Source organism: Somniosus microcephalus, chromosome 4, assembly GCF_052327205.1.
Source record: "Somniosus microcephalus isolate GS21.2 chromosome 4, FLI_Smic_1.0, whole genome shotgun sequence".
NCBI lineage: Eukaryota > Metazoa > Chordata > Chondrichthyes > Squaliformes > Somniosidae > Somniosus > Somniosus microcephalus.
The window spans coordinates 244501313-244573401 of NC_140990.1; positions in this window are offsets into that span (position 1 = coordinate 244501313).

The window sequence follows — 72089 nt, forward strand, 5'->3', positions numbered from 1 at the left end:
CTGAATTGCTGGGTGCCATCAACGGAATGCACGTGACACTGAAGGTTTCCCTTCAGAACCCGCAAAGCTACATGAATGGAAAGGGCTTCCACCCCTCAACATTCAGTTGGTATGTGACTCCCGGCTGCTCATCTTGCATGTGAATATGGTCACAAAGTGTTCATTCATTGCATGCATGCTCGGGGATGGGGGCCCAGTGGAAGGCTGGATAGTTAGTGACAAGGCTTACCCCCTGCTGCCATGGCTGATGGCGTCTTTTTGCATCGCATAGACCGAAGCAGAGGAGAGGTACAATCAGGTGCATGCGTCCACCAGGCAGGTGGTTCAGATAACCATCAGGGTGCTAAAGAGTCACTTCAGGTACTTGGACAGGTGTGGGGGTGACCTCCAATACTCCCCAGAGAGGGTAGCAAGGGCAGTCATTGTGTGCTGCGTTCTGCACAGTTATTCCGTGGCTGAAAGTCTGGACATTGTGTAGGGGTTCGCAAAAATCCCCTCAGTCCCCGAAGATCGGGAAATATTAATCTACATCGTGGAAATTGCCTCTGGGTTGGACAATGTTTTAAACATACCCAGAATTGCAGGGGGGCTGCGTTGAGTTGGGCAGCACGTGGACAACACTGGAATCGAGGAACTTCGTGGAAAAATTCGCACACTTTAAGACAGCACATTTTATTTAAAAAATGTACTCTTGAGTTTTGAACTGTGTAAATTGCAAAGGGATAAAAATGGTCATCAGAAAGCATGGCCAAGGACAAAGGCGTGTATGTCTGTGAAAAAGGGAGGATCAAGCAATGGCAGTCAGATTCTGTCAATCAAAAAGGGAGTTTCCCTTCCCTTCAGAGGTAATCTACAAGCTGTTTGTTTACAGAAACTGCAGCAGAATGTTGACACAAAGAATTATCCACTTAGGCTGCGGTTTCAGTGACCACAGGACAAAGGGCTTCTGTTTACCTAGTAATCCAACTCCATTCAAAACCCATCACACACCATGAGACACACCTAAACTACGGAAGAGACTTTTTAAACTAAGAAAAGGAACAGTTTAAGAATTAATGGGTTTGAATCACCCATTACCCAGACAATAGGGCAGTTGGATCCCTTTTGTTTTAGCCAGATGAACTTGGATTTGGGCGGGAACATTTTGGCCCCAGAATGAAGACACATTCAAACCACCCCAAGCTTTATTTGAAACCCATTCCAGACAATGGGAATCAGCCAATCATGGCCTTTCTCTTGTGTATTCAAACTTTTCGGCACGAATTTACACACAGACCTTTTCAGCGCCAAAACAGCAGGAGCTCCCAGGATATAAAGATAGCTTCTTAGAAGCATATCTCTCTCTTACTCTTTTGACCACAGGTGAGCAAGTTTCTGACTCCTCAACAAGGCAACCTAGTGAGAAGTAAAGGGGTGGTAATTTAAGGGAAATGTTCTAAGATTGTAAGACTTACATTGTAGCCATTTATCCTTCGTTTTTGCCGTCTGCCTTCCCCTGTTAAGCAATTTTACTTTGATCGTGTGGTGTAGTTTTCTTTAGTTAATAAAGTTTGATTTTCTCGCATCCAGACCATTTTGTCCATTTTAATATATCATTAATTATAAGTCCCTCCAGTCAGAACTGGAAGGGTGGGTTTAGCGATTCGAAACCGCTGTTTGATATTGGTCTCAGTGCAGTGGAAAAAAGGGCTGCTTGACCAGGTAAATTACCGTAAACCAGGTAAAGGAAGGTAAATTACCGTAAACCAGGTAAAAGATGCCCTCCTACAATTGACATACCTGGAAAGGAGCCAATAGAAGCAGAAGATCCTGTGCTGTGGGAGGCAGAGCTGAGAGACATGGCTTATCTGCAGGAGGCATCACTTCCAGAGGGCAGGGCTTGTGCTGGAGGCCTTTAAACAATGAGCACCCATGCAGAGGTCACAATTAGAAGAGTCAGACATGGCTCTCTTAAGAATGTTTTATTAAAAAAAGTTTCATAACTTTAAGTGCAAGTACAAATAAATACAAATTTTGACTGAAAAAGTTGAACTATACTTAGAATCTTTTTAAAAATTGCATAAATAGACCCTGAGAAACATACTGAAATTATAACAAGTGTTTTATTTAAATGTTAAAATCTGATTAGAAATTTGAACAACTATTTAGAAGAATATACCTTTCATCAACAATAATAAACGTTATGAACTGTTGGAAACCTGAGTTCAAACAATGTAAACTTTAGCAATTTTGTACAACTTTTGAATAGATTAAATAAACATCGAGGGGATTATTTTGGCCAAAGGGTGAAAACAGATGCTAAATGTGTGCTGTGTGAATAAGCCATGCCTGATTGAAAGCCTAGATTTAGCACACAATTTTGGTCTTAATTGCTGATTACCATAATTTGAACTTGCCTGCTGCTAAACCAGACACTTGCGGGTTTAGCACTTAAGTGCTGATTAGACGCAGTTTTCATGGAGCAGTATATGTGGGCTCCACGCATCTACTTCCGCTGTAGGTGTGGAGTGCGCTGGCTGGCACACACCGGCACATTGCAGGATGGCTCAGGGACTGAGGGAGAGGGTGCACAGCTTCTCGGGAGCGACACTGAAGGTCCTGGTGGAGGAGGCCCAGAGGAAAAGGGATGTCCTGTACCCACAGGGGGGGAAGGATACCACCTTGCCCTCCAGTCCCTCTCTCCTGTAGCAGCTGGTGCTGCTCTGCCTGGCCTCATGTCCTCCTCCCATTCTTCGTCCAGACCATGGGGGGACCCCTATTGAGATACCCATGACCAAGCATTTCCTTTCTCCTGGTGACTCCTATAAGGTATCCAATAAGGTGGAGTAGCACAGCACTTACTCGTTTTAGGTGAAGTCCTCAGAGAATTTGCAGAATAAATGTTGCTAGAGTGTTGGTGAAGTCTTGACAAAGTGTCCCAGAAAGTCTCCCGATGTGTTTCAGAGGTCCTCTTCACAGCTCCCCCAGCAAGTGAACATGAAATAGTGAATATTCCTTTAAGTAGCGCTTGAAATCCACATCAACGCCTTGTTTACACCCAAACAGCTGGTTGCTGTTAGGAGAGGACATTAGGACATGTACTAGTCACCAAAATGTCATGCAGCTTCTTTAATGAGCGCTAGCAGGCAATTTAAGTGGCAATCAGCCCCTTAATGAGCCTCATGGCGGCTGTTCCTAGCACAAGCTTCACCTCCTTTACCAAGATGGTGTCTTGCGGTAAACGCAGGCTAAACCGATGTTTCAGCTCAAGACCTCATCTTGGCCACCTCGGAGGATATTTAGGGCCTGAGCGTGCTGCCAAAAATCATCCCCTTAACTCTTTGAAATATTAAATCTGGACTTAGCAGCAAAAACAACAAGCAGGGCATGACAGTGGTGGTCACAGTGTTCCGGCAGGGCAGCTTCTCCCCTTCACAACAAAGGAGGAGAAAGGTGAGGTAGTAGAGACATGATTTAAATTCCCCCTACTCACACAAGGCACCCCACGTGACCCCGACAACTAGACGAGCCCTCCGCCATCTACACCTCTGAGCAGTCTCCCAGTATACTCGGGACCAGAAAGGTGGAGTGTGGTGGTAATGTACTCGGCTGATGGGACCTGTGCCCATGGTCATGTGCACCTGGACCAAGGCTGCTGCTGCCTTCAATCAGGATGGAGATCCAGAGCTGCCATGTGCAGGTGGCATCGTGCTTGCTGTTGGATGGCCGGAGCCCAGGCTGCCACCCAGAGATGCGGCACGAGCAGCCACGGATTGCACTAGACATCCTTCCACTTTGGTCTTGATCTACAGCTCCAGCCAACACCCTGATAGGTGAAATGATGCCAACTGTCAGATCCTGCAAAGCCTCAGTAAGAAACTGGAAGGCATGAATCAGCACACTCTCCATTCTGTCATCTAACGCCTCAAGAGCAGACATCTCAGCTTCCATCAAGCTGAAGCCCCGACTCCTCCCTCACCGTCCCCTGCAGGGGGACCTGCTGCGTGTCCCAATGCAGCTACCACATGCGAAACTGGTGGGACCAGCAGCTGGCCAGCAGGCGGGAGCAGAATGTGGAGTGGCAAGAGGCCGCCCCTGGGCAGCAAAGGAAATATTGAGAATAATTCAAATAAAATGTCAAAATTGTACTTTGCCAGTACAGAGGCCCCTAATGGCATAATGGGAAAATTCATAAGAGTAGGATGCTATAATTAACCTCAGTATCTCTGGTCTAGGGAGGGAAAGATTAGCCATGGGTTCCACTTTTGGCAGCTATCCAGTAACTCCTGCTGGAAAGTATAAATGTGTGGACAAGATCGAGTTTGGCCTTGATAGCTGCCCACAGTCAAATAGCCTGCCAACACTCTGTCCAGGCCCAACAATGAACAATGGCCAGTTGGACAGTGTGCTTACTGTAAGACCAGTTCCCAACAGTTAAGCAATAACAATCCTTCACAGTGTGACCTTCATCATACCCCATGCATAGCCTGGCAGATTAGGACTGGAAACAAGACAAGCTGTTGTCTCATGTATGGATATGACTGAGAAGTCTGTCTTGTTTAACATGCTGTCAATCTAGAAAGCTGCAGCATGAATGTGTTATTGAAGCCAAGTGTATGGCGTGTAGTCTCTGGGTGGCGAACCTTTTTGTGGCCCACCTTTTGCCCCTGTTATTTTTATTGGGAAGCTGCCAGAAGGTGTGATGTCATTACTTACTTGCCAGAAACAGGCAGAACAGTAACAGTTATGTGATCGCTGAATAGACTTGTGGGACATTTCAATATTTGACCATTTCTAAAGCTTTGAAAAATAGGCTGCAGTTTAACAGGAAATCTTAATTTCTACTGGAGTGTTTTATGAAGGAAACTGCAAAATCTAATTTAACTGGTACTTCAGTATCATTCTGTGAAATCTAGATAATGAGATAAGCTATAGTTTGGGATAACACTTGTTGGTTGTTCTTTAAAAGTTATTAAACATTAGCTACTACTTTAGCCAGAACTCAGACTGAGTGGGTAACAGTGCACTGGTAGACACACAGCTTGCAACTAATGGCTGCAAAAATGGCTTTGGCACAGTGACATATCAAGGCTGAAACTGAACCTATTCAATATGTAAAAAGTCACACAACACCAGGTTATAGTCCAACAGCTTTATTTGAAATCACAAGCTTTCGGAGCGCTGCTCCTTCTTCAGGTGAAGTGGAGAAATGCATAAAGACACAGCTTATATAGTCAGAGAATCATGTCAGATGTTTACAGGTAACCTTTCCAACTGCCATTAATCACACCTCGGCAGAGAGATAATCACAGCAGTCAAAGGTGTGAATGGTGTCCAAACAGGTCAGTCAGGGAAACATTACATCAAAGAACAATGAGGTGGGGTCACAAGCGGTCAAATATTGCAGATGCTGGGGTCTGTATGAAAAACAAAAAAACAGACAAAAAACATTTTTTTTTTTTTTTGGCTGGAAATCACAGCAGGTCCGGCCGCATCCGTGTAGAGAGAACAAGCCAATGTCGACTCGAGTCTGGATGACCCTGCATCAGGTGGGGTTACATGTAGCGTGACATGAACCCAAGATCTCTGTTGAGGCCGTCCTCATGGGTGCGGAACTTGGCTATCAGTTTCTGCTCGACGATTTTGCGTTGTCGTGTGTCTCGAAGGCCACCTTGGAGAATGCTTACCCGAAGATTGGAGGCTGAATGTCCTTGACTGCTGAAGTGTTCCCCGACTGGGAGGGAACACTCCTGCCTGGTGATTGTTGCGCGGTGTCCGTTCATCCGTTGTCGCAGTGTCTGCATGGTCTCGCCAATGTACCATGCTCCGGGGCATCCTTTCCTGCAACGTATGAGGTAGACAACGTTGGCCGAGTCACATGAGTATGTACCATGTACCTGGTGGGTGGTGTCCTCACGTGTGATGATGGTATCTGTGTTGATGATCTGGCATGTCTTGCAGAGGTTGCTGTGGCAGGGTTGTGTGGTGTCGTGGTCGCTGTTCTCCTGAAAGCTGGGTAATTTGCTGCGAACGATGGTCTGTTTGAGGTTAGGCGGCTGTTTGAAAGCGAGTAGTGGAGGCGTGGGGATGGCCTTAGCGAGGTGTTCGTCGTCACCGATGACATGTTGAAGGCTGCGAAGAACATGGCGTAGTTTCTCCGCTCCGGGGAAGTACTGGACGAGGAAGGGTACTCTGTTGGTTGTGTCCCGTGTTTGTCTTCTGAGGAGGTCTATGCGATTTTTCGCTATGCAATATGCTATTCAAAAATTGGATGAAATGGACAGGCTATATATGATGTAATGCTTAAATCTGCAGAATTCAGAGCAGTGAAATCCAGCAGATCTAAAATAGAAAGCTTTAGTAACTTAATAGCTTGAAGGTAGCTATATGCAAATAAATCGATATGATGATTCATAATGAAGAGAATTTGTATCTGCATTTGCATATACAGTAGTCAGTGTAGCAATAAGTTTCTGCTTGATGGCACTGACAGGGTTCAGTATGTGAGGCAATCATCCAGATGGACAGAATGTCAAGGCCTTGGACCAGTCATCAAAGCATTCTCTTTAAAAGATAGATGCGCAGAAAATGCAGCTCACTGATCCCACGTCCAAGTATTATCTGGAGGCGAGGTATGAGAACACAAGCTCATATAAATAGCAAAAGGGTAGTAAGAGGAGGGGTGGGGCTGATTAGGGACCAAAAAGGAGACCTTTGCATGGAGGCAGAGGATATGGTTGAGGTACTAAACAAGTACTTTGCATCTGTCTTCACCAAGGAAGAGGATGCTGCTATAGACATAGTGAAGGAGGAGGTAGTGGAGACACTTGATAGGATAAAAATTGATAAAGAAGAAGCATTAGAAAGGCTGGCTGTATTTAAAGTAGATAAATCACCAGGAGCAGATGGGATGCATTCTAGGATGCTGAGGGAATTGAGGGTGGAAATTGCGGAGGTACTGACCATAATATTCCAATCCTCCATAGATATGGGGGTGGTGCCTGAGGACTGGAGAATTGCAAATGTTACACCATTGTTCAAAAAAGGGCGTAAAGATAAACCCAGCAACTACAGGCCAGTCAGTTTGACCTCGGTAGTGGGGAAGATTTTAGAAACAGTTATCAGGGACAAAGTTAACAGTCACTTGGATAGGTGTGGATTAATTAAGGAAAGCCAGCACGGATTTGTTTAAAGGCAAATCGTTTTTAACCAACTTGATCGAGTTTTTTGATGAGGTAACAGAGAGGGTTGATGAGGGTAATGCAGTTGATGTAGTGTACATGGATTTCCAAAAGGTGTTCGACAAAGTGCCACATAATAGGCTTGCCAGCAAAGTTGAAGCCCGTGGAATAAAAGGGAAAGTGGCAGCATGGATACGGAATTGGCTAAGTGACAGGAAACAGAGAGTAGTGGTGAACGGTTGTTTTTTGGACTGGAGGAAGGTATACAGTGGTGTTCCCCAGGGATCGGTTCCTGGACCACTGCTTTTCTTGATATATATTATTGACTTGGACATGGGTGTACAGGGCACAATTTCAAAATTTGCAGATGACACAAAACTTGGAAGTATAGTGAACAGTGAGGAAGAGAGCGATAGACTTCAGGAAGACATAGACAGGCTGGTGAAATGGGCGGACACGTGGCAGATGAAATTTAATGCAGAAAAGTGCCAAGTGATACATTTTGATGGAAAGAATGAGAAGAGGACATATAAACTAAATGGTACAATCCTGAAGGAGGTCCATGAACAGAGAGACCTAGGGGTAGGTGTGCACAAATCATTGATGGTGGTAGTGCAGGTTGAGAAATCAGTTAAAAAGGCTGATGGGATCCTGGGCTTCATAAATAGAGGTATAGAGTACAAAAGTGTGGAAATTATGATGAACCTGTATAAACCACTGGTTCGGCCCCAACTGGAGTACTGTGTTCAAACCTGGGATTTACGAGAATGATTCCAGGAATGAGGGACTTCAGTTATGTTGATAGACTTGAGAAGCTGGGGTTGTTCTCCTTGGAGCAGAGAAGATTGAGAGGAGATTTGATAGAGGTGTTCAAAATCATGAGGGGTCTGGAAAGAGTAGATAGAGAGAAACTGTTCCCATTGGCAGAAGGGTCAAGAACCAGAGGACACAGATTTAAGGTGATTGGCAAAAGAACCAAAGGCAATGCAAAAAAAAACTTTTTTACGCAGTGAGTGGTTACGATCTGGAATGCACTGCCTGAAAAGGTAGTGAAGGCAGACTCAATCTTACCTGAAGGAAAAAAATTTGCAAGGCTACAGGGAAAGGGCAGGGGAGTGGGACTTGCTGAGAGTTGGCACGGGCTCGATGGGCCAAATGGCCTACTTCCATGCTGTAACCATTCTATGATTCTATGGGGGGAAAATTGAGTTGCGCCCCCTTTGGGGCACTACCTTCGCCAAGGCGCTACTTTTAGCACCCCGAAAAAATTAATGCCCCCGTGGCCGAAATTCATTGGTAGTGCCCCAAGAGGGAAGTGGGGTGTTACTGGAAGCGCCCCGCCTCCCTCTTGGGGCGCTGTGAGTGAATATCGCGGCAGCGCTGCGGCACGTCGCACCGCGGTACTGCAGGCCTTCCTCCCCTTCTTAAAGGGGAGGGGCCTTCTGCAGCGCGACCCGGGGCCCAACTGGGCCACCAGGGATCGAAGAGCCAGCAAAAGAGCCCAGCACTCAAGAGAAGTGCCAGGCTCACGGAGCGCAGCCGGCACTGCGCAGGGGGGCTGCAGAGGAGGCCGGGGACGGCAACGGGGGCAGATGTTGGCAGGCGGCCAGCAACAAAAATGGCCGCCTGGCACCTCCCCTTTAATTAGCACCGCCCTGGCTGCAGGTAGACCCCCCTGACCCCGTCGGACATAGCCTCCAGCAGTAAGTCATAGGGTGCTACTGAAGATCGCGGCCGGGGCGCGAGCGGGGCACTGCGCACAGCGATCAAGTCATCGCCGGCGGCGCAGTGCCTTGGGGCGCTAACGATTACTGCCGCCGCTAAGCTCCCGCTGAATTTCGTGGGAGGCATTGGCGGCGCCTCGCCCGGGCGTTAGTTGCTTTGCGCCCCATTAGCGCCCTCTTCGGGCAGTAACGGGAGGCGCAAAGCAACCGAAGGCCTATGATTCTATGATTCTAGAGTTCAGTGCCTACCGTAATTGGATTGCAGAGAATGAAGCTGCTGCTCCTGAACCTCCACACCTTCAACTGGTGGAACCCAGTACTGATGCGTGTGCCCAATCTGTGGTCAGGAGGATTGTGGCAATCTACCCCCACACTCTATGGTGAGGTTTTCTGCTCACCATGACACTTGGGAGGGCTCCGAGTAACTCTGTTCAAGTCCACACTTGTCGGTTGTCTAATGACCAACTAGTAACTGTCCTCTTTGGAAGCAAGTTGAGCTGGGTCTCTTTACAGCTAAGCTGATGCCTGGTAATGGCAGATTCGAATCAAATCAATCCTCTGTGGAGGTTTGGCAGTTTCCCAGCACTCCAGGATATTATCGATGATTCACCAGCCAGCTTGGAACATTAGTGAGACCTAGTGGAGTAGACCTGTCATTGGGAACAGAAATTCTTCCCACTTGGTTCTGATAAGCCGGCAACAATGCTCTGATGGATAGAGTGGTCCTGATAAGACAAGCAGAGGGAAGCTTACCAACGGTTCCTGTTGGTCCACTGTGTGGTTTTAGCTTGTTAAGCTCCAGTACCCTTGTCCACACTTGGAGATCCTTAAGCTTTAGCTCTCCCAACCTTTGATTAGCCTCTCTGGACTTAGGTCAGAGAATTGCGCCCCTATGGGGAGCGATTGTGTACTCTGTCACTGGCAGACAGGAACTCCACCTGTATGGATTTCTCAATAACTTAGTTTTCGAGACTGCTAATGAAGTGATGGGTTTCCACATGTGTCACTCAGCTTACACCCTCAAAAATTCTAATGTTCCTTGTGTGTGTAAATTCTGTTTACTTTGGTCTGTGAAAAGTTAGGAGTGTTTCTCCTTTATTTTTAAGCAAGTCTTCCCATCAAAGTGAGCAGTGACCACTGTGCTGATTTGAATTTTTATTTACTTTGGCTCCAGTATTAGCAGCAAGTACTCCTAAATACAGTAACGCGTGGATCATATATAATTCCTGCTACACTGTAACAGATGAAAAGACTGTTCTTCACTGTACCAGGCTACCATTTACAGCTAAGACACATATTCCAAAATGGATGGCTTAAATGTTGTCTTTTTCCCACTCCCCTTAAAAATTACCTTTAGTTTTTGTTTATTAGCAGAAGTTTCCAAACATCTAATGGGCCTGGTTTTGTAATCATTGTTAATATCAGTAGGGTATATGTTTAGGCCCAGTGTGCAAGCAGTGGGACCAGATTGTGATGACCATCATGTTTGCCACTTTCCTGCCAGTTCAAACTCATGGGAATTCCAGGGTCAGTTTTAATGAATTTTTCATGATGAGCTCCAGACCCATATTGGGCCTTGCTAATGGGGAGCTTCAGGTAACATTTAAAGAGTTGCAGCCACTCTAGAGACTTGTGCACATAACCTAGGCTGACACGCCAGTGCAGTGCTGAGGGAGTGCTGCAATGTCAGAGGTGCCGTCTTTCAGATGAGACGTTAAACCGAGGCCCCGTCTGCCCTCTCAGGTGGACATAAAGGGGGAGAAATTCACTTGGTTGCGCCACCCGTTAGCGCCTTAAGAGGGCGATAAGTGGGGCGCAAGCCAGCTAGCGCCCGGGCGCGGCGATACCGGCGCCTCTCGCGAAATTGAGCGGACATTTAGCAGCAGCGCTAAACCGCAATGCCTGCTCAGCTGCGCACGCAGATCCTGATGTCATTTCAGAGTGCAACGCCCTTGGGACGCCCCAGACTGGAAATTCAGTGGCGTCCCCCTCCTTCCTGCCTGCCGCTCCCAACGACAGGTTGGCTGGAACAGTTCCCAGTCGCTGTGGGGCTGGGGGGGCGCTACTTAAAGGGGGCTCTTCCTGGCTTCTTTGTGGTAGCCATTTTTGGACCACTCCTTCTGAGAGAGAGAGAGAGATTTGCAGAGAGACAAAGGGAGAGAGATTTCTGCATTGAGTCAGCGCTCGCTGAGGTACTTTTGGCTTCTGACCAGAACTTTGTAGTTGCTTTGCTTTTTCACCGGCATAACTTTGAGTGGCCACATACTATGGGAGCTGCAATGGATGGGAACGCCGGGCTTCTTCATTACATTGAGAGGGCACAGAGATGCAGAGAGAGAGTGGCAATCATAGCCAGACGGAGGAGGGCCAACAGGCGTCGGCACACGAGACCTTACGCTCCCAGGGTTTTCCGCCAACAGTTCTCATACATCAATATGTCTGAGGAGCAGTGTTTTCAGAGGCTGCGATTCAGCAAGGAGGTGGTCACTGAGCTCTGCCACCTGCTTCAGCCAGATCTGCAGCCTTATCTGAGGAGCAGGACGTCTCTGTCAGTGGCAGTGAAGGTAACAGTGGCTCTTAACTTCTATGCCACCGGCTCCTTTCAATCCGCTACTGGGGACATTGCCAATATCTCCCAGTTCACGGTGCATTGCTGCATCCGTCAAGTCATGAATGCCCTCTTTAAAAGGAGACGACAGTACATCTCCTTCCCCATGAACCCGGACAAGCAGCAAGAGCGCGCAATGGGCTTTGCAAGAATAGCGGGCTTCCCCATGGTCCAGGGCGCCATTGACTGCACCCATGTGGCTTTGCGGGCGCTGCAAGAGAATGCCGAGGATTTCCGCAACCGAAAGAAATTCCATTCATTGAACGTCCAGTTGGTCTGTGACCACAGACAGCTGATACTCGCTGTCAATGCCCGCTTTTCAGGCAGCAGCCACGACGCCTTCATCCTGCGCCAGACTTCTGTGGCAGACCTTTTTGAGGCCCCGGCTCACCCAGGAGGCTGGCTTCTCGGGGACAAGGGCTAACCTCTGTGCACCTGGCTGATGACCCCGCTCCGTTCGCCCAGCACCCCTGCTGAAGAACGATACAATGAGAGCCATCAAGCTACCAGGAACATCGTTGAGCACACAATCGGCGTGCTCAAGCAACGGTTCCACTGTCTGGACCATTTCGGAGGAGCCCTTCAGTACTCACCTGAGCGAGTCTCCCACTTCGTTGTTGTGTGCTGCATGCACGGGATTGGGGGTAATATACTGGCATGGGTGGAAGATTGGCTATCTAACAGAAAACAGAGAGTTGGGATAAATGGTTCATTCTCGGGCTGGCAATCAGTAACTAGTGGTGTTCCGCAGGGGTCAGTGCTGGGACCCCAACTCTTTACAATCTATATTAACGATTTGGAGGAAGGGACCGAGTGCAACATATCCAAGTTTGCCGACGATACAAAGATGGGAGGGAAAGCAATGAGTGAGGAGGACATAAAAAACCTGCAAAAGGACATAGACAGGCTAAGTGAGTGGGCAGAGATTTGGCAGATGCAATATAATGTTGGAAAGTGTGAGGTTATGTACTTTGGCAGAAAAAATCAAAGAGCAAGTTATTATCTAAATGGAGAGAAACTGCAAAGTGCTACAGTACAAAGGGATCTGGGCGTCCTGGTGCATGAAACACAAAAAGTTAGTATGCAGGTGCAGCAGGTGATCAGGAAGGCCAATGGAATCTTGGCTTTTATTGCAAGGGGGATGGAGTATAAAAACAGGGAAGTCTTGCTGCAGTTATACAGGGTATTGGTGAGGCCACACCTGGAATACTGCGTGCAGTTTTGGTTTCCATATTTAAGAAAAGATATACTTGCTCTCGAGGCGGTTCAGAGAAGGTTCACTCGGTTGATTCTGGAGATGAGGGGGTTGACGTATGAGGAAAGGTTGAGTAGGTTGGGACTCTACTCATTGGAGTTCAGAAGAATGAGAGGCGATCTTATCGAAACATATAAGATTGTGAGGGGGCTTGATCGGTGGATGCGGGGAGGATGTTTCCACTGATGGGTGAGACTAGAACTAGGGGGCATAATCTAAGAATAAGGGGCTGCCCTTTCAAAACTGAGATGAGGAGAAACTTCTTCACTCAGAGGGTAGTAAATCTATGGAATTTGCTACCCCAGAGAGCTGTGGAAGCTGCAACATTAAATAAATTTAAAATGGAGATAGACAGTTTCCTAGCAGATAAGGGAATTAGGGGTTACGGGGAGAGGGCAGGGAAGTGGACGTGAGTCTGGATTCGGATCAGCCATGATCCTATTGAATGGCGGAGCAGGCCCGAGGGGCCGTATGGCCTACTCCTGCTCCTACTTCTTATGTTCTTATGTTCTTATGTTCTTATGCTGCATAACCTGGCAATCCTCAGGACTCAGCCAATGCCACCAGACATTGGAGCACCAGCAGAGGAGGAGGAGGAGGAGGAGCAGCAGCACCAAGACGGGAGGGAGGCACAAAATGCAAGGGCCATCCGTCAGTGGCTTATAGCAAGTCGCTTCTAGGCCCTCTCTGAGGGAATGGCTTCTGCCATTCAAAGAACATGAATGGGGCCATGCCGCAACCCCTAAGCCAGTCAAGGCAACAATTAGTTCAAAGACCAAACATGCACATTCTGAATAAAGACACTTCTTTATTTAACAAACTGTGTGCCCTTCCCGCATGACAAAGTAATAGAGAGAAACCCCCCAAAAAACAGTCAGTCACATAACTGGCTCTCACAACCTGGAGACAATGAACAAAACAGTAACAAAAATATGACCATGATCCTTGGCCTTCAATAAAACAATTAACAACATTTTGCCACACCTCCTACTTTTTGCCCTTCGAGGGTGATCTGCCTCGCTTGCGAGATTCGCCCCTTCCCACCCTGCAGCTCCTCCGCAATGGGACCCCAGTGGCTGCAGCAAGGCTGGGGGAAGGCTGCTGAGTGTCAGAAACTGAGACTGCAGATGCCCTTGAGGGACGGCCTGGACCAGCTCTGGGCCTGGAGGGCCTGGCTGCTGACTGCTCCAACTCTGCATGGGCGGCAGCAGTCTGTCTTACAGGCAGTGGCAGCTGCAGTGGAGAAGTGACAGTGCTGGCAGCAGGAATGCTGTCATCCTGAGAGAGGACAGCAACTCCCTGTTCGGCCGACACACTGGCACTCCCACGGGGCAGCACTGCAGCATGCAGAGCAATCTGCTGAAGCACAGATTGCTGGCCTGCTGCAGCGCGGTGAGGGCCCCGGTGAATCCTGCCTGATCCAGCGAGGGTGGTAGCAGTCAGTGCTCGTGTGGCCTCAATCTGCGTCTGCATGAGACCAGCCACTGACTGCACTGCAGCACTAAGCAATTGCGTGGCAGCCGCCTGTGCTGCGCCAACGTCCTGGACAATCCTTGCCTGTGCTGCACCGAAGTCCTGGACACTCCTTGCCTGTGCTGCGCCGAAGTCCTGGACACTCCTTGCCTGTGCTGCGCCGAAGTCCTGGACACTCCTTGCCTGTGCTGCGCCGAAGTCCTGGACACTCCTTGCCAGTGACTCAATGGAATCTGGCATCCTTGCCACTGCAGCCATGAGCTCAGTGTGCCTGTGCTCCGCCTGGGTGCTCATTTCAGCGAGGAGCCGCACCTCTTCTGCGCTCACTGTAACAGGAGTCGAGGCCAAACTCTCCCTCCGGGGAGAAGCCTTGCCGCCGAGCTTCCCTACCCCCCTCGCGTTGCTGCAGCCCGCTGGGCCCCGGAGCTTCACCCTCCTCAGACCATTCCCCCCTGCTCCCCTCCAGGGAAGACGTGTCCCCATTATGGCCATGGGCTGCCTCGGTTGAGGGTGGCACTGATGGTCCGGCTTCCTCCTCGGCGTCACCTTCAGAATCACTCACAGTGGCAGCTTGAGGGCCCGCCTCCTCACCTGGCGAATCAGCATCTGAAAGCAGGGAGGTACAAGATTGGCTTTAGCGTGAGGACAGGGTGGCAGCGAGGGAGGCATGAGTGCTGCAATGTACTGATTTGGCTCGAAAGTGGCAAAGGATGCTGGTGTGAGGAACAAGTGGAAGGAGAGAGGTCAAAAAGGTGATGACCTTACCATTGCTGTCCATAACGGGGTCAGCATCTCCAGTGGCGACAGGGCCAATCATCCAGCCTGCCATAATCCGTTGGACTCGCTGCTCCAGATCGGTCAGGGCTTGAAGGTGAGGCCGGCCTCCCCCGGTCCATTGCTGCTGCCTCCTGTTATGCGCCAGCTTGCCCTGCAAGAGAAAGGACGGGCTCTGAGTACAGTGTGTAGCCCTGATCTTGGCTGCAGTGCCTCCCATGGTGGAATAGCCCTTACAGTGTGCAGCCCTGATCTTGGCTGCAATGCCTCCCATGGTGGAATAGCCCTTACAGTGTGCAGCCCTGGTCTTGGCTGCAATGCCTCCCATGGTGGAATAGCCCTTACAGTGTGCCGCCCTGATCTTGGCTGCAATGCCTCTCATGGTCGAATAGCCCTTACAGTGTGTAAAGTGCTGAATGTGCATGTGAGTTTCCTGAAAGGGCCATAGGTGTTGGAGGAGTGCTGGGCATTGGGGCTTTCAGGACCCTCTGGCCATAAAGTGTGGTCGAGATGCAGGGATAAAGAGGATTCTGAAAAGGGCACTCACCCTGACGACCCGAGTGAAGTCGTTGAACTTCTTCCTGCATTGCACAGGGGTCCTAGGCACTATGCTGCTGGAGGTCACTCTGTGAGCCACCTTCCTCCAAGCTTTTCGATAGTTGCTGGGCAGCGGCCTCCTGCCACTGTCCGGGTACAGGAGCGATCGCCTGCGCTCCACCGCGCCAACCAGAACCTCCAAGGCCCCCTCGCTGAACCGCTGCGCTCGCTCCCTCGCCCTCTCCATGGTCCTTGGCTTAAGTATGTGGCAACAGGTCTGTCCAGGCCGAGATTCAGGGCTCCGATGCGCAGGGTGTGGCTGCAATTCAAGATCGACCCTCCCCTTTAAGAGCTGACCGGCGCCAGCGTGTCTGTGTGCAATTGCTAACTGGCCGCACCTGCGCTGTGCCCGCCCTCGGAGGTAGCGCCTCGCTTCTCCGGCTTAGCGTCTTAAGACAGTCGTGCAGCGCCTGCTTTGGCGCTCCAAGCACCTCCTGGGGGCGAAGGAGGCCAATTTACCAGTAGGTGGCGATAATTTGCGCCAGGCGCAAAACTTCGCGCCCGGCTGATACTTACGCCCCAAACGGGGCGATACCGAATTTCTCCCCCAAAAGATCCCACTGCAGTATTTCAAAGGAGAGCAGGGAGTTCTCCCTGGTGTCCTGGCTAACATTTATCCCTCAACCAACATCATTGAAACAGGTTATCTAGTCATTATCTAATTGCTATTTGTGTGCAAATTAGCTGCCGTGTTTCCTACATTACAGCAGTGACGACACTTAAAAAATACTTCATGAGCTGTAAAGAGCTTTGGGATATGCTGAGGTCATGAAAGGCACTACATAGATGAAAATTCTTCTTCTTCTTCATGAGGTTGGTGCAAGGGACCCTGTTTGGCACTCTCCCCAAGTAACAGAAGAACAGCATATCTAATAATCTATTCAACAACAACAACTTGCATTTATATAGTGCTTTTAACATACAAAACCATTCTAAGGCGATTTGCAGGTAAGTAAAAATGGATGCTGAGCCAAAGAAACAGAGATTAGGAGGAGTGAAGCTATGGAGATATGGCCACCAATGTTGTGGCAAAGGAGATGGTGTTGCACTAAGTGCTTAGAGTTAAAGGTTTGGTGTGAGGGGCGTGTAGAACTGGAAGAGATTACAGAGATAGGGAGTGGCAAGGCATGAAGGATTTAAACATAAAAATTAGAAGTTTAAATTTGAGGCATTGGGGTACTGGGGGGCAATGTCTTCTTCCTTCTTCTTAGGCAGTCCCTCGGAACCGAGGATGACTTGCTTCCACATTAAAAATGAGTTCGCAGGTGACTGATGAGTCCATTGCGGGACCTACAGTCTCTGTCACAGGTGGGGCAGACGGTGGGTGGGGTGCTTGGGTTGACGTGCGCTCCTTGCGCTGCTTGCGCTTGGCTTCCACTTGCTTCTGGTGAAGAGACTCGAGGTGTTCAGCGCCTTCCTAGATGCTTCTCCTCCACTTTGTGCGGTCTTGGGCCAGGGATTCCCAGGTGTCGGTGGGGATGTTACACTTTTTCAAGGAGGCTTTGAGGGTGTCCTTGAAGCATTTCCTCTGCCCACCTGGGGCTCTCTTGTCGTGCCAGAGCTCCGAGTAGAGCGCTTGTTTTGGGAGTCTCGTATCGGGCATGCGGACGATGTGACCCGTCCATCAGAGCTGATCAAGCACAGTCAAAGCTTCGATGCTGGGGATGTTGGCCTGAGCGAGAACACTAATGTTGGTGCGCCTATCCTGCCAATGGATTTGCAAAATCTTGCGGAGGCAGCGTTGGTGGTACCTCTCCAGTGCTTTGAGGTGCCTGCTGTACATGGTCCATATCTCTGAGGCATACAGCAGGGTGGGTATCACTACTGCTCTGTAGACCATGAGCTTAGTGCCAGGTTTGAGATCCTGGTCTTCAAACATTCTCTTCCTCGGGCGACCGAAGGCTGCACTGGCACACTGAAGGCGGTGTTGGACTTCGTCATCGACGTCTGCCCTTGTTGACAGTAGGCTCCCAAGGTATGGAAAGTGGTCCACATTGTCCAAGGCCTTGTAGGTCAGCGAAGGCAGGAGTATGGTTGGCCATGTCAAAGATTGCAAAGAAGACAAGGAGGGATAATGCATCATGGTCACAGTCTCAGAGGATGTTGTTGATGACTGTGGTTACGGCTGTTTTGGTGTTGTGTCAGTGGCAGAAACCTGATGTAGGGATTCAATCATGGAGTTACGAGATAGATGAGCACAGACCTGGGAGGCGACAACATGTTCAAGGCCCTTGGAGAAAAAATGGAGGTTGAAGATAGGTTGGTGTTTAGCGAGAACAGAGGGGTCGACAGTAGGTCTTTTCAGGAGATGGCGGTGGTTTTGAAAGGGAGGGAGACAGCTCCATTTATAATGTCAGCTATTACGCAGGCCAGAAGGGACATTGAGTGGTCATGAATTTAGTGGGAATAGATTGAAGCGAGCAGGAGGTGGGTCTCATGGACTGAAGAGCTTCAAGAGGGAATAGGGTAGAAACTATAGATAGACAGGGTTTCAGGACTGGTGTGGGAGGTTTGGCTTAGTGGGCAAGGTGAAGGGGCTGAAGCAACAGATACAGTTTAACGGATGGTCTATATCTTGGTGATAAAGAAATCCAGAAGCTCCTCAAAACAAGTTAGGCATGCGGGTGGAAGAGGCAGTGGAGAGGGATATGAGAACAGAGAGCGGACATGGGATTAGGACTACTGCTCACATGGAGGATAAACACCAACATGGACTGGTTGGGCCAAATGGCCTATTTCTGTTTTGTAATGCCTATTTTATGTAATTTTGAATTTGGGGACTTCGGTCAATTGAGAAATAAACAAAATATCAGATATAAGGTTTGTGTTTTGATACATTTGAATGTGGTGACAAAACAGGGTAAAGTTCATTTAAAAATGATCAAAAATGGGAATACATTCAAAGTTATTCATAAATTGCTGCTGGGATTAAAGTTCAGTGCTGTTTCCTACCCAGCTGCACATATGTTATTCCGTTTACTATGAAAAGGAAAGCAATCAATTTTTAACAACATTTATGGTTCCCCATTGATCTCTGAAGTGAAATCAACAGTGTGTTTATACTGAGTCCCAGTAACCAAGCCAACACTCGGGTTGTCAGGTCCCAGCTTTATTGAAGTATCTTCAATCATACTCTTGGCCAGGTGCCTCCACTGCTGTTCTCTACACTAACCTGAGTAACACGTGCACAGTGCAGTTGTCAAGCAAGGACAGTTGCTGCCTGGGTTGTGTATCTGGTGGCATCATGAACTTGCCTTATACCTATTTTTAACTCTGTGTGTTACAGGTTGTTGGCAGAGGCTATCTTTGTAAGAAGAGCTTCGCTTCTGTCAGAAGAATCAAGCTTATTGCTTGCCTTTTGAATAGTTACATTCCTGTCCAAGCGCAGCAAGAAAGAAAGACTTATATTTAGTGCCTTATCGGCCCAGATATTCCGATCCCTATGGGTGGGTATGGGCTGTGTACCCACCTGCAGGGACATCGGAAATGCCAGTTTCAGGCATGCACAGCACATGTGCTGAAAACCGGCATTTCCGATCTGTCAAGAATGGTCTTGACAGATCCTCCGGCTGCCCTGGAGAAGGGCCTCTGCGGGCGGATAGTTCCGTTTTTTGGAGACCCTCTGCCTGCAGAAAACCCTTACAATTCTTATGCCTGGTAAAAGTAGGCGTAAGGCCTGCTTTTACCAGGATAAGAGTTGAAAAAAGTTTTTTTTAAAAATGTTTTCACTGATTTATCATTTTAAAATACTTTTAAAAAGGTAAGTTTATATTTAGCCCCATAAAAAACTTTAATTATTTTTTTCAAAAAAATTAATTTTTTGTTTAAAAGACTTATTTTTTGTAATTTCAAGTCATTTTAAAAATGTGATTTAAAAAAATTATTTAAAGTTTTACTAAGTTTTTGGGGTGATCTCCATTCATATAATTGACAGGTCTTCCTGTCAAGTGTATGAAGGGAGATTCCCTTCTTTGATTGGCTCCCCATGGCCCACATGATCCCAGGGATGCTGTGAACTACCTGCGCCTCTGGGATACGTGGGCCCTGGGCATTTGGAGTTTGGAGAGGCCCAGGAGCGGAAGCGTGTGCGTCCCGGGAGTCCTCAGGTAAGGGCGTAGATTTTTCCAGATCGCAGGCCTCCGCCTGCGGGGGGCCTACGATCGGAAAATACGGGCCATCATATCTCTCAGAAATAGAAACATAGGAACAGTCATAGGTCATTCAGCCCCTCGAGCCTGTTCCACATTTATTGAGATGATGGCTGGCCTGTATCCTAACTCTATCCACCTGCCTTGGCTCCATATCCCTTAATACCCTTGGCTGGCAAAAATCTATCGCTCTCAGATTTAAGACTATTAATTGAGCTAGCATCTACTGCTTTTTTTGGGAGAGAATTCCACACTTCTACCACCCTTTGCATGAAAAAGTGCTTCCTAATCTCTCTCCTCAATGGCCTGGCTCTGACTTTAAGGTTATGTCCCCTTGTCCTCGACCGGATAAATGTAAGTCTTTCTTTCTTTTCCCTCATAAGTGGAAAAAAATTCTCTCTAACTACCCTATCAATTTCTTTCAAAATCCTAACACCTTCAAACAAATCACTCCTTAACTTTTTATACAAACCTAGTTTATGTAACCTCTCATAATCTAACCCTCGGAGCCCTGGTAACATTCTGGTGAATCTGTGCTGCATTCCTTCCAAGGCCAATGTATCATTTCTAAGGTGCAGTTCCCAGAATTGTACTCAGTACTCCAGATGTGGTCTAACCAGGGCTTTGTATAGCTGTAGCAAAACTCCCTCCCCTTTGTGTTCTAGCCCTCTAGTTATAAAGGCTAACATTCCGTTAGCCTTCTAGATTACTTTTTGTATGAGACTATAACATTTTAGTGATCTGTGTACATGGACACCTAAATCACTTTGTGCCTCTACTGTTCCTAGTTTTTCACCATTTAAAAAATAATCGGATCTATCCTTTTTTGGTCCAAAATGGATGACCTCACATCTACCTGTGTTGAAATCCACCTGCCACAGTTTTGCCCACTCATTTAATCTATCAACGTTTCTTTGTAATTTTATGCTCCGGTCTACACTACTTACTATGCCATCCGCCTTTGTGTCATTGGCAAACTTGGATACATGGCTTTCTATTGTGTTATCGAAGTAATTCATAAATATAGTGAATAGTTGAGGCCTCAGCACAGGTCTTTGTGGGACATGACTAGTCACTTCCTTCCAATTCAAGTACATACCCATTATCCCTACTCTCTATCTTCTACTGCCTAACCAATCTCCTAACCAGGTCAATAATTTGCCGTCAATTCCATGTGCTTTAATTTTAGCTAACAGTCTCTTATGTGGCATCTTATCGAATGCATTTTGGAAGTCCATATAAACTACATCCATAGACATTAACTCTTTGCCTATGGATTTTATATGCATGGCCTCTAGTCCTACCTTCCTTTCTGCCTCTAATAACCTGTCCAATCAGATTGAGTCCAATTTCTTCATCATTTTATTTCATTGATTCCAATGGAACTAAAATTGGGCAGGTTCTACAATGTTCCTCCAGGCTACTGCCCAGGCGGCAAAGTTGAAAATGTCCCCGGTGGTAAGAACTAGATGCAGCTATGAGGGGCAATGAAACAGCTATAGACCTGCCAAGAAAAGTAGAAAATCAACCATAATAACAACAGAAAATGCTGGAAAAACTCAGCAGGCCAGGTAACATCCGTGGAGAGAGAAATGGAGTTAACGTTTCAGGTTGAAACCCTTCATCAGGACTGAAAAGGCACAGGAAATGAAACAGATTAAAAGGCCAGTATGTGGGCTGGGAAATGGGGATGAAAGAACAAAAGAGAAGTGAAGAGACATTAAGAGGTATTCAAAACGAGACGAGGTGGTGATAGGACTAGTGGAGAGACAAAAGACGGCTCTAGATTAGGTGTGAAATGCGCTGGCAGAATGAGAGACAGCTGCCATGTGGGAGAGAAAAAAAGGGGGAAGGGCACAAAACAAAGGTGTGGATAAAAAATATATCTAAAAATGTAATAGGGGCCGAGGTTATGATCTGAAATTGTTGAACTCGATATTGAGTCCGGAAGGCTGTAAAGTGCCTAATCGGAAGATGAGGTGCTGTTCCTCGAGCTTACGCTGGGTTTCCGTGGAAAATCAACCAACTATTTTACGTCTTTACTTCCTTATGAAGTTTAGCAATTGCAATTTCTACAGATGCAAATTTAGAACAACAAAGAAATACAGGGGCCGATTTCTTCTCTTCTGCTACCAGTTCAGCTTCACCTTTTCCTCTGCCCCGTCCTGCCTCAATAAAATCAATGTAGACATTCAAAGCTTTATACTGCTACACCTCAGTACCAAACAGACTCTAAACCAGCACCTCTTTGTCAGCACCAACTGAATTAGGTTGGTCTTTCGATGGATGTTGGATTTATACATGAGGTCTGCTCTAACCTCCAACTACCAATGCAAATAGAAATAATGGCCACATAAGTCTATACTGTAATTATATTCCTTCAGAATATCAAAGAACATCATTAGGGAGGTGTATTGAGTTCAATGTAAATATGTTTAAACAAAAGTGGGAATTAAGTTTTTTTGACTAAAACCTAAAACCCTAGAAATGGAATGAGACAATCCCATACTCAGGTATCTTCAAACTTTTAGCTGCCTTGAGAGAGATGAAATCTTCATCTTATGTGTCTGTGTTGGACCCAAAAGAAATATTAGTGGGAATAAATTACAATGAGCACCATGGTAGCTCATAAATAAATCACAGATAAATGGTGGGACTACATAATACATGCTATGAGTATGTTCTCCTCTTTTAAAATCAGATAGTTGTTTGTGATGTTAAATTGTTTTAAAGCACTGCAGTTGAGCTCGCAATGAACACCAGACAAAAAATTTCAATACAATTTTAAAATATGAAGCAAAGCTAAGTTTACAAGTGTATTTTCAATTTGATTTGATAACTGAACGTATCCAGCAATATCTTGCTTTTTTTCTTTTCCAGTGCCTAAGCTTGTTCTAAGTCTACGACACGGAATATTAGAGTAGATTTTTTGAATGTGTGCTCCTGGTGCAGACCCTTGTGCACTTAGAGCCCATGTTGGGAATTCAGACACAAGAGTCAGTGGGCCCTACAGGACTTTCCACACCCAAATTCCCAATATGCACTCTTAGTAAGCTCTGCGTAGGGAACACAAATTCAGAAAACCTACACTACTGATCCGAACCTATATTATCCATACTGACGGAGTGTATTTAATAGTATAAGTTAATTATTATCCTATAACAAAATCCAATTCCCAGGAGTTTGAACTGGCAGTAAAGGTCCAAGCCATTGTAACAATTACTAAAAACAAAAAAGTAGACAAACACAGCACTCAAATGGTCATTTACAGAATTCTATCTATTAAAACATTGTTTGGATCACATGTAAATTGAATATAATGCCTTGATTCTTAAAGGGGTAATGTTTTCCTAGTTGGGGAGGAGGAAAAGCCATGTAAGTACAGTATAGAGGCCTAGAAATTCAGTATAGCCACTTTTGGGGCGGTAAAGTCGGGCGGCCGCTAAAGTTTGCGCCCGACGCAAAGTGGAGGCCACTTCGCCGATATTCAGTAGCTTTGGCCAAGGAGTTTGCTCGAGCGCTAAAACTGGCGATGCACGGCTATCTTTAGGCGCTAAGCCGGCGGTGCAGAGTGATACCGCCGAGGCCGGGCGCAGCGCAGGTGCGGTCATTTCTTGATTGACAGCAGACACCCTGGCGCCGGCCAGCTCTTAAAGGGGGAAGGGTCGACTTGGTCTGCTGCCACGCCCTGGATACTGCAGCCCTCCAGCTAGGCCTAAACACTGCTGCTGGAGAGAAATAGCGCCAGGAAGGATGCAGAGGGCCCGTGAGCGAGCGCAGCGCTTCTCTGCCCATGATTTAAAGGTGCTGGTTAGGGCTTTGGAGAGGAGACGCCATATCTTGTTCCCGGACAGTGGCAAGAAGCCTGCCACCAGGGTGTACAGGAAAGCCTGGGGGGATGTCGCCCAGAGGGTCACAGCCACCTGCGATGTCCCCAGGACTGGTGTCCAATGCCGGAAAAAGTTTAACGACCTCACTCGGATTGTCAGGGTGAGTACCCTTTCCAGTGTCCTCCTCATCCTTGCATGTGCACCTCACATTATGGGCAAAGGGACCTCAAAGCCCTAATGGCCAGCCCTCATCCAGCAGCTATGGCACTGGCATGAACATCAATTGCACTTTCTGCACTTTACACACTGGCCAAGCTATTCGACCATGGGAGGCAGTGCATACAGCAACAGGGCACCACACTGGCCAAGCTATTCGACCATGGGAGGCAGTGCATACAGCAACAGGGCACCACACTGGCCAAGCTATTTGACCATGGGAGGCAGTGCATACAGCAACAGGGCACCACACTGGCCAAGCTATTCGACCATGGGAGGCAGTGCATACAACAACAGGGCACCACACTGGCCAAGCTATTCGACCATGGGAGGCAGTGCACACAACAACAGGGCACCACGCTGTACTTAGAGGCCATCCTTTCTCTTGCAGGCCAAGCTGGCCCAGAATCTGAGGAGCCGGACTGACACCGGGGGAGGCCGTCCCCAGTCCCAGCAGCTCAGTGACCTGGAGGAGCGCGTGGGTCGACTCATGGGTGGCCAGCTGATTGGCCCCGTTGCATGTGGAGATGCCGACCCTGTGCTGGGCCCCAATGGTAAGGACATCACCTTTTGGACCTCTCTCGTTCCCCTTGCGCTTCAGATCTACATCCTTTGCCACTGTCCGACCAATGCGCTGAATGCCACCACTCATGCCTCCCTCGCTGACGCCCTGTCCTCACTCTAAAGCTACCCCTGTGCCTTCCTGCTTTCAGCTGGTGAGGAGGAGGTCCCTGAAGCTGCCAGTGACAGTCCCTCGGAAGAGGAGGACAAGGAGGAGCAAGAGGAAGGCGGCCCATTGGGGGAACCCTCATCCGCGCCAGGGGATGGCAAAGGAGGGGACACGTCTTCCCTGGAGGAGAGCCAGGGGGAAGTGTCGGAGGGGGGTGTAGCTCCTGTGCCCAGTGGCGTCCAGCCACGCGGGAAGGGTCGGGCAGCTCGGCGGCCTTCTCCCCAGAGGGGGGAAGTGTTGCAGGGGAGTGTAGTTCCTGTGCCCAGTGGCGTCCAGCCACGCGGGAAGGGTCGGGCAGCTCGGCGGCCTTCTCCCCAGAGGGAGAGTCCGGCCTCCAGTCCGGAGACAGTCCTCGCCCAGGAGGTGCGCCTCCTCGATCAAATGTCCGCGGACTCGGATCGCCGGCACACCGAGTTCATGGGGGTTGTGGCACGGTTGCCTGAGGCCATCGAGTCCCTGGCTCATAGTGTGTCCAATTTCGGGGCCTCACAGGCCAGGGGTTTCGAGCAACTCGGGGCAGCACAGGACAGGGGTTTCGAGCAATTCGGGGCAGCACAGGACGCGAGTCGGGCCGAATTCAGGGCAGCACAGGGCGCGAGTCGGGACGACTTCAGGGCAGCACAGGCAGCGAGTGGCCAGTTGATCAGTGGTGCCGTGCAGTCACTGGCTGGTCTGATGCGGGCACAGACCAGGGCAGTACGGGCACTCACTGCTGCCACACTCGCTGTGTCAGCCAGGCATCGCCAGGGCACCCGCCGCGCTGCAGCAGCACAGCGGCCTGGCCTTCAGCAGATTGCTGCGCTTGCTGCAGTGCCAGCCCAGCCGAGTGCCAGTGTCTCAGGCGAGCAGCGAGCGCCTGGCATCAGCCAGCTTGCCCCCATTGCTGCAGCCGCCACTGCCACTCCCCCAGTGAAGCTGCCACAAGCTGCTGGAGAGACTAATGCTGCCCAGCCACAGCTGCAGCAGTCAGCAGCCGGCCCCTCGAGGGCCAGAGCTCGTCTAGGCCGACCCCCAAGGGCATCTGCCGTCACGCCATGTGCCCCTCAGGAGCCTTCCCCCAGCCTTGCAGCACCCACAGGGCCCAGGTTGAGGTGGAGCAGCAGGTCAGCCAGGGGCCGGAAAAGGCTGGACAAGGACTCGCCCTCTCGGCACACAAAGTAGAGGGTGTTGCCAAATGTTTTTTTATATGGGGGTGGTTGTGTTTTCTATGGGGGTGGTTGTTTTGGTAAGGCCGAGGATGAAGGCCATTTGGATGGACAAGTTTTGTTATTCCTCCCCAGGTTGTGGGAGTGAGTCATGTGTTTGACTGTTTTTTGGGGGTGTTGTCTGTTTTTGGGCTTCATGTAGGAAGGGCCCTGAGTTTGTTCAATAAAGCTTTTTCTTTATTCAGCTTGTCCATGTTTGATGTTTGAAGTGGTTGTTGCGTTAACCGGCTGAGGGCTTGCGGAGCGGCTGCATTCATGTCCCTTCATTGCCACAAGCCATTCCCTGACAGGGGGCCTAGAAGTGTCGTTCAATAAGCCGCCGATGGACGGCCCTTGGACCTTGTGGCTCCCTCCTGGGCTGGTACTCCTCCTCCTCCTCCTCCTCCTCCTCATGGTCCTCCAGCTCCTCCTCCTCAGGTGGTGGTCCAACGTGAGGTGGCAGTGCCTGAGTCCTGCGGATAGCCAGGTTGTGCAGCATGCAGCAAACGACGACAAACTGGGAGACTCTATCCGGCGAATACTGCAGAGATCCGCCGGAGCGATCCAGGCAGCGGAACCGTTGCTTGAGGACGCCAATCGTTTGCTCTATGATGTTCCTTGTGGCTTGATGGCTTTCGTTGTATGCCTCCTCAGCAGGGGTCCTGGGCGCGCGGAGCAGGGTCATGAGCCATGTACACAAAGGATAGCCTTTGTCCCTGATAAGCCATCCTCTTGGGGGAGGCTGTGCCTGGAACATGTCAGCCACAGTAGTCTGGCGCAGGATAAATGCATCGTGGCTGCTGCCTGGAAAGCGGGCATTGACAGCTAGGATGCGCTGCCTGTTGTCACACACCAGCTGTACATTGAGGGAATGGTAGCCCTTCCGGTTGCGGTAATCCTCGGCATTGTCGATAGGTGCCCGCAAAGCCACATGCGTGCAGTCAATGGCGCCCTGCACCATGGGGAAGTCCGCGATCCTCGCAAATCCAACTGCATGCTGCTCCTGCCTCGCCAGGGTCATGGGGAAGGAGATGAATTGGTGTCTCCTTGTGAAAAGGGCATCGGTGACCTGCCGGATGCAGCGATGCACGGCGAACTGGGATATGTTAGCTATGTCCCCAGCAGCGGCTTGGAAGGAGCCGCTTGCATAAAAGTTCAGAGCCACCGTGACCTTCACTTCCACCGACAGAGACGTCCTGCACATCAGCTGTGGACGCAGATCTCTGTGAAGCAGCTGGCAGATCTCTGCAACCACCTCCCTTCTGAAGCGCAGCCTCTTAACACACTGCGCGGCAGTCATGGTGAGATAGGACACCTGCTGGCGGTATTCCCTGAGTGGGTAAGGCCTACGTTGTCGACGCCTGATGCCCCCTCTGCGTCTAGGCATGGCTGCCCCTCTCACACAGCGTCTGCGAGCCCTTCGCACATAATGCTGGAACTGAGGGTTGGCACCCCATGCAGCCCCCATAATATACTGGCAAACAATGAAATCACAATGAGGCAAATTTCCAAGCTCAGGCCAGAAGCCAAAAATACCTCTCCTATGTTGGGCCAAATCAGTAAGGTCTCTTCCTTGGTCTCTGTCCAGAAATCCGTTGCACAAAAGTCATTGCAGCAAAATGGCTGGCCTTTATAGTTCAGTCTAAGTGCCCTTTAATTAGCGCTCCCCGAGGCCCGCAGGGCCTCTGCTGCGTTCCACTTCACAGTTCTTAGCACCGCCATGCCCACATTGGGCGGGCGCGACTGAAGTTCCGGTTTGGGGCGCACAAAGGGCGTTGCACGACGAAATGACGTCATAAGCTGCGCGCGCAGCTGAGCGCGCGCAAACACTTTGCGCCGGCGCTAAATGTCTACTGAAGTTGGGCGTAGGCGCAGATCGCGCTGCGCCCGGCCGCTAAGTGCCTAGCACTCGAAGTCTACTCCTCTTAAGGCGCTAACGGCTGGCGCACGCTACTGAATTTGTAGGCCAGAGTCTTTGGAGTTGTGGCGGCTCCAAATGATATGCTTGACAATGTAAGCTCAGAACCAAGTCAACTTTCTATGTGGCAGACTCAGTAGTCTGATGCCTAATCTTGGCAGGTTCACAATACTTCAGGATGCTCTTGATCATTTGCCAGCTTGGTTCAATAATGGAACTTGGAGGGATAAATCCATGACTGGGAGCTGGGATTCTTCCTACTTCATTCCAGGTAACCCTGAAAACCAGTGCCCTACTCCTCAATGGGCAAACAGAAACTCTACTTGTATAGATTTCTCAGCAGTTTGGTTTGGAGAAACCTAAGGTGCATTTGCTCTACAGCTACCAGATGTGAAAATAGATGTAATTTGGATTGCAGTCAAGCAGAACCCTGTTTACATTTCTTGGCCTGTGCTGACTGCACCATTTAAGGGGTAGCTTTGTGTGTAGCTGGATAAATTCACATGTTGAACTTTTTCCCAACTATTCAAATTTAAATATTTGGAACAAGAAGGGGAGAATCCTCCTATCTAAACATTTAAATTAAGGTAAGGTAGGTTAAAAAGTGTGAGGAGGTTCAACACTTCGTAAACCAGGTTTGACACCACGTTGAGTTTATACCGCATGCGGTGTCAAACTGAAGGTTGAACCCTGACTCCAGCTTAACACCGTGGGGGAAAAATTGGGGCCTAGAAATTCGGTATGGCCCCGCCAGGTCTTTTGCGCCCGAAATTTTGCGTCCGCCAGGATTCCCGTAGCGCCCGCCTAAAATTCAGTTGCGACGGGCCAAGACGGCGGCGGGCGCTATTGCAGGGTTTGGCCGCCTCGCTAGGGGCGATGAATGTCACTTTCAGGCGTCCAGCTCCCGCTGCGGCACCCGATGCGGTGCGGCAGGCTGGGGTACTGCAGGCCTCCTCCTTCTCTTAAGGAGGAGCTGCCTGCAGCCGTCAGATCACCGGTGGATTCCCCCGGCAAATGAGCCCGGCACCACGGAGAAGTGCCGGGCTCGCGGGACTCAGACATCAATGCCGCGGGGGGGTGGTGCAGGAGTCCAGGGAGGGAGGTGCGGGCAGGCGGCCACCGGGAAAGCGGCCGGCCGCTGCTCCACCTTTATGCGCCGGCCTTTCGGAGCTGCAAGACCCCGTTTCACAAACGCTGTTTGCGGCTGCCACGGGCGAGGCGGCCGCAACTGAATTTGGCCATCGGGCCGGAATAGCATTGCAACCGGGGCGCTGCGCACACCGATGACGTCATCGGTGCCGGCGCGGCGCTACCGGCTAATGCCGATGTTAGGGTCCATCTGAATTTCGGGCGATAAAAAACTTCAGGCGCAAACCACTTTATAGCCAATAAGTGGGCGCAAACGCGACTGAATTTCTAGGCCTGGATACCTTAGCCCCTCCCATTAGCGCCAGCAGATGGTGCTCACGGTGTGTGCGAGCATTATCGCATGGGGCGAGGCGAATCCAATGCCGCATGCCAAATCCCCACCCGCCCCGCGCAGAGCTGCCGCTAATAGTTATCACCGGGAGCCTCAACGCCAGATGGATCGTGATGTCAGTGAATGTGCAAAGCTCATTGAGCACCTGATCTGTTATGTGGGCACCACATAACAATCCTGAGATCTTCCGTAACCACAAAGGATACCACTCACCTACCTTAGTGCTTGGAGGAAGCAGCAACAGGGAGAGCTGGCGTGAAGCAACAGGAAGCCGGCTCCAGGGGTGTTATTTAAAGGGATCATCAGTAAGGAGTTGCAGCTGTAGGTTAGTGGAGTTTCAGTGCTTTCTTGTCAGTTTCACATAGTGCAACAGTCTCATTCCATCATTTCAACATTATTTAGTATCAGGAGTGTTGTGGCAACTAAAAAGTAGCTACATATATTCTTTAAAAAAATCAAATTGCAACACTTGGTTACATTAATGGGTGCTGTACTGGCAGTCGACCTCGCTCTCCAGGATTTATGGTGGAGGGAGCGGAGGCAGTGAGAAAGACTGGAACACGTGACCAGACGGTGGAGGAGGGCCATCAGGGCTCACAGCAGGAGGCCTTACCCTCCGAGGGTATTCTGAGAGCACTTCTCCTACCTCCAATTAAGCGAGGAGCAGTTTATTAGAAGGCTCTGCTTCACCAAGGATGTAGTCACAGAACTCTGCTACCTCCTGCAACCAGACCTCCAACCTCAGAGCAGGGCAATCACGACTTGCTCAGTGGCAGTCAAGGTTACCGTCGCCCTCAATTTCTTCGCCAGCGGATCCTTCCAGTCTGCAACAGGAGACATTCTAACATCTCGCTGTTCGCCATCCATTGCTGCATCTGGGAGGTCACAGAGGCTCTCTGCAGTAGGACAAGGGACTACATTTCCTTCCCCATCACCAGAGAGTAGTAGAACGAGTGTGCATGTGGCTTTGCCAGGATAGCAGGATTTCCCATGCTGCAGGGTGCCATTGACTGCACCCACGTGGCTTTGCAGGCACCATATAACAATCCTGAGATCTTCCATAACCACAAAGGATACCGCTCACTTAATGTGCAGTTGGTGTGCGACAGCTAATCCTCAATGTCAATGCCCGCTATCCTGGCAGCAGCCACACTGCCTTCATCCTGCGCCAGACTGGTGACGTAAGAAAACTACTAGGCACTTGGTCTAAGCATAAAACAAAGCTTTAATCAACTGTTTTACAACATTGAGGTCTAGTTGTGTCCTTCACTAGATCCTGTTAAGAATGTCCTGCGCAAGCTGGGCCCATGCCCGAGTATTTATACTCTCCCTGGAAAGCGCCACCCGTAGGTCGCTCAGTATTATTTCATAAGTCTTTCTTTCATGAATGACTGATTCATGTCATTCTTCCTGCCTTAAGGATTGGTAGTCTGGTGACTTCCTTCAATCAGATTAATCGGACTACGAATAGCCACAGTCGTTTGGATCTCCATTTGTGGCTGGAAGGCACGTCTCCTCGGACCATATCAGGGTCCCTGGGTCGCTTGGTTCATACCGGCAGGCTTGCAGAGCCCGTGTCGCCTTGATCGACTTGAGGGGGACTGGGGAGATCGTGACTCCGGGTGTGGGCCCCCACAGGTGCAGAGCTGGCTTCATTCTGCTCAGTAGTCGGTGATTGACTGGCGTCCTGGCTTCGGGTGGTCATCCCGTGGGGAGCGCTCTGTTCCTCGGGTTGATCCGGTGGAGTAGCTGGCAGATCCCTTGACATCCCGGGTAGGGCATCATCCTCGGAGGAGCGCAGAGTATTGGCATTGTTACTACGGATCCCTCTGTCGATTTGGTCCGTGGGACCGGTTGGGCAGGGAGCCAGACCCCAAAGTGAAACTGTAGACTCCCGGCCATCAGGGTACTGCACGTACGTGTATGTAGGATTGACATCCGTTAGTTCCACTTCGTCGACGAGGGGATCACTCTTGGAGGATCGGACGAATCTTCGGAGCAGCACGGGGCCAGGAGCTGCCAACCATGATGGTAGGGACATCCCATGAGTGGAGCGACGCTGGAACCCGAAGAATCGTTCGTGAAGAGTAACATTGGTGGATGTAGAAAGGAGAGACCTGATGGAATGCAACGCGTCAGAGAGCATAGTTTCCAGTTGATTAAATTGGCGTAAGAAAACTACTAGGCACTTGGTCTAAGCGTTAAACAAAGCTTTAATCAACTGTTTTACAACATGGAGGTCTAGTTGTGTCCTTCACTAGTTCCTGTTAAGAATGTCCTGCACAAGCTGGGCCCGTGCCCAAGTATTTTTACTCTCACTGGACAGCGCCACCCATAAGCCACTCAGTATTATTTCATAAGTCTTTCTTTCATGAATGACTGATTCATGTCAACCGGTGTGCCAGCACTCTTCCAGCCATCACGTCAAGCTCACGGCTGGCTGGTAGGAGACAAGGGCTATCCACTCTCCACCTGGCTCATGACTCCCCTCTGCAACCCCAACATTCCTGCCCAGCACTCATATACTGAGAGCCGTGCTGCCACCGGGAACATCATCGAGCAGACCATCGACCTGCTGAAGCAACGGTTCCACTGTCTTGACCGCTCGGGAGGAGCCCTCCAGTACTCAGCTGAGCGGGTGTCCCATTTTGTGGTGGTCTGCTGCATGCTCCACAACTTGGCCATCATGAGAGCCCAGCCCTTACCACCAGGGATTGCGGGACCACCTCAGGAGGAGGAAGAGGGAGAGGAGGAGGAGGCGGAGGAGGATGAGTAGAAAGAGGAAGATGAGGAGGACGAGGAGGAGGAGGAACAGGAGTGAGGGAGGAGGCAGCCATTTAATCGGCCTTCTGGAAGGGCAGTCTGTGAATACCTCATCAGACTGTGGTTTGAATAAATTAAACCCCAGATCCCTGTTGCTCACCACATCCCCATCATTCCATCCCTGTCACAGGCCATATCACAACGCAAAGCTGAAATGAGACACACCACAAAGGAATCCAAACTGAATTAATAAATGTATCAAAAATCAGTGAACACATATTTACAACAAAAATATTAACTATTCACCCTTGTGCAATCCCTTAGTGCCACTCATTACTGTGCCTTTGCCTACTCTAGTGCTCCTACATAGTGTTGGCCCAGTAGCTGCAGCAGGACTGGTGGAAGGCTGCTGAGTGTCTGTGCGGGAGACTTCAGCTGGCCTTGCAGGACGTCCTCGACCAGTTCTGGGCCTGGAAGGCTCGGCTGTAGACTGCACCACCTCAGCATGGGTGGCAGCAGTCTGGGCTGGCTGGATGACAGGCAGTGACAAGGGCAATGGCGGAGTGGCAGTGATGGCAGCAGGGCCATCCTGAAAGAGGATATCAGGTTCCTGCTCCACTGACCCACTGCCACTCCCCCGGGGCAGCACCTCAGCATCCCTAGCTTTCTGCTGCAGCACAGATTGCTGGCCTGCTGCAACATTGTGAAAGCCCCGATCAACAGTGGTAGACCCAGCCACGATGGCAGCAGTCAGAGCTTGAGTGGCATCAAGCAGAGACTGCATGACAGCAGTCTAAGATTGGAAGCCACCAAGCATAGACTGCATTACAGCACTAAGATGTTGCGTCACTTCTGCCTGTGCTGCAATGGAAGCTGCCAGATTGCCCATCACACGCGGCATCAGGTCTGGGTCACCATGGTTTCTCTGGGAGTCCACCATCCTTTGCAGACTGGAAATGATTGGCTCCATGGTGCGTGCCAATAAGCTTCAGCTTTAAAACTTGAATTAGCACACCAATCATTTCTTTGAGCATTGAGCATGAATTTTGTGTGCAGTCTAAAACATTAGCGCCTGGTGCTAATTCTCCAACTTTTCTAATTATACCACCCATTCCTGGGCTATAATGAATTTCTAGCCCCATGAGTTTATCATCGGTATAAAGTGGAAATTGCTTCACACTGATGTTAAGCTGACAGTGTAAATCTAAGAGTGAGGGGTTAAACAGTGATGGGTTTCTAAACAAAAATGATGACCAAGAAAAAGAGCCAGGTGCCACTTGTGTCATTTTGTTAATATAACATATGTAAGTAATGTGGTGATACATTTTGAACAACATTACTGTCATTGTGTGGTTTATAAACAAATGAAAATGATTTTGCAAGTGTCTGTTCATTGAGATAACACCCATTTAAATCATAGATTTTATATCTGTTTAATTAAAGTAAATTATGAGCATTAATAAAAATAGAAATTGTTGGAAGTATACAACAGGTAAGTCAACATCTAAAAGAAAAAATAGGTTAACATTTCAGGTGGCGCCCCTCATTGATTATAATTATAACTATTAATATATTTTTTCTTGAAATTGTTACAGTGTATTGACATGTAATATAATGTTCATTGTGTATAGTGTACAAGGTGCAGCAAATAGGGTACAGTGTGATAGCACGTGAGTCTTTCCGTGTAGTTTAACTTGTGGATGGTCATGGGGGTTGACTCTAGGGATAGTGGTAGTGTTAGGTTGTACTTCTGTACGTCACTCCAATCGCTGTTTGATTTTGTGAGAATAGGACGATCCTGATGGAATGATTTGTCATTCTTTATATTAAATTTTTTCTTCCTGAAAAATATTTATTGCTAATTTATAAGAAAGCTGTTACAACTTTTATCTTGCATAACCTACTGTTGGAGCACTCTTGACCAGTGGCTGTTTCTATTATACTAGTTTGATTATTAATTAATTTTTTTCAGAAAATATAAACAGAATTAAGGAGTTCCTCACCCTACATCAGCAGGCCCACACGGATGGCAGTTTGTGTGACCTCATTATGGTGCTGATACAGTACTTATAGGTTATCCTGTTTTAGCCACCACATCACTTCCATTCTCCATTAGCCTCTGTAAAATTGCTGTTTCATTTATTATTCATAGAGTTATGATTTCAAGTTTTTTTTTATAAATAAAGTAAATATAAGTCTTCATTGAGCATCTTTTAAGGAGGTTGGGCAGTAGGTGAAATCATGCAGTTTCTGTTTGATTTTTTATGTAGCCATAGCACCTGCAAGAAAATTAATCTAAAACACTATTCAAAAAAGTCCAGTAAATAAATACTTGTGTAAATGCTGAGAGGTACAACAGATATGTTTCAGATTACCGACAATACTTACCTGTAGGTTGAGGCGGTGGTTTTGGGAGAAACACTGCATGAGAAATATGTCAGTTTTTAACATATTCAATTGCTGGTCTCAAAAGTGTTTCAGGAGGCATTTCTATTTCAGTTAAGGCTTCATTGTAATTTGGAAGCTGCTATAGAGTGATTAAATGAACTACTTTCAGACAATCTCACTATAATCCTCACATTCTGTTTTCTGACATTTTAGAAGTTTGTTTTTGTGCTGGAAGGTGTAACAATTTTGAAATGTGTTATAAAATGAAATTCTGCCATGTCATGAATACATTAACATTTGAATCTAAATTCTCCACCATGTCAGCTAATAAAACAGTATAAATGAACCACGTTTGCTATAAATAATTGTCTATTAATACTGTGGCACTGTGCAGCAAATTAAAGTCTCACTTGACTGAACACAGCTGTAGCAGAAAGACATAGCTCACAATGAAGGGTGATTGCATGGGAAGCACTGTTAAAGCCTCCGTACCTTTCCCTTTCATATTTAGGTACATTTCAGACAATTAATATTTATTTAAACTTGAAAACAGAGGACCTTAGATTTTAATAGAAAAAGACATGTTCTAGACTTGGTTTATTAATCCTAATTTACGAGGACATGGAATTTTATTCTAAGTCTATTGTTCATAATATGGTTTAATCAGTAATATTTACCGGGAGAAGTATTGCAATTCAGAAAGATTATTGAAGACACGTATAAAATTATATATTTAAATATATTTAACCTTTTGAGGAGTGCTGTGTTTTTTGGCCACATGAATGTAAGATAAGGGTTTGTTATATTGCTTCAGGGTGCAAATTAAATACATACCACTGTGCTCTGTGGCATACAGCACTCAATATATTAATGGAGCTCCTATGGCATTGCTCTTGGTAATGTGGATGATATGCTGTTTTATAAGGACAGAAGTGTGATAGCATATAATGGACAAAGTATTATTCTACTGCTAGGGTAGAGTTATGTTCCTAACTTGTAAACAAACTTGGTAGCACTGAAGTATTCATAAGAGCTATATAAAAATATTAATTGAAGTTGTATTTACTTAAAGGAGCTTAAAGGATTTTAAGATGATTAAGCCTTTTGAATAGTCAAATACTGTCAAACTGGAACATTCTGTGGTAGTCATGTTAGTTAGACATGTGGTCCTGTGCAGCATCTTGGGACATAAATAAATGTAAATACAAGTTGTTGTTGTTGTTTAGGGCTACAAAGTCAAGTGGTTGTTAAATAAACACCATCTCAGGTTAACCAGAATGCAATTGTTGTTTGGTCAGGGAACTTTGCAGATTGTAAAGTGTAACTTTCTGGCTTCAGTTCAATTTTGACTCTCCTTCTCTCTTTTTAAGATTGTTTTGCATTTGTAGAAGATACTAACAACATCACAAAAATGGATAATCAATGGGCCACAGGGAGGGGGGAACTAAAGACAATCACTATCACTAAGGAAATAGTACTTGGTAAAATAATGGGACTAAAAGATTACATGTCCCCTGGACCAGATGGCCTGCATCCCAGGGTCTTAAAAGAAGTGGCTGCAGAGATAGTGGATGAATTGGTTGCAATATACAAAAATTCCCTGACCTCTGGAGAGGTCCCAGCAGATTGGAAAACAGCAAATGTAACACCCCTATTTAAGAAAGGAGGGAGACAGAAAGCAGGAAAACATAGACCAGTTAGCCTAACATCTGTCATTGGGAAAATGCTGGAGTCCTTCATTAAGGAAGCAGTAGCAGGGCATTTGGAAAATCATAATGCAGTCAAGACGAGTCAGCATGGTTTTATGAAAGGGAAATCATGTTTAACAAACTTGCTGGAGTTCTTTGAGGAGGTAACAAGCAGCGTGGACAAAGGTGAACCAGTGGATGTGGTGTATTTGGATTTCCAGAAGGCATTTGATAAGGTGCCACATAAAAGGTTACTGCATAAGATAAGAGCTCATGGAATTGGGGGTAATATATTAGCATGGATAGAGAATTGGCTAACTAACAGAAATCAGAGAGTCGGGATAAATGGATCATTTTCAGGTTGGCAAACGGTAACTAGTGGGGTGCTGGGGCCTCAACTATTTACAATCTACATTAATGACTTGGATGAAGGGACCGAGTGTAATGTAGCCAAGTTTGTGGATGATACAAAGATGGGTGGGAAAGCAAGTTGTGCAGAGGACTCAAAGAACCTGCAAAGGGATATAGACAGGCTAAGTGAGTAGGCAAACATTTGGCAGATGGTGTATAATGTGGGAAAGTGCGAGGTTATACACTTTGGCAGGAAAAATATAAAAGCAAATTATTATTTAAATGGAGAGAGATTACAAAATGCAACAGTTCAGAGGGACCTGTGGGTCCTTGTGCATGAAACACAAAAAGTTAGCATGCAGGTACAGCAAGTAATCAAAAAGGCAAATGGAATGTTGGCCTTTATTTCAAAGGGGTTGGAGTATAAAAGCAGGGAAGTCCTGCTACAACTGTACAGGGTATTGGTGAGACCACACCTTGAGTACTGCATACAGTTTTGGTCTCCTTATTTAAGGAAGGATATACTTGCATTGGAGGCAGATCAGAGACGATTCACTAGGTTAATTCCAGAGATGCGAGGGTTGATTTATGAGGAAAGGTTGAGCAGGCTGGGCCTATACTCATTGGAATTTAGAACAATGAGAGGTGATCTTATTGAAACATATAAGATACTGAGGGGGCACGACAAGGTAGATGCAGAGAGGATGTTTCCCCTCGTGGGGAAATCTAGATGCAGGGGAACAGTTTTAGAATAAAGGGTCGCCCTTTTAGAACAGAGATGAGGAGGAATTTCTTCTCTCAGAGGGCCGTAAATCAGTGGTATTCTCTGCCCCAGAGTGATGTGGAGACTGGGTCATTAAATACATTTAAGGTGGAGATAGACAGATTTTTCAAGATAAGGGAGTGAAGGGTTATGGGGAGCGGGCGGGGAAGTGGCTTTGAGCCCAAGATCAGCCATTATCTTATTGAATGGCGGAGCATGCTCGAGGGACCAAGTGGCCTATTCCTGCTCCTATTTCTTATGTTCTTATGTAACAAAGTATGACAACTGGAGTGTGACGGACACATGCTGGACACACTATATATAAAATTCTGTTCAAAACATTTGAGGCAGCATGCTTGGTGAAGTCTTTTAGCCCTCAGCTCTACTTCACCTAAGCATCTACACTGTTTTAATGCTAATATTGTTTGGAAGGCATTTCTCCATTCATAGCCTGCTCTGTTATGTAACACTTGTGGTTTTCTATCTACTTTTAGTTTTTACACACAATATACACTTCAGCAGCAGATTAACAATCCCTATTCTCTAGTTTACAAATGCAAATTTGTTAATTATTCTTCTAAACAGATCTGCGTAACACATTATTCAGTATCCACCAATCTAAGCAGTTTATAAGTCATACTTAAGTCCCCTTGCTGTTTTAAATAAGGAACAGTGCTTTTTCTTAATACTGGAATCATTGCAACCTATGTCTCATCATTTCACTCCCTGTAGCCTCCACTACTACCATTTACCACCAGATGTTTCCTTCAGAAGGATATCTGGGTTGCAGAGTGCATTTTTTGGCCACTCTCACTGATGCTCCAAGAACAGATGCACTTCTGGTTTGTGGAACTGGTCCCGTCAGTTTTCCCTTCCCTCAGAGAGCAAGAGAGCACTCCACTGTCACACTTTAAGTTCCAGTTGACAAGTGGTGAAACTCAGTCTATGAAGGCTGCTGATTCTGTCATTCCAGACAGGGGTTTGAACTCAGGCTTTCTGAATGTGACTGCAATTCTGTAGCACTGCAACTACATTTAGGTGCCATTCTTCACATATGCTCTTGTATAATGCAGATAGGCTTTGAAACAAATTGGGCAAAATCAGTTCAACACATCAAAGGAATATACGGTAATAGTCTGGAACACTTTACTCTATGTAATCATAAACAGCAAATGCACAGCTAAGGAGGGTCTCTACATTTTGTTTCTGCTATTCCTATGATTGACATCAGTGATTTGCATTCATTCTGTACCACACTTGAATGATAATGTACCTCCAGATAGAACCTGGGGTCTCCAAGTGTTCATATCAAATTGATCAGTGTGCTGCAATCTAGGGAATTCATTTCACTCGGCACTGAAACTTCCACTGCACATTATGCCAATGATGCTTTCTGCATATGAACAATTCTCCTCTTCAGACAAGAGCCTTTTTACAAAACAGCCACAGGGCATTTTCAGAGGCATCTGGAAAAAATTGATCAAAGACAAAATGAAAATGAATATAGTAATTTTCAACTCATCATAAAACTGTGCATTATATAATCAATTTTGCACTGTAAAGTGATTTTGAATAGATTGGGGTAAATTGCACTATTAATGTATGTTGCTCCTTACTGTTCAATTAATTCATTAACACTGAAAGTAGCCCCATTCTTTGTGTAGCTTCCAGAAGCCAAAACATCAGTTTCTGTTTGCTAGAACATGTTAAAGCCTTTCACTGGCACAAGCCTATATTTAGGCCTGAATAAAGTGCCCAATTGTGGGCCCCAAGTCTATTTATTGGTTTACAGGGGATTCTTCCTACTTTAATTAATTCAGTAGATCTGAACAATATTCTATAAGCTAATGGTGTTCAATAAAAATATTAGTGAGACTTTTAAAAGAAATTATCTATGAAAGGACAAGCTCAACCTTAGCACAGAACCAGAAAAGGAGACAACAGTGCCATAATATCAGCACTGGTCTAAAAGATACAAGGTAATGGACTGCTAAGTACCATAATTTCACTGAACACAAAATAAAAAGCCGAACAATCCCTTAGCAATGGTAAAATCTTCAGTAAGGAATGCCCAGTATCAGAAGCAGGACTTTCCTTTTCAAATAGTAAGAAAAGATGTTTGAAAAATCCTTGATGGGTTAATTAAATGCAAATTATTGTGTTTTTAATTTTTAGAGAAAGGCAGTGTAGAATCCTTTGGGGCTCCCTGTAAATACTAAATTGTAAATCGTCAGTCTCTAACCTTTTCTTATTGATGTTTGACTGCTGGAAAGGAGCAGCTTTACATGTATGCACACCATGAACTCTTTGAATTCACAGAACACAATATACAAAACTGCATAAATTATCTTGCTTCTTGATTCTACAATGAATCAACCATCTGGTCTAATACCATTCCGACAGTGATATAAGACTGAACATTCCACGCCTGGTCTAGTGTGTGTAGAGGAACATATTTTAAAATGTCAGGATACATCAGCTACATATTTAGTATTATTTATATTCATAAAAATTAATAGTACAGGATAGATTGAGATTCAAGACCTGCTTAATCACACTTGCCTGTGTTGTGTGAAATGTAGAAATCATTAAAGACATAAATATGTTTGCTCTGCTTTGTGCTTTACTAAGCTTTAAAAGAAAAAAAATACTGAACATAAATAACACTTTGGCCTCAATTCAACTCTCTAGCATGAACATATAAATGCTAATTATACCAGTCCAAATACATTTTGTGCCAAAGGGCTAATGCTTTCTCTTTTACCCTTACCACATTGGTAGAGGGGACTGACCAGAGAGCTGGGGTAGAAGGTGGTTTGGGTCGGCATACAAGGCAAATCAACTCCAAAACGTCCCCTTCACACAGCTAATAATAAGTCGTAATATAACTAAAATAGAAACTTATCAGTACATTCCACAATATATATAAAAAACATTTTTATCAAAGAAAGGATTCCATCTGTGGTGAGATAGGACTCCACAAAGGTTATTGGTTTTATTGTATTTTTCCTTAATCAAATAACAGTTGTCTTACACAAGAACCAAAGGGTTCTTTACCTTGCGATATTCAGCTATTCTCCTAGGTACGGAGGAGACCCAAGTGGTAATGGTGATGGGCAAAATTTGCTGTCACTTACTTGCAAAAACAGTCATTTCAACAGCTCTTCCAATGACTCATTTGGTAAATTCAGTATGTAGCTGAGAAATACTGACCAGACACTATCTGATTTCATCCCTAGACTCCGCTGGTTTAGTTGATCTCAGTTTGGGTGGCAGCAAAGATGTTACAATTGCCATCAACACCCACGGACTAAAAAGGGGGAAATCAGCCAGAGTTCTTGCTCCTGAATATCATCCAGTAACCCCTGCTAGAAAATGTACTTCTGTGGATGTTGGATTAGAACAGGAACAGGCTCAGCTTTGATACCCCCACACTCACTGTGTAGGTTTACAGATGAAGAACAGTCACTTAGATGAGGTACTGGACAATGAGCTGCCCCCAAGAGATCATACATTCTTTATTGTACATGGCAAAACTAACACTTTAGCCATAATGCTGGTGGCTCTATGCACAATGTGTTAGTGCCTAAAACAGGTAAATCAGGGTCACCATGTTTTTTTAATTCATTCATGTGATGTGGGTTTTGCTGGCAAGGCCAGCATTTATGTCCATCCTTAGTTGCCCTAATCAACTGAATGGCTTGCTGTGCCACTTCAATGGACAGTTAAGAGTCTTGTGGGACTGGGGTCACATATAGACCAGACCAGACAAAGACAGCAAGTTTCCTTCCCGAAAGGACATTAGTGAAACAACTTGATTTTTACAACAATCTGACAGTTTCACTATCACTTTTACTGATACCAGCTTTTTCCTAGATTTCCAGAATTCAAATTCTCAAACTGTTATAATGGGATTTGAACTCACGTTCTTTGGATTATTAGTCTAGGCCTCTGAATTACTAGTCCTGTAACACAACCACTACACTACTGTACCAATTATTTTGGTATAATAGTAATAAGAGTAATGAAAATATTCTATTGTAAAATACTACTTTTAATTAGGGGCTCAAAGAGCAAACTAACGTCACAGGTACACAACAAATGCACTAACGAGTGCTTTACATTTTCTTAGCTTCCCAGATATCTGCTGCCGCTAACCCCTGTATTGATTCTTTGATTCTTTGACTGAGTAAATTAACCATAACGTGGAATAACATAGAAACAGCGCTGATTTCCAATCCAAGGCAGGACGCAAAATTTGAATCTTTAAATTAAAGTGTTTGTTAGAATTATTTTCCAGATTAATTGACTTTCAGCAACTTAAAAAGACACATTTACAATTGTAATTAATTATTGGCAGTTTATAAGCCTGAAAATTCCCTTATGAAAATCAGGGGTAAACGGTGCATTGCGAGTCGTTTCCATGACTGCACTTGCATGGTTGTTTACCCTCAATTTGCATAATTTGTCTATTCTGTAGGAGCTCCAGGGCTGCCTAATGGAGCATTTGTACAAGGGCAACAGCTAAGGCTGAATTAAAGGGCTCCAGCAGCCATTTAAACTGCAGTATTTTCACCTGCAATAGCAAGGGAAGGTGTTTGAGCTACAAAATTCCTGCACATTAGAGGCTTCTCAGCTGCACCTCCTAGATTTGCTGACACTGGAGCTCATCCTACAGGAAGTGAAGGAAAGGAAGGCATTGAAGGGCGTCATCCACAGAAATGACTGGCACAGCACAGAAATAGCTAGCAAGGTGAATACTGTCAGCAACACACAAAGGACCTGCACTCAAATGTACAAGAAAGCTGCCAAAGTAAGGCAACAGAACAGCTTTCTATGTTAAGTAGGAGGGAGGAAGGATGGAACTGGCATTTATATAGCACCTTTTTAATCAAAAAGGCAGCACCTCCGACAGTGCAGCACTCCCTCAGTAGTGCATTGAGAGAATCAGCCTGAATGATGTGCTTAAGTCTCTGGAGTGGGACTTGAACCCAAAACCTACTGACTCAGGAGGTGAGAGTGCTGCCCACTGAGCCAGGGCTGAAACAAGTAGATAGCCCAAGTATACAGGCCATAAAGTGTTTTTTCATAAGCTGTTACTCTTTTACTGATGCCCATCCAAAGTATTCATACAATCTTACAGCCCTTTGAGTACTTACCATGCACGGTGATTGGGCAGCATGGCACAAATATAAGTTGCCACTTACATCTGAATCTGTTGTCCCATTGAAATCGTAAAAGGACTTTACATAGTAAATCCTTCTAAGACAATGTAACTACCTAACTGGAAGGATGAATGTACATTTGTTGACACACAGTGTAGGCTGCAGGTTGAACATATGTCACTGAAAACTTGCAAAAGATTTACACTCCTTCTCTGGCTGCAGAGCAAGTTGGCACATAATAAAAGGGAACAGACCTAAACTGGAGGACACTCCAAGAACTATAAGCCCCTGACTGTCTTAGAGAAGACCATACTAGTCATTATTAGTTATGAGAACACTAAGGGAGTAGGGTTCTTGTACCATTCGGTTCTTGTCATATCTTGTTCCCTACTTACTCAGTCATGGACATATGCTCAACAATAAAAAAATCACATACAGTATATTGCAAACAGGCTCATTGAAGGTGTCTTTGGGAGCCAGCCTTATAATATATATTCCCCTTCTGCTTTTATATGCCTGGAAGATCAGGCTGACAGCACTGTCAGTGGTCCCAAGAAAGCTAACACCACACAGTACACTGCATTACACTCACCAACTTCCACAAGCACCAGCAGAGCTGCATACCCTGAAAGATTTAGGTAGTGATGGCTTGAGAAATAGCACCAGGTGAGTCACAGTACACAGGTAACATAGAGTAGGCAGTGCTGACAGAAGAAGAGCAGGAACCTGCTGTTTGGAGGGCAAGCTCAGTGCCTCACAGGGCTTGCATATAAAAGAAGACAGCTGTACATGCAGGACTCACTTGAGTTTGTACAATATACTCTACAAGGCCTGAGTATGAATGTGGTGAAGTCCAGTAGCGGCTTCTGGTGTGGCATGCAAGAAGGTTTATCTGAAATGCAGCTGACCATAGAGCACGTGGCAACTCCAAGGACTTCTGCAATGTGGCCCCCAGTGGCACAGGCCTAAGGCCAGTAAGTGGTCTTTAATGGGAAATTAATGGTGGGAAATATGGAGATGGCAAAAACACTGAATGAATATTTTGTATCAGTCTTTACAGTAGAAGACACGAAGAATATCCCAACACTGGACAAACAGGGGGCTAAAGGGGGGGAGGAGCTAAACACGATCAAAATCACTAAGGAAGTGGTACTCGGTAAAATAATGGGACGCCAGGCGGATAAATCACCTGGACCTGATGGCTTACATCCTAGGGTCTTGAGGGAAGTGGCGGTAGGGATTGTGGATGCATTGGTAATAATTTTCCAAAACTCCCTGGACTCGACAAAGGTCCCGACAGACTGGAAAACTGCTAATGTAACACCCTTATTTAAAAAGGGCAGTAGACAGAAGGCTGGAAACTATAGAACGGTTAGCCTAACATCTGTGGTAGGTAAAATTTTGGAGTCCATTATTAAGGAGACAGTAACAGGACATTTGGATAATCATAATTTAATAGGACAAAGTCAGCATGGTTTTATGAAGGGGAAGTCATGTTTGACAAATTTGCTGGAGTTCTTTGAGGAAGTAACATATAGGGTGGATAAAGGGGAACCAGTGGACGTAGTGTATTTAGACTTCCAAAAGGCATTTGACAAGGTGCCACACAAAAGATTATTGCTTAAGAGAAAAAATCACGGGATTGGGGGTAATATTCTGGCATGGATAGAGGATTGGCTATCTAACAGAATGCAGAGAGTTGGGATAAATGGTTCATTCTCAGACTGGCAATCATTAACTAGTGGTGTTCCGCAGGGGTCAGTGCTGGGTCCCCAACTCTTTACAATCTATATTAACGATTTGGAGGAGGGGACCGAGTGTAACATATCAAAGTTTGCAGATGATACTAAGATGGAAGGGAAAGTAGTGAGTGAGGAGGACATAAAAAACCTGCAAGGGGACATAGACAGGCTAAGTAAGTGGGCAGAGATTTGGCAGATGGAATACAATACTGGAAAGTGTGAGGTTATGCACTTTGGCAGGAAAAGTCGTAGAGCAAGTTATTATCTTAATGGCAAGAAACTGGAAAGTACTGAAGTACAAAGGGATCTGGGGGTCCTGGTGCACAAAACTCAAAAGGTTAGTATGCAGGTGCAGCAAGTGATTAAGAAGGCCAATGGAATGTTGGCTTTCATTGCTAGGGGGATAGAATATAAAAATAGGGAGGTATTGCTTCAGTTGTACAAGGTATTGGTGAGACCGCACCTGGAATACTGCGTACAGTTTTGGTGTCCATACTTAAGAAGAGACATACTTGCTCTTGAGTCAGTACAAAGAAGGTTCACTCGGTTAATCCCGGGGATGAGGGGATGGACATATGAGGAGAGGTTGAGTAGATTGGGACTCTACTCATTGGAGTTCAGAAGAATGAGAGGCGATCTTATTGAAACATATAAGATTGTGAAGGGGTTGGATTGGGTGGATGCGGGGAGGATGTTCCCGATGATGGGTGAAACTAGAACTAGGGGGCATAGTCTTAGAATAAGGGGCTGTTCTTTCAAAACTGAGATGAGGAGGAACTACTTCACTCAGAGGGTGGTAGGTCCATGGAATATGCTGCCCCAAAAAGCTGTAGAAGCTACATCATTACATAAATTTAAAACAGAAATAGACAGTTTCCTAGAAGTAAAGGGAATTAAGGGTTACGGGGAGCAGGCAGGAATTTGGACATGAGACTAGGTTCGGATCGGTCATGGCCCTGTGGGTAGCGGAGCGGGCCCAGGGGCCGTGTAGCCTGATCCTGCTACTATTTCGTGTATCTAATTCTGTTATATTCAGGAGATGGTTCTATGATAGTGGATTGGCGGTTAGGATCAGATCAGCCATGATCTTATTGAATGGCGGAGCAGGCTCAAGGGGCTGATTGGCCTACTCCTGCTCCTATTTCTTATGTTCTTATGTTCTTATGTTCTTATGTAAGTGTAGCTCTTGTGAGTTCTCAGATTGCTGCTGTAGAGGTGTTGAGTTCTAATGTACAAGAAACTCTCTTATTTGACTTCAATATCCTGTGGGATCAGATGGAAATAGATTTAATGCATAGCTTCTGATGTAATAAAACTCACTATGCACTTGGTTTGAGCATAAAGCAAGGCTTTAATCAACTTGTTTCAGAACATGGAAGTCTAGTTGTATCCACTAGCTCCTTGTCTTTACAAAATGTCCCTGACAAGCTGGGGCCAACGCCAGAGTATTTATACTCCTTGGACGGCACCACCAGCTGGCCATCCAGTGTTATTTCATAGGTAGTTTCTCGATGATGAGATTTATGACAGCTTCGTAGACCACTTTGCTGCTCTCAGGCCAGCTCCCATGCAGATTGGGAGATATCTTGGCTATGCACTTGAAGTGCCATAACCTACAGGGCTACTGACCAAGAGCTGGAATGTGGGATTAGGCTGGATAGCTCTTTTTTGGCCGGCACAGATGCAATGGGCTGAATGGTCTCCTGTGTGCCGTAAATTTCTATGATTCTATGATTCTAACTCGTGGGCGTGTCCAGCAGCAGGGAATGGCTAGAGTAGATATACATGAGGATGCTGTCTGTCGGTGACACTGCATCTAGCACCCGCGTGCGAGTGGCAGTAGATGTGCTGGAAAGTAGACTACTAGATCAGCCAGCATGGCAGCAAAGTAAGCAACTGAGTCAGTTGCATGGACATTTCAGAAATACGCACAAGGAGATACAGAGCAACCTGAATCTCACCCAACTTTCACTGAAATCCAGTAGCCAGTCAACACAATTATTCCTTCTACTGGGTGAAATACTTGGAAGAGGTAGCAAGTTAGGGTTAGAATTTGCACACAATACACCAGAACTGAGGAAAGACTAGTGGAAGAAGACACTCGCACTGTTGTGTCTCCTTGTGTTCTTATACTATAAATAATAGACACTTATAGCTCATTTTAGTTACTGCTTTTACTAGCTGTTTCTTGCCTTGTTTCTGTGCTGCCGCATGGTGCGGAGTGATACAAGATGTCCGACGCTGCACTGTGCACTGCCCATGCAGTGTGCCACATAGCAATATAACTACACCATACCAAAGTAGTTCCATACCAAAGTAGTTCCATTTAATGATGTGATACTATTAACAATGTAACATCCCTCTTTCTCAAAAAACTAAAACATGAAATTTAACAATTTAAATTAACAAATATTATATCTAAACTATTATTATCAACTACAAAGAATCGTGAGTTTTTTTTTTATTCGCGATATCGCTCAGGTGGTTGGATGTTGTCCCTCCATCTTGTGGATTTGGTGGTGACCATTCCTCTCTGCGGTGTTTTAGTGTGTTCCGCTCTCGTTGTTGTTGTTGCTGTCGCCTTTGGAGTTGGAGTGTGCATGCTCGTGGTTGTTTGATTTGTAGCGCTTGTTTCTGGCATTGTACTGCTTGTGGTAGCTGGTGTTGTCGATGTTGCTGATGTTGTCTGTTGCTTATCCAGTTCAGGTGAAGGTCTGATGTGGAGTCTATTCCATCTGTATTGGATACCAGGTTCAGTCTCTACGAAGTAGGATCTTGGAGTATCAGCTTTTCCAATGACCTTGGCTGGATTCCAGGTTTTCAACACCGGGTCTTGCACATGCACTGATTGTCCATTCAGCAATTCTGGTAGCGTCTTTACATGTTTATCGTAATGTTTGCTTCCTGCAATTTGTGCCTCTGCCAGCTTTTGTCTGAAGTCCTCCTGGTCCTGGGGAGGATGTATTTTTGCTGGTAGTGTAGACTTAAATTTCCTCCCATTCAGCAATTCCGCAGGTGATTTCATGTCTGCTTTCAGTGGTGTTGATCTGAGTGATAGGAGGGCAAGGTCTTGGTCTTCCCCCATCTCACTACTTTTGATGAGAGTTCTCTTGACAGTCTGGATCTGTCTTTCGATGAACCCGTGTCCCCTTGGGAAATGTGGGGATGAGGTTACTATTTTGAACCCATACTTTTCTGCCAGAGCTCTGAATTCACTCGATGTGAACTGGGTTCCATTGTCACAGATTACCTTTTCCGGGATTCCTTGTTCAGCAAACAAGCTCTTTGCAATCCTGGTGGTAGTTGTGGCTCTCAAGTCTTTCATCCTTTTCACAAAAGGAAACTTGGAATAGTAATCTGCCACTATGAGATACCATTCTTGATTGCACATGAAGAGATCTGCCCCAACAGCGTGCCATGGTCTTGACGGTATTTCACTAGGTATTATCTCCTCTTTCTGTTGTGCATTTCTGTATTTCTGGCATATACCACATGCAGAGACCATCTGTTCGATATTTTTGTACATGCCTATCCAGTATACAGCTGATCTGGCTCTCAGCTTGCATTTCTCCATTCCCATGTGGCCTTCATGTATGAGATGGAGAAGTTGTGTCTGCATTGTCTTTGGCACGATGATCCTCGATTCAGCAAGGAGAATACCGTCTTCTTCTGCAATATCGTCTTTAATCGTCCAGTATTGACGAATTGCCGCCTGTACCTGCTGGATTCTCTCCGGCCACCCCTGTATTACTTGTTGTGTGAGTAGTTGCAACTCCTCATCTTTGCTAGTCTCATCTCTGATTTGACTGAGCTTTGTAGGGGTAACATTCACTTGGTGATGGATTTTTACTGTTAGGCCCTCCACCTCGTGTTTCTCATATGGTGACAATCGAGACAACGCATCTGCTAGCACCATTTCCTTTCCTGGCTTATATTTAAGTGTGAAGTCATAGCTTTGGATCCTTAGAAGTAGTCTTTGCAGTCTTGCGGGCGCTTTGCACAGATTCTTCTTATAGATCTATTCTAGTGGACGATAGTCACTCTCTATTGTAAATCGCCTGCCATATAGGTATGTATGGAATTTCTCGCATCCGTACACTACTGCTAGTAGTTCTCTTTCTATGTTGGCGTATCTCGTCTCGGCTGACGTCAAGGCCTTTGATGCGAAAGCTATCGGCTTTCCTTCCTGCACCAGAGCTGCCCCTAGTCCTCTGGTAGAAGCGTCTACTTGCAGAGTGACTGGTTTTCTTCTGTCATAATATGACAGACTTGTTTCTTTGCACAACAGTTCTTTAAGTTGTTTGAAATTCCTTTCGTGTGATTCAGACCACTGGTATTCGGCGTCTTCTTTCAATAGCTCTCTGAGATTTGTTGTATGTTCCGACATGTGTGGGATGAAAGAACTCATGTATTGGACCAAGCCGAGGTAACTCCTCAGCTCTTTCTTGTCTTTGGGTGGTTTCATTTCAGCAATCACCGCAATCTTCTCTGGATTTGGCTTGACTCCCTCTGGTGTATAAATCATACCGAAGAATTGGCATTCCTTGACTTTAACTATGCACTTATCTGCATTTAACTTGATGCCAGCCTTCCTGGTACTCTCCATGGCCTCATGTAGGTGCATGTCATGGTCTCTTTCATCTGCTCCATAGATCTGAATATCATCAGCTATTCCTATAGCTCCTTCACAGCCTCTGTATGTCTCGTCTATTTTCTGTTGAAAGATATCTTGACTGACCCCTTTAGCCCGAATGGTAGCCGCAGGAATTTGTAACACCCAAATGGTGTGTTGAATGTTGTCAGTGTTGTTGATTCCTCATCCAACTTCACGTTCCAATATCCATTTCTGGCATCTAGTTTTGAGAAAACCTTGGCTCCTGCCAGTGATGGCGTAATCTCCTCTAGTGTTGGGGTGGGATAGTGGTCCCTCTTTATCGCCTGGTTTAGATCTTTGGGGTCCAATCATACTCTGAGATGCCCGTTTGGTTTTTCTCGTACCACAATTGAGTTTACCCAGTCTGTGGGTTCAGTGACCTTTACGATCACTCCCTTTTCTTCCATCTCCTTTAGCTCTCTTTCAAGCTTTGTCTTCAGCTCGATGGGTACTTTTCGTGGTGCATGGATAACGGGCTTTACCTCTGGATCGATGGTGATGTGGTATTGGAAATCTCCGAAACATCCCACTGTATCATCGAAACATTCCGGATACATGTCTATCAAGTCTTTTTTACTCTTGATTTGTGGGCGGTTCTCCAGTGGGGTGTTGCTGTCTATCTTCAGTGGCGTTTCCGTCAGCTCGTGATGCACTGAGATCAATCTCAACTTCTCGCAGCTGTTTAATCCCAGGATCGCTGGCCCCTCAGTGTCGGTGACATAGAACATGCAGTTGATGTTCTTTCTTTTACGTGTCCCTTTGACAAAGGTTATTCCGAGTTGTTTAATTTCACTCCCCCCATATGCTGTCAGCGTGACATTACTTGCCTTTAAACAACCATTTTTTGGGTAGCCATCTTCTCTCAGGTTTTCGGGAAAGATCTGCTGGTACAGTCTCAATGGGAGAATGTTGCTCTGAGCCCCTGTGTCCAGCTTCAACTTTAAGTTGATGGTTTTGGGCCAACCTTTGACCTTTTTTTTGATTTGGATGATGGTGTGCAATTCTCTCCTCGGAGTATTTTCCGCTCTGGACATCTCGTGAAGCTGTATCTTTATGGTTTCGATGTTTAGTGCATTGTCGTGATCATCATCATCATCCTGCTCATCCATGGCATGGATATTGTGTTTCTTTCTCTGGTTCTGCTGTCCGCCTTTGTTTTTGATGTATGTTCCTTCTTTCCTCATTCTACACCTCTTTTCCCAGTGGTTTAGTTTGCCACATGCATTGCAGCTTGTTCCATATGCTGGACATTTCCTCTTGTCTGTGTAATCGCGCGGTCTTCCACAATTTCTGCACATGCTTCCCCTGTTGTCATGTGCATGTCTTTGTGTGTTGTACTTTTCTCTCACTGCATCCACTCTGTTGTCCGTCTCAGAAGCCGTCCGCATGTCAGCCGTTTGAGAAATCAGCGTTTTCATTTGCTGCTTCATGGCTTCATGAGCTCTCGCAGTATCTACAGCCTCTGTTATTCCGAGCTTTTCTTTTCCTATCAGGGCTTTTTGTACCTCTACATGCGCTGACCCCCATATTAGCTGGTCCACAAGCCTTTCTTGCATTTCCTTAAATTTACACTTGCTGGCTTCATTTCTCAGCCTTGTCAGGAAATTGTCAGCTGTTTCACTGGGTTCCTGTCTTAGACTCTGGAATTTGTATCTGTGTATACGGTGATTAGATTTAGGCTCTAGATCGTTGCTGAATTTATCAAAAATTGTCTCAGGGTTTTCCTTTTCCTCTTCAGTCAAACTCCAGCTATTATAGAAATCTAGGCCTTTTTCTCCTGTCCACAACAGAATGTAACTAACCTTTTCCTCATTGGTAGCGCCCTTCAGGAAGCTTTTGAATGTAAGCTCACATTTCTGTTTGAACTTGCGGAATGCTTCTACTATATCGTCGGTTTCCCAGTTCATGAGGGGTTGCATTTGCACAGTCGTCATTTTAGTTTCCCGTACGATTCACTCTCAAATCACCGCAGACATCGGCACTCACAATCAGCTCATAAAATCACTTTTCGTCTTATTCGTAGTTCGTATAGCACAATTTTGTACTCACTTATACCGCTGCCACCATGTTGTGTCTCCTTGTGTTCTTATACTATAAATAATACAGACACTTTTAGCTCATTTTAGTTACTGCTTTTACTAGCTGTTTCTTGCCTTGTTTCTGTGCTGCCGCATGGTGCGGAGTGATACAAGATGTCCGTTGCTGCACTGTGCACTGCCCGTGCACAGTGTGCCACATAGCAATATAACTACACCATACCAAAGTAGTTCCATACCAAAGTAGTTCCATTTAATGATGTGATACTATAACAATGTAACACGCACGACTCATGCATGACACAAAGTAGGTGAATAAATTGGTTGCACTGTATTTCAACTTTGTTCAAAGGGTTTCTTCTGATTGTAAAGTATAGCAACCAATGGCTGTTGATGGTAGTTGAGGACATGCAGTGGACAGTATTGCAGAAGATGATCGGAGGCATGTTCACATAGGTTGCTGCATTGTGCCTTCTTCTTCTTCTTCTTAGGCAGTCCCTCGGAACCGAGGATGACTTGCTTCCACATTAAAAATGAGCTCGCAGGTGACTGATTAGTCCAATGCGGGACCTACAGTCTCTGTCACAGGTGGGGCAGGCGGTGGTTGAAGGGGTGGGTGGGTGGGGTGCTTGGGTTGACGTGCACTCCTTGCGCTGCCTGTGCTTGGCTTCCGCTTGCTCCCAGCGAAGAGACTCGAGGTGTTCGGCGCCTTCCCAGATGCTTCTCCTCCACTTTGTGCGGTCTTGGGCCAGGGATTCCCAGGTGTCGGTGGGGATGTTACACTTTTTCAAGGAGGCTTTGAGGGTGTCCTTGAAGTGTTTCCTCTGCCCACCTGGGGCTCTCTTGCCGTGCCGGAGCTCCGAGTAGAGCGCTTGTTTTGGGAGTCTCGTATCGGGCATGCGGACAATGTGACTCGTCCATCGGAGCTGATTGAGCGTGGTCAGAGCTTCGATGCTGGGGATGTTGGCCTGAGCAAGAACACTGATGTTGGTGCGCCTATCCTGCCAATGGATTTGCAGGATCTTGCGGAGGCAGCCTTGGTGGTACCTCTCCAGTGCTTTGAGGTGCCTGCTGTACATGGTCCATGTCTCTGAGGCATACAGCAGAGCAGGTATCACTGCTGCCCTGTAGACCATGAGCTTAGTGCCGGGTTTGAGGTCCTGGTCTTCAAACACTCTCTTCCTCAGGTGACCGAAGGCTGCACTGGCACACTGAAGGTGACATGGGTATCACGAGTTATCCTTTGTACTTGGAGAAACCCAGCAGTGTGGTGGAATTAGGCAGCCCTGTCATACTGCTGTTGCTATTCAGTGGAAATGGAACTGAAGGAGCTGACTCTACTGAATAAAGCACCAGTCACCTATTTGATACACCTGTAGATGGCAAATGGCTGATACTGCTCATGTTCTCAGTACCAGTCTGGAAGAGGTACATCCTATGGTCCTCTTCCTTGACTGTTTTGTGTGCCATAGCTGGGATGGAGATTGGCCCTATGTCTCCTTGAAGCAAATGGCACAGCTCTGTAACTGTCTCCCTACTGAACCTGAGTCCATGGGAGTAATGCTCCTCAGTCATTGCCAGATAGCTGTACCTTAGCCTGTAGATGTGGTTTGTGGACAATTAGCAGATGCAGCCAGGCCACCCTTGGTGCCTGACCCCCGGTATCCCATTTATGTTCAACTTTGTCCGCTTCCACTAAATTAAGCAAGAGGGAAGCAAAAACTTACAAGTGTATAGCAGCAAATAGAAATGAACCCTGCAGCTTTACGTGATCAATTTGAAACGTGAGAACCGAGCTGGCCTTTAAAACCCATTTGAAATGAGCCAGATTAGCACACTGCACATGCAGTGCATGAAAACATAAAAATTGCAGGAGCCCTCATTATGCAGTATTCATTTGAAGATTTACATTGGTAATGAAGGTCTGACACATTCTGTGTGAGAATGTGCACCGCCAGTATGGAAGCAGGGCACTGATTTCAAACACTGCACACAGTGGGTGGGAAGTGAGCAAGTTCAGGAACTCACAATTTTTGTTCCCTCGCAGGCATGATTCCCACCAGTGTGAGCACTTAACGCCAACAGGAATTCTCAGGCTATAGCCAATTAAGTACATTATAAAACTGTCTATGGGAGTTAAATATTTTCTGGATGGAGTGTCTGACAAAGTTTGTCCATTAGTAAAGCAAGACGTGTTATAAAAGAGGTCATGGTACCTCAGGGAGAATTATAATGAGGGAAAATATATATACTTACCATTCTGCAATCATGAATAGATTTCAATTGCTGGTCTCCTTCATACCTGGGGTCATTATATTCTTCCAGAGTCCTTGGGTCATGTTAATAGTGATAATACAACTCTTTGCAACTGCCAGCATTTTCCATTTCTATAATTTTTTTTCCAACTTCATTTTGTTAATTCTTGTGTGAATGATTCATTTGTAATCAGCAAGAATTTTAGATTTTCTTTATTATTCCTCTCCTTGTAGGTACAATTCTGCACTGTAAATCAATACGGAAAGAACAATAAATTTAGCTCATCCATTTTCTAATTATATTGGCAACAAAGATACAATTTTAAACTGAAAACTAACCTCAGTCATCCAGCACTGAAACAAACAGGTCAAGATATATGCGTTTTCCCCTTCCTCCTGATGTGATGGTTAACAACTAGTTTTGACCTAGTAATTTGTGAATTACGGCGATGTGTAATTTGCAGTAACATTGAGATTAGATCCTATGGCAGTTATTTTCATCACATTCTGAGACTGAATTGTAAAAACAAAGCAGTTTCCAAGATCACAAAAGTAAAAGCTCAAATTAATTCTGTAAACTGTAAACTACACTGTCTTATACAAAATTTAAATTCATCTTAACGCAAGTCTATCAAAAATGATGAATCTATGAAGAAACTGTGAACTCTGCTCCTATCGACTATTAATTGCTTGAAGAGGAAGTTTTTGTGCATGTGTTCCATAAAATAGTGACAATACAATATAACAGGGCACAGGATATCCAAAGACTATCAGTCATTCATTCTACTTGTTTAAAATGTGTCACTGTCTGGGGAAACAATGCAAATTTTGCAACACTAAATCACCACAAGGTATGACAGACTCAACCTTCAAAACTGAAAACGCTCTGATTATCTCAGCAAATCTTCGCTTCATTTCCGAACAGAATAATGAAATCAGTTTAGTCCTCACTATTTGTCCTTTCAATATTGACCATCCCTTCAGTAGTCAAAATGTTTGTTAAACATAACAGAGGTTTAAATGACCTTGCATTATTTATGTTTAATAATCTTTACCTTAGATTCTAAATCCGTGGATAAGAGTAGTTTTAACCACAGGCCTATACAATAAAATGGATATGTAAAATATTTTATCATTTTAATTGTTTTTAATGTCTTTCTGGCTACAGTTACGGTGGGGGGGAGGGGGGAGAAATTCGACTTGCACCCAAAATGGGCACAAAGTTGGTGAAGTGAGCGCTCTGCCTGCTGGTCCGTGATGCCCAGGCCAAAATTTGGCTTCGGGCCTCATTTAAATGCTGCTGGTGAGCTGGAAGTGTCAAATGGGCGACACGCTGTGCCTCACTCGTCAGAGAGGAGGCCGCTCCTACAGAGTCAGCTGGCAGATTCGGGTCGAGATGGGGGATGCACTCCTGGGGAGCGCCTCAAATGGGCCAGCTGCAGGCCGGCCTCCTGGGCCCACAAAATTAAAATCTCAACATTTCCCGGGCTTTGTTTGAGCTGTTCTTTTGTGGAGCGCTGATTAGGCTGTTCAACGCCTGGTACAACTAGGTGGAGTGTGCACGACACCCATTTGCACCTGAATTTTACAATTGGGGTACATATGCCATAAAAATGCTTGAAAGAAACAGAAAATACAGAGTAGGTCTCAGTGATAAAAAAATTTTTTAAACGCTCAAAGAATTTCAATCAAAAGACGTGAAAAATGACTGTTTTCTGCTGCAGCTGAAAATCTGGTTGTAATGTTGAGAGATCCCACCTTCCTTCCTCCCGAACAAGCACAATTGGAGGATACTCACATTTCAGAGTTGGGGGCATAGTGAGTTTTATGGGCGGAAATTCGTTTGGACTGAGGGTTTCATGGACATAGGCGGAGAAATTCGGTATCGTCCAGTTTGGGCCGCTAAATTTTGAAATCGTGAAAAATTAGCGCCAGTTGCTAATGAATCTGAGGTTTCCCTGAATTGGCTGTTAGTGCTCCTGGAAAGAGCTGCAGCGCTAAAACAAGCACTAATGACTTAAGCAGGGTGCTACAGGGACGCTGCCAGCAGAGTGATAATGAACTTCAGGTGCTATGCAATCGGGAATGATCCTTCACACTGGCCCCTTCCAGCTCTTAAAGGGGAGGCTGCATCATTGTGCAGGTCCTCATTATCAGCATTGCTGGCTGTGAAGGCAACCGGCAAGTAACTCAATCCCCTGATCATGATGGCTGATTCCACTCCCAGGGAGGGAGCTCGTTGTTTCACGGACAAGGCATTGGAGGCATTGGTCATGGGAGTGGAGCGAAGGAGGGCAGTTCTGTTCCCAGACACTGGAAGGAGGCCATTGCCCCAGGTATTCAGGGCAATGTGGAGGGAAGTGGCCCAGGAGGTCTTGGCCAGTAGTGTGGTCGTATGCAGCCTGACACAGTGCCATAAGAAATTCAACAACCTCACTTGGGTGGTCAAGGTGAGTACATGCTTCAACAGATCCCACATACCAGCATCTAAATCTCAGTCTGTACACACTGCACAAACCACCACATCCCCACCACTCACCCAGCAAGCATCTGCACCTACTCAAACTCACATCACGCCTTGCCTACAATCACAGCTATTCAACTACAGCAGGCATATCTCCCAAACACGTAGCTGGACTCTGACTCACACACATTTGTTTCTCTTGCAGGCCAATGTTGTGTATGTACCTTTAAGAGAATAACTGGTCTCAGACTGCAGTACCGGCAGTGACCACCCCTGTAAAAAAGGCGCTAGTGAGCCTCTGTTGGGTTCAGTTTCACTATTGACTTCCATCAGTAAAGACTTGTTTTGTTCAATTCCTGCTGTCCGTGTCTCAATCACTCACGGACATAATACTGGCGACGAGCAGATACGAACCTACCTACAGTCTGCACCACCTCCTGGGATCCATTCCTACAGCGAAGTGAGCAGAGGTCGAGGCCAGAAAGAAAAGAAAGTAAGAGGCAGTAGAAACGGGCGTCGACCGTGGGCATCCGCTCCTGTGTTTGCGGAGTTGAAGATTGCTGGAGAAGCTGTCGGAAGCGGGGCCTGGTTCCTGTCGACGGTGCTTCAGCTAATCGGGCTGGTGGCAGGTAGTGCACTGATCCTTCCTGGGCTGCGGCGGTCACGAACTCGAGCGGGTGGTTTGCAACGGGGCCGAGCAGCGTTGTCAGGAAGAAGAGAGAGGGTGGAGCACACAGGGCGTGGCCGGTGCTACGAAGCCGGGCTGCGTATAGACCCGCGAAGAAGGAGGCAAGAGTCCCACAGGGTTGTTCCACGACGGGAAAATAATAAAAAAGGAAATATTAAACGCGCAAGAAACCGCGAGGAGCTGCAGGTTGCAACGGGAACCGCAGAAAGCAGCGCTAACAACAGCGGGGAAGAAGGCAAAGCGCGGGAGGCGCCATCTTAATCTGCGGGGAAGAAGGCAAAGCGCGGGAGGCGCCATTTTGCTAAATCGGGGAAGAAGGCAAAGCGCGGGAGGTGCCATTTTAGATTTGCAAGATGCCGAAGACTGGCTGTATCACTGCTTTTGATAATACAATAGAGGACTGGACCATGTATGTGGAAAGAGTCGAGGTATATTTCGAGGCAAACGAAATAGCGGAGGAGAAAAAGGCATCGATATTGCTAAACTTAATGGGCGCTAGAACGTACGGCCTATTGCGGGACCTGATTACTCCAGCCAAACCGAAGGCGAAGAGTTTTAACGAAATTGTTGCTGTCCTACAGGAACACCTAAACCCTGCACCGCTGTTGATAGCAGAAAGATTTAAATTCCACAGGAGAACTCAGCATAAAGATGAGAGCAATGCTGAGTACCTTACGGAACTACGCAAGCTATCAAAGCACTGCCAGTTTGGAGCAGGACTGGCAGATACCCTACGGGACAAATTTGTCTGTGGACTTCTGAGTGAAGGAACACAGAAGAAGTTACTCTCAGAGAAAGAGCTGACGCTAGATAAGGCTTTCAGCGTGGCAGTATTGTATGAAGCAGCAGCCAGGGGAGCTGCAGAAATTCAACAAAAACCACAGGAATACGGCACCCACGAAATGGTACGGGGATTTGCAAAATGTTATCGCTGCGGCAGAACTAACCATGACCAGAAGGACTGCTGGTCCAAAGACAAAATATGCAGGCAATGTGGGAAGATGGGACACATTGCACGAGTTTGCAGGTCTGGGAAGAAGACCAGCGACAACAAAAAGGCTACTAAGGAACCGAACAAGAAAGTACAAAAGATGACGGACAGTAGTTCCGAAGACCAGATGAGCGATAGTGAATCCGGGAACAGGAGACTAAGCTGTCTCAAACTTCACAATGTAATCGCAAAAGAGGATCACCGAACCATTTGGGTCACCCTCACGATAGCAGGGTCCCAAGTTAAAATGGAATTGGATACAGGATCAGCGCTAACCGTCATGAATCGACGAGACTACGAGCGGCTATTTTCACACATACCCTTGAGAGACATCCATCGTCTTGACGACGTATACGGGGCAAAAAGTATACCCCAGAGGAAAAATAAGGGTGCCTGTCGAATACAACGGCAAGAAAATACAGAAATTGTATCTCTACATACTGCCAAATGGTGGACCACCGTTATTGGGACGGGAATGGATCAGGAAGATAAACTTAGATTGGCACTCCATTCATGCAATGACGGTGGACGGTAAAAAAGATGAAGACGACACTCCTGGACGATTGTCAACAATCTTAGCTAACGCCAAAGAGGTATTTCAACAAGAACTGGGCACGCTTAAAGGCGTAACCGCCTCGATAAAAATAGAAGAGAATGCAGTTCCCAAGTTTTTCAAAGCAAGACCGGTACCATATGCAATTCACCCAGCCGTCGAGGCAGAGCTGGAGAATCTGGAGAAGGCAGGCGTATTGTCTAAGGTCGACTGGAGCGAGTGGGCGACACCCATCGTTCCTGTCATGAAGAAAACGTTAAGCAATAAGTCCGGGGAGCCAAGGAAGATTCGCATCTGTGGGGATTTCAAGGTGACGGTGAACCCAGTCCTTCACACGGTACAATATCCTCTTCCAAGGATAGAAGACATCTTCGCCTCACTGTCTGGAGGGAAGCGTTTTACAAAAATTGACCTAGCACAAGCATATTTGCAGAGGGAGGTTGAAGAGTCCTCTAGGAAGTATCTCACGATAAGCACTCACAAAAGTCTTTACCAGTAGCATCGATTGGTATTCGGAGTAGCATCGGCTCCGGCGATATGGCAAAGAGCGATGGAACAAGTCCTGCAAGGGATTCCGGGGACTCAGTGTAACTTGGACGACATCCTTGTGACAGGTGAAGATGACAGTGAACACCTTAACAACCTAGAACAGGTGCTCACTAGACTACGGGAACATGGGCTGCGAGCCAACCGCCCGAAGTGCGAATTTTTTAAGAAACAGATATCGTATTGTGGCCACGTGATTGATGAAGAGGGGTTGCATAAGTCCCCTGACAAAACTGAAGTGGTTGTTAAGGCCCCAGCGTCTGAAAATGTGTCGCAACTGAGGTAATTCCTCGGATTGGTGAATTACTACCATAAGTTTTTGCCGAATTTGTCGACAATTCTGCACCCACTGAACACCCTGCTACGAACGGGAGTAGCATGGAAATGGAGCGATGATTGTAAGCGGGCCTTTCAGAAGAGTAAGGACTTAATCACTTCAAGGGAAGTATTGGCTCACTACAACCCAGCACTGCCGATCAGAGTGGCGTGTGATGCGTCTCCCTACGGCATTGGGGCGGTACTGTCACATAAATTCCTTGATGGTTTAGAGAGGCCGATAGCTTTTGCGTCACGCTCGTTAACTTCTGCCGAGCGTAACTACGCCCAGATTGACAGAGAGGCCCTCAGCCTAGTGTGGGGGGTGAAGAAGTTCAATCACTACCTGCACGGTCAAAAATTTACTCTACTAACCGATCATCAACCTCTTGTCTCCATTTTCAACCCTCAGAAGGGCGTACCGATAATGACAGCACAACGGCTGCAGAGGTGGTCCCTTTTCCTAGGGGCACACCAATATGACATCGAGTACAAAGGAACTAAACAGCATGGAAATGCTGATGGATTGTCACGCCTACCGTTGCCAACGGTGGAAGGAGAAAACCTTGCAGTGGATCCAATGGAGTTATTCCACTCGACCATAGTCGAATGTTTCCCTGTGACGAATGCATACATAGAAAAGGAAACACGGAATGACCCGACACTATCACGGGTCTATGATTTAACGGTGAAGGGATGGCCAGCACATGGCGAACCACTGCTGCCAGCATTCTCGCCGAGAATAGAACAGCTGTCAGTGTGCAGAGGAACCTTGATGTGTGGATCCAGAGTAGTAATTCCACCTAAGTTGACGGATAGAGTGCTCAATGAGCTTCATGAGGGTGGGGTAAAATGAAGAACTTAGCCAGAGCGTTTGTGTGGTGGCTGGGAATCGATAGAGAAATCGAAGAGATGACCAAGAGCTGTGCAGGATGCCAGAAGGTCCAAGAAGGTCCAAAACGCCCCACCACAAGCTCCTCTGCATCCATGGGAGTGGCCCTCATCTCCATGGCAAAGGGTGCACATTGATTTTGCTGGTCCCTTCATGGACGCGTGATGGCCATGCACACCGAGATGATAGGTGCAATGGCAAGGGTGCCCGAAAGCCTGTCAGCAATGGTAAGGAGCATGGAGGACTCTGCCTCCAACATTGCACAGACCTCTGGATACACCATGGAGCCCATCATTTCTACTCTGCAGAGTATGGTGGACTCCCAGTGAGACCGTGCAGATCCTGACTTCATGACGCATGTCATGGGCGATGTGGCAGCTTCCATTGCAGCACAGGCGGAAGCGACGCAACGTCTTAATGCTGTAATACAGGCAATGGTTGGTGGCATCAAGTGTCAGACTGCTCTCCTGCAGTCTCAGCTTGATGCCACGAAAGCTCTGACTGCTGCCATCGTTGCTGGGTCCACCACAGTCCACCGGGGATCTCACAGCATTACAGCAGGCCAGCAAATTCTGTGCTCCAGCGGATTGGTAGGGATGCTGCGGTGCTGCCCCGGGGAAGTGGCAGTGGGTCAGTGGAGCAGGAACCTGCTGTCCTCTCTCAGGATGACAGCATTCCTGATCCCAGCACTGCCACTCTGCCATTGCACTTGTCACTGCCTGTCATCCAGCCAGGCCAGACTGCCGCCACCCATCCTGATGTGGCGCAGTGTACAGCCAGGCCTTCCAGGCCCAGAGCTGGTCAAGGGCGTCCTGTAGACTCTGACAGCGACACTCAGCAGCCTTCCACCAGCCCTGCTGCAGCCACTGGGGAGACACTACATAGGGGCAGTAGATTAGGAACATAAGAAATAAGAGCAGGAGTAGGCCATACGACCCCTCGAGCCTGCTCTGCCATTCAATAAGATCATAGCTGATCATGGCAGAAAAGGCACTGTAAAGAGGGGAAGTAAGGGTTTGCACAAGGGTGATTAATTAATATTGTTGCTGTATATATGTGATATGTGAATTTGGATAAATTTATTATTGGAATGTTGCAGAATTTGGGGCTGTGTCTCATTTCAGCTTTGGGGTATAGTATGGAATGAGAAATTGATGGAATGATGGTGACATGCTGAGCAGCCGGGAAGTGGCCTCCAATTCATTGGAACTGAAGTCTGATGAGGCGGTCACAGACCGCCCTTCCACAAGGCCGGTTGAGTGGCAGCCTCCTCCGTCGCTGATGTTCGTGCTCCTGTTCCTCCTCCTCCCCCTCCTCATCCTCGCCCTCATCCTCATCCTCCTCCTCTTGAGGTGGTGTGGCTATGCCTGGTGACAATGGCTGCACCCTCTTGAGCATACAGCAGACGGTGACGAAAAGGGACACTCGCTCAGCCGAGTACTGGAGGGCTCCTCCCGAACGGTCGAGGCAGCGGAACCATTGCTTGAGCACTCCGATGGTCTGCTCAATGATGTTCCTGGTGGCAGCATGTCTCTCATTGTATGAGTGTTGGGCACGAGTGCTGGGGTTGCGGAGGGGAGTCATGAGCCAGGTGGAGAGCGGATAGGTCTGGTCTCCCAGCAGCCATCCACTAGCTTGATGTGGTGGCTGGAAGAGAGCTGGCACACCGGTCGGGTGCAGGATGAAGGCATTGTGGCTGCTGACAGGATAGCGGGCATTGACGGTGATGATGTGTTGTGTGCACATCAACTGCACATTAAGTGAGTGATAGCCTTTGCGGTTACGGAATACCTCAGGATTGTTTTGAGGTGCCCGCAAAGCGACGTGGGTGCAATCACTGGTGCCCTGCGCCATGGGGAAGCCCGCTATCCTGGAAAAGCCACATGCATGCTCGTCTGGCTTCTCTCTGGTCATGGGGAAGGAAATGCAGTCCCTTCTCTTTCTGTAGAGAGCATCTGTGACCTCGCGGATGCAGCAATGGATGGCGAACTGTGGTATGTTAGATATGTCTCCTGTTGCACACTGGAAGGATCCGTTAGCGTAGAAATATCAAGGCGAAAGTGACCTTGACTGCCACTGAGAGAGATGTGGTAGTCCTGATCTGAGGCTTGAGGTCTGGCTGCAGGAGGTGGCAGAGCTCTGTGACCACCTCCTTGTTGAAGCAGAGCCTTCTAAGACACTGCTTTTTAATGAGATTGATGTAGGAGAAGTGCTGCCGGAATACCCTGGGAGGGTAAGGCCTCCTGTTGAGAGCTCTGTTGGCCCTCCTCCCTCTGGTCACATTTTGCAATCTTTCTCTCTGCCTCTGCTGCCTGACGGTGATGCAGGAGGGTGAGGTCCAGTGCCAGTACAGCTCCCCCATTAAATGATGGAAATGTTGCACTATCAAATGTAATCCAAATGAAAGTGATACATTTTTCTCAGCCAGAATAATCCTTCAGGTTGAGAACATTCAAATCGCTCAAAACGCCTGTTTGCTTTTGTCAAACATTCTTTGCCGGCTAAAAAATACCCAGAAGTTGACGCCTTTATATAGCACTCCTCCAGCACTCATCCGACTGCAAACCGCCTCCTCTACCTGTCGTTACTAACGGCAGGTGCTCACATAGGGGGCGAGGGTGAATTTCTGAGCTGGGGCGCTGCGCACCTGAATGATGTCATGATCGCCGGCCGCAGAAGAGCGTGGCGCTAGTGGTTACTGCCGCCGCAAACCTCCACTTCAATTTCGCGGGCGTCCGTATTATCGCCGCGCCCGGTCACAAAGCCGGTAGCGCCCCGTTAGTGTCCCCCGGAGGCACTAACAGGAGGCGCTAAGGTGCCCAATTTCACTCCCTTAGGCTTTTTTATTGTTGTACTCAAAATTCGGCTTCTTTCAAGCCACGTAAATTATTTGCGCCTAGATTACAGGTGTTTCTGGGTGCAAATGCAGTGGAAACTCCAGGGGGGAGAAATTCAGTATCGCCCCGTTAGGGGCGCTATTATTGGCGGTGCGCAAAGTTTAGCACCTGGCGCTAATTATCGCCTCTGATTTTGATCCCAATCCCCCCGCGATCCCCAATCCCTCCCGCGATTCCCAATCCCCCCGCGATCCCCAATCCCCCCACGATCCCCAATCCCCCCCGTGATCCCCAATACCCCCGCGATCCACAATCCCTCCCGCGATCCGCGATCCCCAATCCCTCCTGCGATTCCCAATCCCCCCACAATCCCCAATCACCCCCATGATCCCCAATCCCCCCCGTGATCCCCAATCCCCCCGCGATCCCCCGCAATCCACAATCCCTCCAGAGATCCGCGATCCCCGATCCCCGCACGATCCCCGATCCCCCCCACGATCCCCGATCCCCCCCATGATCCCCGATCCCCCACGATCCCCGCACGATCCCTAATCCCCCCCACGATCCCCCCCACGATCCTCAATCCCCTGCGATCCCCGATCACCTGCGATCTCCAATCTCCCCACGATTCCCGATCCCCCCCTTAGTTCCCAATCCCCCACGATCCACGATCTCCAATCTCCCCATGATCCCCGATCGCCCCCGCAGCCCCCAATCCCCTGCGATCGCCGATCCCCCCCGCAATCCCTGCTTGCCTGCAAAGTCTCTCCAATCCCTGCCAATCCTGCAAATCCCCCTGCCGATCCTTTCTCCCACCCCCCCCCGATTGCCAACAACCCGCCGCCGATTCCTGACCTCCTCCTGATTCCCTACCCCCACCCCCCCGCCAATTCCCAACCCCGTCACAATTACCGACCCCACCCCGCCGGCGATTGCCGACTCCCCTCCCATGATCCCTGCCCCGGACCAACACCTCGCAACTGAGGCCTACCCGCCCGCAGCCAGCCAGTCGGTACAGCCTACGGGAAACCCGGCCTCTCGCCCCCAACTCGCCGCCCCGAAGAAAATTCCGGCCAATGTGTTTCAACAAAAAGCAAAAAAAAATTATCTTTATTCATCCAACTGTTGTAACTCTTCAATTGTTTAATTTGTCACCATAATTAAATAGTAAAATTGGTTGTCATTGCTGCATTGGAGTCCTGTGTTACTTTCACCGTATTCTTTGAATGGTTGCCAGCTTCTCATCTGATGATGGTGCACCTTTAAAATGAACATTTAATTTTTAGTTTTTAATTTTTATTGACCTTACATAAGTGATTAGATGTACTGACAGTGAGAAGTGATTCTCTTTGACCCAAAGGACTGATTGCTTCCTGCTAACAAAGTTATTTGCAATTTTATTTTTTTTACATTGTTTTCAATTTTCTCAGTCGCAAAGAAATAACTTAAGAAATTTGAAGAAAAATGTGCAATTAAATAAAGTAACCTAACATTATAATAATTCCAAGCACAATTATTTTCATGTAATTGTAATATTATATGAGTAAGTTACACAGATCCTTTTCCTTTCAAATATCACAAGATAATTATAAAGAATATTCACACCTCTGTCCAAGCATGAAAGTAGATAATAAAACATAAACTCAATTTTTTACTGTCACTCCTTGCTATTTCATGAATTAAATGCAAGTTAACTTCATACATCTCTGCTTTCAGTAGCTGCTCTTTTCTCTGTCACATAAACCACTTGCTGGACCCAGTTAAAGGAACAATCTCTCATTTCATTTCCTACATTAAATTTATCAACAGTAACCCATTTACTTTCTTGAATTTAGTTCTTTAAAGACAAAATGTCCCTTTTAATCTCTGACGTCAGTCAGGATGTTCCTCTCGAAGACAGTACAGGTAGACTATCCTTTATCCGAAAACCTCGGGACCAGCCGTGTTTCGGTTTTCGGAAAATTTCGGATTTCGGAAGGTATTTTATAAGACTGGGAAATTTGTCGGGGGTGGGTCGGCGGTGGGGGGTCGGGGGGATCGGGGTCGGGGGGGGTCGGCGAGAGTCGGGGTCGGCGGGAGGGTCGGCGGGAGTCGGGGTCGGCGGGGGGGTCGGCGGGGGTCGGGTCGGCGGGAGTTGGGGTCGGCGGGGGTCCGCGGGGGGGTCGGCGGGGGGTCGGCGGGAGTCGGGGTCGGCGGGGGTCCGCGGGGGGTCGTCGGCGGGGGTCGGGGTCGTGCGCACGACTTACGCTGACCCTCTGCTCAGCGTAAGTCGTGCGCCACTCTGGTCATGTCGTGCGCACAACTTACGCTGAACGAAAAAACCTTCGGTTTTTAGAGGGTTTCGGTTTTTGGAAGTTCGGATAAAAGGTAGTCTACCTGTATCAGGTTGGTCCATTTTAAGCTTGTGTTTAATATGATTTCTGAGCTGAATTAGCAGCACAGAGTTAACGTGAAAATTAGAGAGTATAGAGCAGCAAATTCACCATTTGATTTGGCTGCATCGCCTCCGACAAAATCCATCAAATAGGTGACCTAGATGTACGATATCACAAAGCTCTATGGCACGATGCACATCATTATTGTCACAACAGCACTCCAAATGGTGGGAAAGTTCCCGAGCAACATTTCAATAATATAACCTAATGCAAAGAAGTGGGCCTAGAAATTAGTTTGCCCCCGAAAACGGACACAGGGATTGTGATGTGCTAGCAACCCATGTTCGTTCGAAGGACTGCAGGCAGGACACAAACTTCGTGCTGCCTGCTCATTTCCATGATTATGGCATTGCAGCCACGCTGAATGCGTCGCTGAGTGGCTGAATGGTCAGCAGGGGCCCCAAGTTTGTGCGAGGCTAGCTCCAATTAAAGCTAGCCTGCACTACTTAAAGGTAGTCTGCACCACTTAATGGAGAGGTGCATTCTGCCTGCAGTAGATCTGCAGTTGAACTGGCTGAGGAAGACGGTGGAAAAAAATCAATTAATAATGGCACAACAGGGGAAGAGAGCGTGTGCCAAGGTTCTCTGATGCAGCACTGGAGGTCAATAGGAGGAGAGATGTCCTCTTTCCATAGCGTGCCAGGAGGCCCTCCAGGCAACTGAGCAAAGTGCAGTGGGAGCAGATAGCCACTGTTGTGAATGCCAGCAGTCTCGCCCCGAGGACATGGATGCAGTGCAGGAAGAAGTTTAATGACCTCACACGAGTGGTCAAGGTCAGTGAATTCATCTTCAAATGCCATATCCTGCAAACTGCACCACTAGCCTCACACACTGCTCAATTCACCACATGCCATCACTCATCAACCAGCAATTTCTATCAATCATGACTTATAACTCACAATCACATGCTCCATCTCACCCTCACTTACCACTGCTGCAAGCCTCACACCCACATCACATAGCTTGCACACACTGTCAGCTATTCAACCATAACAGGCACATCACCCAAACACATTGCACCACAATCACTGACACACTTCCCTTTCTCTTGCCGGAAAAGGTGGTGCATAACCGGCGCTAGTAGCACCTGACAGGCGGGGGACAGGCTCGCTGGCATCACCTCACCCCCATGGAGGAGACGGTGCTGGCCATCCTTGGCAGGGGCATGGCTGAGCCCGTGGCTAGTGGTGGGCTGAAAGAGTATAAGATCCTCAAACATTATCCTCCTTCTCACATCCCACTTCCCCATCATCCCACAATCTCTTCTGATTTACAAGCTGCACATGGCATAAACATGCACCTCTTGCTTTCCCTCCCATCCTGCTGTGGACAACCCTTCAATGTGTAATTTGATCCAGTCTTGTTAGGCAGCCTATAGAATGTGGGAGTGTAATTAGTTTTGTGAAGATCCTCTGTTATCTAGTGTTCTGCAATTGTAATTATAGTTGTCCTTGGCTGGTAAAATACAACTTTAGGCTAGAAATTGGGGAACACTAGAAACCTACCGGTAACCTTGGCAGCCAAGGGTAACGGCCACCGGCTGTGGCCACCAGCCGCCGGCTGAGAGTGAGCAGGCAGTATCGGTATTTTGATACTCATTATCATCAGCATGGCAGTTATTTGCTAGTGTAATGCACTCTTTGCAGCGCTATTCTCAGAAGGAGGCCAAAGGTCGCAGTGTAAGGGAGCGGGGAAGAAAGGAGCGACCCAAACAGTTGCTGTATGAGTTCCAAATATATTTGCTGCCACAAGATGTTTGTCGATTTATGGTATGTTTATTATGGCATGGATGCAAATGAAAGAGATTTTATCACAGATCATTTTCCATCATTGCAATGGAGTTCACCCATTGATTTACTGACCCACAAACACTGTAGGCCTCCCGGAAAGCTGACAGAAAATGCAACCCCCCCCCATGCCCCGCCCCCCCCCCACCGCCGCCCCGCATTCACCTTTCCCCGACCCGCCACCCTGCCTCGAATGGGCCAAAAATGAAAGTTTAAGAAAAACCTTGGCAAAGAAGGTGTTTGAGGGTTCCAGCGTCCATCCTCATAAGTCCTGCCAGACTCCTCATGTCCTTTAACGCTGCTGAAAGACCTTCTAGCGGCAGCAAATACTGGCGCGATTTAGCGCGGGCAGCAATGTGAGCAGAAAACGCCAAAATGGATGAGCTAATATCAACTCGGCATTGCACGCCGATTAACGTCACACTGCATCTCATTAAAATACTCTCGGCGATAAATTTCCAAGTCAGGATGGTGTGTGGCTTGGAGAGGAACTTGGAGGTGATGGTGCTCCCATGTGCCTGCTGCCCTTGTCCTTCTAAGTGGTAGAGGCCGCGGGTTTGGGAGGCGCTGCCAAAGAAGCCTTGGTGAGTTGCTGCAGTGCATCTTGTTGATGGTACACACTGTAGCCACGGTACACCAGTGGTGGAGGGAATGAATGTTTAAGGTGGTGGATGGGGTGCCAATCAATCGGGCTGCTTTGTCTTGGATGGTGTCGAGCTTCTTGAATGTTGTTGGAGCTGCAGTCATCCAGGCAAGTGGAGAGTATTCCATCACACTCCTTACTTGTGCCTTGTAGATGGTGGAAAGACTTTGGGGAGTCAGGAGGTGAGACACTCGCTGCTTGCAAATAATCACTCCAGTGAGCCACCAGTTACGAGTGGGCTGCAGCCAGGGCAGGGGGAAAGGGTAGCGCAGGTGCCAGCTCCCCGGAGGGCGAGGTCACACACGACATCTGCTCCAGAGGACTCAGATGATGCTTTCGATGAGGCAGCTTACAGAAGAATGCTGATTGGTATGCACAACAAAATGCTTGGTGCATTGGCTGGTCTGCCAGAAAGCCTGAGTGCAATGTCAAGGAGCATGGAGGCGTCTGGCACCAACCTTGCACAGGGCTTTGCGCAGAACTTGGAGCCCATCCTTTCCAGCATGGAAGGGGTGGGCAGATCCATTAGTGTACTTGTGGATCCAACCATGCCGCGTCAGATGGCCGATGTCTCAGCTTCCATTGCAGCACAAGCACAAGCCACCCAATGTCTGAGTGCTGTAGTGGAAGCTCAGACTGAAGTCATGCAAGCTCAGATTGATCTCATGCAGGCTCAGCTTGCTACCGCGCAAGCTCAGACTGCTGCCTTGGTGGTTGGGGTTACCAGTGTGGAAAGGGGCATGCAGGGTATCACAGCAGTCCAGCAATCTGTCCTCCAACAGATAACTAGGAATGCTGAGCCCCTGCCCTGAGAGAGTGGCAGTGGCTCTGTGGAGGACGAACCTATTGTCCTCTCTCAAGATGACAGCATTCATCCTCCCACCACTGCCACTCTGCCAGTACCCTTGCTGTAGCCTGTCAGCCAGCTAGCCCGGACTGCTGCCGCCCACGCCGAGATGGTGCAGTCCGCGGAGGTCATCCTGCAAGGTCATCGGCAGTCTCCTCCAGTGAAAGTCAGCAGCCTTCCACCAGCCATGCTGCAGCCACTGGGGTAGCACTTCATAGGAGCACAAGAGCAGGCAAAGACACATTGAAGACAGACACTAAGAGAATGCACAAGGGTGATTAGTTGGCTTTGTTAGGTTATATTGGATGGGTTGATGGATAAAGTTGTATTGGAATTTTTTTTCTGGTGCCTTTTATTTCAGCATTGTAGCAAAGAGGCTGCTGTGATGGTCAGTAACAGAGGGAAGGTAAGGTGTGGGACTATTGTTGAATGGGGAATTGGGGTTGCATTCACTCGTAGCGCAGTCAGATGAGTCAATCACAGACAGAAAGGGGCTGTCTGCGTTGCATCCTTCCTTCGGCTTCCTCCTTTTCTACTTCTTCCTTTTCCGCTTCCTCCTCTTCCTCCGCTTCCAATTCCTCCTCCTCTCCCTCCTTCTCCTCAACTGGTCAGCGTATGCCTGGTGACAAGGGCTGTGCCCTCATGATGGCAAGGTTGTGCAGCATGCAGCAGACTACAATGAATCTTGAGACGTGTTCTGGTGAGTAATGCAGAGGTTCTCCAGAGTGGTCAGGCAGCGGAAGCGTTGTTTAAGGATGCCAATAGTCTGCTCTATGATAAGAACATAAGAACATAAGAATTAGGAGCAGAAGTAGGCTATGCAGCCCCTCGAGCCTGCTCCACCATTCAATAAGATCATTGCTGATCTATGACGTCAACTCCACTTTCCTGCCCTATCCCCATGTCACTTAATTCCTCTGGCGTCCAAGGGGGAAAAATTCAGTATCGCCCCGTTTGTGGCACCATTATCGGCCGTGCGCAAAGTTTAGCACCTGGCGCTAATTATCGCCTCCGACGGCAAACTTGGCTTTTATTGCCCCTGGAGGTGATTGGAGCGCTAAATCAGGTGCTTCACACCCGTCTTAAGGCGCAAAGGCCGAGGAGTGAGGCACTAACTCAGAGCGCTGGCGAAGCTCATGTGATGTCAGTCAGCAATGGAGCACAGATACACTGGTGCCGGCCAGTTCTTAAAGGGGAGTTCTGACGAATGGTCATCGACCTGAAACGTTAACTCTGTTTCTCTCTTCACAGATGCTGCTTGACCTGCTGAGTTTCTCCAGCATTTTCTGTTTTTATCTTAAAGGGGAGGGTGTGGCAGAGACCACAAAGGGACAATAACACAATGCGTACCCAGTGCTGTTATATGTACCTAAACACAATTCACTGTGTATAGCAATGCTGTGGTATGTACATGCTGGGTTGGGTTATTGGTGCAGGGTCTCTTTAAGAGCGTCGGGAATGTGATGACGTCATGATGTCAGTTGCGTGATGACGTCACAGTCCCTGCATAGCCCCTGCATGGGGCTGGGTCTTGAGACCTCATGGAGATGTGATTAAAGTAAGACACGTTTTGTTTTTGCCTAAAGAAAAGTCTCAGCCTGTTGATTTCTGTCGATCCCAACATTGGTGACCCCGCTGCTCCTTCGGACGATTCCAAAGGCCTCATCTGAAATGGCGACGAACGCCGTTTCCATCAAATTACCCGAGTTTTGGGAACAACAGGCTGCTGCTTGGTTGGCCCAGGCCGAGGCTCAATTTGCGCTCCGGGACATCTCCGCGGACGACACGAGGTATTACTATGTCATCTCTGCTCTCGGCAGCTCCACCGTGGCCAGAGTCATGAACCTACTCGAAAATCCCCCCGGAGCGCAACAAATATGACATACTGAAGGCGCACCTCCTACGAACTTTCAGACTCACCGAAGCCGAATGCACACGTCGGCTTCTCTCTCTGCCCGGGCTTGGCGACTCCAAGCCCTCGGAGCTGATGGACCACATGCTGGCCCCCCTGGGCACACACACGCCGTGCTTCCTCTTCAAGGAACTGTTCCTCCAGCAGCTACCAGGTCAGGTACGGTCGGCATTAGCCAACTCTCCTACTACTGATTTCCGCGACCTGGCCAAGGAGGCCAACAAATTTTTCTCCGCCGGGCAACAGTACTGCGCAGCCACGCGGAGCCCTGCCCCCACTGATACAGCCCAACGGCGGCAACCCGCAAGCCTCTGCTTCTACCATGCGCAGTTCGGCCCCAAAGCCCGGAGGTACTGGCCCCCGTGCAGTTTTCCCGCGTCGAAGCAAACAAAAGACCACTCATCGGCTGCTATGGCTGTCGGCCGTTCAGGCAGCTTGTTGTTTGTTACAGACTCCGACTCCAGGCGTTGTTTCCTTTGCGACACGGGCGCCCAGGTGAGCGTCCTGCCCGCGTCATTCACAGACATTCAAGGGGGGAACCACGGCCCCGTCCTTGAAGCTGCCAACGGCAGTTCCATCCGCACCTTCGGGAAACGGAACATGGCGCTTTGTTTTGGCGGGCAACGGTTCACCTGGGACTTTGTCACAGCAAAAGTGTCCACCCCCCTTCTCAGCGCTGACTTCCTCTGTGCCAATGGCCTTTTGGTGGACGTCAAGAACCGATGTCTCATCAACGCTGAAACCTTCAGCTCGCTCCCGTGTTCCCTCAGTGGGTCCAGCACGACGCAGTTGTCTAGCGCACTCTCGGCCTCCAACGAGTTTTCCCGCCTCCTTGCCCAGTTCCCGGACCTTACAAGACCCACGTTCTCGTCCGCCGCCACCAAACACGGGGTAGAACACCACATTTCGACCACCGGTCCGCCCGTCTACGCCCGCGCTCGGGACCTCGACCCGGGGAAGCTCGCCATCGCCAAAGCCGAGTTCGACACCATGGAGCGCCTTGGCATCATCTGCCGGTCGAACAGTCCGTGAGCTTTGCCCCTCCACATCGCCCTGAAACCAGGTGGCGGGTGGCGCCCGTGTGGCGACTACCAGCGCCTCAACGACGCGACGACCCCCGACCGCTATCCGATTCCACACATCCAGGATTTTTCCACCCGCCTGGCCGGGAAAGTGGTATTCTCGAAAGTGGACCTCGTCCGGGGTTATCACCAGGTCCCCGTCTGGCCGCAGGATGTCCCGAAAACCGCGGTGATCACCCCGTTCGGGCTATTCGAATTTCTCCGCATGCCATTTGGCCTAAAAACGCCGCACAGGCTTTTCAACGCCTCATGGACACCGTGTTACGGGACCTGACGTTCCTGTTCGTATACCTGGATGATATCCTCATCGCCAGCGCCTCCAGGACGGAACATGTGTCCCACCTCCGGACTCTTTTCGAACGACTCAGCCAACATGGCCTAATCGTCAACCCGGCCAAGTGTCAGTTTGGGCTGTCCTCAATTGACTTTCTCAGGCAGCACATCACGAAGGACGGGATGGTGCCACTCCCATCGAAAGTGGAGGCCGTGATGGACTTCCCGTGGCCCCTCACTGTTAAGGCCCTACAGGAGTTTTTGGGCATGGTGCACTTTTACCATCGTTTTGTCCCCCGAGCAGCCCAGCTTATGCGGCCCCTTTACGAGGCCCTCAAAGGCAAGCCCGACAAGCTCGCCGTCAACTGGTCTGAGGAGATGGCCAATTCTTTCACAGACACGAAGAGGGCCCTGGCTAACGCGACCATGCTGGCGCATCCGTTGCCCGATGCGCTGACTGCTCTCACCACCGATGCCTCAGACTACGCAGTCGGTGCCGTCCAAGAACAGTGGGTCAACGGCGCCTAGCAGCCGCTCGCCTTCTTCAGCCAGCAGCTCCGCCCCAACAAGCGGAAGTACAGCACATTTGATCGCGAGCTCCTCGGCCTCTACCTCGCCGTCTGACACTTCCGTTTCCTGTTGGAGGCCCGCCCATTCACGGCGTTCGTGGACCACAAGCCATTGACTTTCACCATGGCCAAAGCCTCTGAGCCGTGGTCGGCCCGTCAGCAACGCCACTTGGCCTTCATTTTGAAATTTATGACGGACATCCAGCATGTGGCTGGGAAAGACAACCCCGTCGCCAGTGCCGTGCACCTCGGTGTCGACTACACCTGCATGGCGGCCGACCAGGCCTCCGACCCGGACGTCCAGGCCTACAGGACGGCGGTCACGGGCCTTCAACTCGCAGACGTCGCATTCG